This window comes from Diospyros lotus, chromosome 14, assembly GCF_014633365.1.
Source record: "Diospyros lotus cultivar Yz01 chromosome 14, ASM1463336v1, whole genome shotgun sequence".
NCBI classification, from domain to species: Eukaryota; Viridiplantae; Streptophyta; class Magnoliopsida; order Ericales; family Ebenaceae; genus Diospyros; species Diospyros lotus.
Window position 1 is genome coordinate 36,141,240 of NC_068351.1, and position 72,089 is coordinate 36,213,328.

Genomic DNA, 72,089 nt, shown 5'->3' on the forward strand with positions numbered 1-72,089 from the left:
GAAGGTTTTCTTTTGAATAGTTATCCAACTTCTACTTTTTCAAATACCCCATTTCTTTTCTTCGCATCAAATTTTCTCTAGCATCTGTTTCTCCCACTTCCTTCCCTGAGAAGACAACCAATACCTATTAGTTTTATAAGGTTGTCTAGCAACAATGAGTAATCAGCATGCATTAGACAAGAATGTAGAAACATAATATGAACAAAAAACACACACTAGGCATAAGTCTTAACTACTTCCAATGGTGATAGTGTACTACCAATCTGGTGATACAATTTGCAGAGTCCAAAAAAAGACTTGCCTTCATTGTACAAGTGAGATGACATTTGACTTGATGGTCTTGGAGCAATTTTATCCCGCTGCCACTGCCCATCAGCTTTTGAGTGAAAACTTTTTTGTTCTCTCTCAGTAACGAAATGGTCTGACCTTCCTGGAAAATTACTCATTAAGGCATTTTGTTGCATTCTATTCAGGGTATTCCGAATTTGGGTGGGAGCATACGGATTGTTGTTCTGATAAGCATAAGGTAGCTGCCTTTCCATCTTCTCTGTATATTTTAGTCAAATGTTTAACAAACCCAACAGTCACAAAGTAAGACAATAAATTAAAATTTTTGGATTATGAGAATGGAACATTATCTAGTTGGAATTAGGATTTGTCAAGGGACAAATTTTTGGATTATGAGAATGGAACATTATCTAGTTGGAATTAGGATTTGTCAAGGGACGGGAGAATAATGCAAGATGAAACTATTAATTTGTGTGTACCTTTTAAGGATAGTAAAGAAAAAAAATTATCCTTTCAACAAATAAATAGCTTTTCCCATTTTCTAAGCCACAAAAAGTTTAGCAAAAAAAGGAAAGTGAAAAAGAAAGGGAGTATCTTGAAACCCTTCCATCTTCTCCCATCTTTCCCCTTTTGTTTTCTTATCTCTTCACAAATGATAGTTCCAAACACATAAATAAAGAGCTTATTCCTCATCTTATCAATGAATAACCTATATACAGTATCATCCTCCTGCTCCTAAGATCCCACTTGCTAGGGTTGGCTACATGAATTCTAGTTCTCCAATTATTTTATCAATGGAAATATAAATCTATATAAAGTTCTTAATGCAAGAAACATCATGGGAGGTCAAGGACGCATTCCTATAAACAGTGTTACGGCAGTACAACATAATTAGGGAAAAATTAGGGAAAAATTAGAGAACATTACACAACACTACAGACATAGAAACTAAAAATAACCTAAAATGAACCAGAAAAAAAAAAGAAAAAAAAGACTATTAAGAGTAAGAAATTAAGTCCATAAACCAAACAATGGTCTTCTCATTATGAACACTTTAAACACACAAAGTTTCAGTGCCTAGATAATCTTCTAATAAAATTTACCCACAGAGGATGGCAAAAAATAATAATCAAAGAGAAGAAGAAATAAATATTCACATTCTGAACGCATCTTTCTGTATAAAACCTCCAGATTAATTTTGCTGGCACTTCAATTGTAAACTAAATAATTAATTGGTCACAAAATTTTAGCGTAATCAACAGCACACAGAGATACACAACAATATCCACAAAAATATTGTTGTTGCACCTTTTATATATATTAGTTTTGATGATGAAAAATATATATTAAGCTTAATTCTTAAGTCATGAGTCAAGATTGTGGTTTTCAATATATATCAATTTTAATATCAAGTATTATTTTGTTTAAATGAAAACCAAGTTAAGTTCATTTTTATACAGATGGAGATTTGTAAAGGCAAGTATTATGATTTAAAAAAATTTCCTAAAGTGTTTTTCAAAATTAGTCTTGAAATCGTTGATCAAAATAATTCTAAGGCAAAAGACCAACTACAATATGTTTTTGAAAATGTGTTCATTTTGAAAAATTATCTCCCGATATTTTAATAGCTAACTTTCATTAGTGCTAAAACAATTTTTAATGAATTTTTTATTAAATAGAAAGTATATATTTTGGAGATGGTAAAATCTCAAAATCCTAAGTTTGTATTAAAACACAAATTCTACTAGTTATGGATTTTGATTTTCTATATATTTTTATTGAATCCAAATAGAGGGTACTTTGTTATTTACATTTATGTATTAAAGTAAATAGAATGTAAAATATAAATAAAAAAAATGTGGACATTTACTTAAACTAAATAAATGTAAATATGTTGTGATGTATACATGTTATGGATTGTGTTTTCATGCAAATCCTTTTGAAACTCTGTCATGTTTCTGTGCATGTTTCGAAACCCTTTTCATGTTTTCTAAAGTGTGTATGCTATTTCGAAACATCTATATATTTGCATTTGTTTCAGGTTTTGAACTATGTTTCGAAACTTATATGTCATGTTTCGAAATCTTATTTCCAGAAAAGTATGTTTCAAAACATATATATATCATCTTTCGAAACCTCTGACATTCTGTCAGTAGATTATTTAAAAACCAAGATGCATTTGTTTTGCAATTTTGTTTTTATCAAAATCATTAAATTAATGCATTCTTATGCTATGAGATTCAAATTCAAATTTGAATGCGAGTGCTTTGAATTAATCATAGTGGGCATAAGACTTTGTCTCCCACTCAATGTTGTCTCTAAGTGCAAGTACAACTGAAAAAGCTTTATGTTTTGAAACATGGGGAGTATGTTTTGAAACATATTATGTATGATTCGAAATCTACTTTTATGTCTTGTCTCTAACGACTATAAACAATTATATTTCTATCTCTTGGTATAAATTAGGGGTGTTTGCGGTGTGGTTTGGCCAGTCTGAACCATTTTCAGCAAGCCAAATCGCTAGTACAGTTTTCTGATAAAACCAGACCGCGGTTTGGTTTGGGTGCGGCCAAACCGCACCAAACCATACCGCATTTGTGGTATGGTTTGGTGCGATTTACCGCGGTTTGAAAATAACTATTGATAATATATAATATATTATAAAAATATTAAAAAGAATAATTATATATTATTATAAACTATTATAATTTGTTGACAATTATAATAATTATATATTATTATAAACTTGCTATATATTATTATAAAAATATAAGGTGATTTTTATAATAATAAGGGTTATAAGGGCTGTTAGGATGATTTTTATAATAATATATTTTTTTTATATTTTCTTGGGCGGTTTGGTTTTAAACCAAACCGCAAACCATACAAATCGCAAACTGTGCGGTTTGTACAACCACCAAACCGTTTTGGACGGCAAAAAAAAAAATCGACCGATTCGGTTTGGTTTGGTTTGGTCGGTTTTCGCGGTGCACCGATATTTTTGAACACCCCTAATATAAATAACAGGTATTTGAAGACAAGAAAAGATTGATTGAGAGACAACAAGAAATAACAAGAGAACACATGTAAAACCCTGTTTCGGCGTAAGGTCGCCACGTCATTTAAGTAAGGTTTGAATACCGAAAAATAGGCTTGATAGCAAAATAAATCACTGAATCGACTGGAGGGAATGCTCTAAAGTGTAATTGGCTATGGAAAATGATATAATCTCGATGAGCGTTCCGAGATAGGATTTATGAAAGTAAAAGAAATTGGAATTGAGACGATTTTCAGTACAGCTAAAATATAACTATGATTAGGGCTAAAATTCTAAATTGTCATAGGGGTATCCGGGAAGTCAACGGAACCCTAGGGAGGCTTCGGTTTTGCGTGACGATCAACCCTTTAGTGGTTGCGGGATGAATTAAGGGCCCAGTGAGGACCTGATGGCTAAATCGTCTGTATCGATTAATTATCGAAGTTATTAATTTTGAATTTAAGCATAGTTATTCGAATTAATTTGAGCAAAGGGAGGCATTGCAATTTAAGGATTCCCAAATGTAATAAAGAATAAATATGAGGATTGAATATGTATTTTTTCTATAGATATATTAGTGTAAAATATATATAATATAAATATATACGTACTATATAAGTATATGCGCGTGAGAAGCAGGGGGAAGCACCAGGTGGTTGTCTTCGCGCATGGAGGAGGCAGAATCGCAGCATGTTGGAGCTTTGGGTTAAGAGATTTGGAGAAGAGTGGCGCCCAAGCTTGTTCGGATATATATATATATATATATGTATAGAGAGATAGAGCGCGGGGGAGAGCCATGGCCGAGAGAGAGAAGCCGAGAGAGATGGAGAGAAGCCAAGAGAGATCGAGACCGAAAGAGAGAGCTTGCTCGAGTGAGAGAGAGGCCGAGAGTGCGAGTCCGGAAGAGGGATAGGAGGCAGCAAGCTTGCGGCAACCATGGCCGCATGCTCCAGCAAGCTCGGCCATGGCAGCCGAGCAAGCCAGCATGGCAGCTCGGGCCTGAGAACGAGCCGGAGCAGCAGCGTGCGCCGGCGGCTCGTAGTGGCGCGGTGCGTGCGATGGCGGCTGTTGGTGCTGGCCGTGGTGATGGCTAGTGGCGACGGGAGGCGGCTGTGCAAGGCCGTGCGCGCATGGCTGGGTGCGTAGGAGGTGCATGCGCAGGTTGCAGAGAAGAAGAAGAAGAAGAAGAAGAAGAAGAAGAAGAAGAAGAAGAAAGAAGAAAAAAAAAGGAAAAGAAAGAAAGAAGAAAAGAATGAAGGAGTTGAAGGGGAGGCGCGGGAGTTGCTGGAAGAAGATGAACAGTAGAAGAGAAAAGAAAAAAAAAGGGGAAAGAAAAGAAAATAAAGGAAAAAGGAGAAAAAGAAAAGAAAATTGGGAAAAATGCCAAAAAATATCAGAAAAATCCCAAAAAATAGGAAATGGAGTTGTATTAATATTTCGGAGATTTTGGTAAGAAAAATAGTTTGGGCATGCGTTTTGAGACGACGCACGAAAATTGAGGCAATGGCACAAAAATCGAGATATCGCACGAAAATTGATGTGGTGTGCAAATAGCGAAATAGGGTGTGAGAATCAAGTTCGAGCGTGAGAATCGAGGCAAGACTTGGGGATCAAGATTGTGCACAAAAATCGAAGTGGTGTGCAAAAATCAAGATGTCGCACAAAAATTGAGGTAATGCGTAGGAAGTGAGGTAGTGCATGGAAATTGAGGCAGTGTGCAAGAATCGAGGATTTGTGAGTAAATCGAGGTCAGGACGCTCATACCGAGGAATCCTAAGAGGCTAAGTTAAGGTAAGTAAAAATATCCTAGAAAAGTCTAGTAAATTAAGAATATTATGTTATGAATCGTGATTGAGAATATTCGAGGAAATAATTGAGTAATGCTTAGTTTGAATTATTATTTAGAAATTATTTAGTGAGGAAATGTTTAAGGAATTATTGAGGAAAGTAGGAAGAAATAAATGAAAGTCATGAGGAAATTATGAGGAAGGGAATATTAATGTTATTAAATGAATATGTTGGCCAAGGTATGTTGAAGATTCGAATTGATTACGTTAGAAGTCTGGCACGAGAATCAAAGATGTTATGAGATGCGTACGAGGTAAGTAGTACTTACCAAAATGAATTTAGTTTTATGAAAATGCTTGGTATGAAAGGGGTTCAACTGAAAACCTAATTTTATGTGAATGATTTCATCATGTTGTTATGTCTTGATGTGATTATGTCATGTAGATTGCATTTACATGTGTTGATATTGAAATGTGCATATATTCACGATGATATTATTGATCATGCATTGCATAAAGGGCTTGGGATTATGAATTAGCGCCGCTGCTCTATCAAGTGTGCACCCATACACATAAGCCCAGGAAAGGGGCTGTAAAAATGGGGAGCAACAGTTGGATGCGGTTGACTCAAGTCAAAAACGATGATAACATTTTGCATTTTACATTCATGCACGAAAATGATTTTTGTACGCTTAGTTAGATGGTTCATCATCTAATTGGGATTTTCCCCTGAAATATTCAAACATTCCAGATGGAGATTGTAGCAGGTACGAGGATGAATGAGGCATGAAATGACACTTAGCTAAGTGCACGATAAATGAACGATGAGATGAATGTATGTGATGTAGCCCATGTGTCTAAGTCCTGTTATTTTGAAATCTGAACGATTTGGAAGTCCATGATGTAAGATATAAGTATGATTGATGTTTGATGATCGATGATGTATAACCTTATGGTTAATGATGATGTATAATCCCATTTAGGGTTCATGTTAGTAAGAACGTATGTTATGTGTTGATGTTAGTTGAGACTTATGTGATGTTTTAAGTTATTGATGAATAAGCCTTGTATTGGGATTAAGTTCGAGAAATGGTAATGTGAAGAATTGATTTATGAGTTATGTTAAAGTAAGATGTCAGATTCGATTCTAACTTCCGCATTTGAGGTATGTATATGATATCTCTCTTTAGAGATAAAATAAATGTATGAAAATTCTGGGATGATGCGATTTGGTATGAGTTCGAAAGGAAAAATTTTATCATCCTAGGATTGTCCAAAGAATTAAGGGGCCCGAAAAAACGGGGCATTACAACACACAGTAGAGACACACACACACAAGCACAAGTGATCAAAATCATTCTTGACAAAGCTTTCAAAGAAGATCCATTCGTCCATTCCTAAATATGCATTGTGGTGTAAAAAGGAAAAGCAAGTTGAAATTCAAAGTATCATCTTTCAAGCTCTCATCTCTCTAACTAAGAGGTTTGTACAGCCATTTGGTAAGGCATTCTATTGCTATACATTCTATTAGGTAGTAAGATAAGTTTCATTTATCTTATTAATATTGTAAGGTTTGAATTTAGCCTAAAACTCATTGTGGTGTAAAGATTTGAGTTAAGCCTAAAACTTATTGTGTCAAAGGTTTGAGTTTAGCCTTAAAACTCATTTGGTGTAAGGTTTGAGTTAAGCCCGTAAAAACTCACTTGGTGCTAGGTTTGAGTTGAGCCCGTAAAAACTCACTTTATAAGGTTTTAGGGTGAACTATGGTAAAACCCTTGTTATGGTTAATCACTAAGTAAAAGTGATTGGGATTGAAAAATCCTTCAACTGGGTAAGCTTGAAGGTAGTAGACTAGGCGGGGTGTCGAACCACTATATATCTTGTGTGCAAGTGTTCTTTAGCTTTTGCTTATCATTATTGTCTATTGCACATGCTTTCATAAGTTTTGTTATCAAAGTCTAAAACAAAGTTTTTCTTGAGCTTAATTGTATACATACATACAAACATATATTTGATATACAAACACCTTTGGTATACTCTTAATTATATAAATCATCTTTTTCAAAGATCGTTATTTTGAAATATAAGGTAAAAGATTTCGAATCATGCAAATCAGTAAAGTAGATTTCGAAACATACATTTTATATTTCAAAACTTACAAAATAGAAAAGGTTTATTTCGAAACATATAGAGTAGGTTTCGAAACCTACTAGGATAGAAAATCTTATTTCGAAACATAACCCTTATATTTTGAAACCTAGTTTTCTGCCATCAATCAAAATTTTAAATTATCGAAAATCTATACAAATCTCAATTCACCCCCCTCTTGGGATATATTTACCATCATTAGGAACCAACAAATATATGAAACCGAGTTGTTTTAATACCTAAAACCCTAGACATGTGAAATGTTTCAAGTAAAGAACAATATGGAAGGCATAGATTCGTGAAACAAAACCTAATAGCATTTGGTACTGAAAAAACATCGTGAAAGTGAGTAGTGACTAAATTGTGACCTACCAAACCTCCTAGGCTCCTCCTGCTCCTTGGTTGTCCCAATGATGATTAGGGAGAATCATGGTCATTTATTTCAAGGAATCAATTCTTGGCAATCCCTGATGCCCAGGTTCTTCCCACCATTGCTAATCTTAATAGCTTTGAAAGTGTTTATTACCTGTGAAGGAATGAGCTTTTTCCAATTTGTAACGGAAGAGTGCTTGACTGACGCCCTTTTTGGGCATGCCCGACAATGGGTAGACGTGGCCCATGTAGGCAGTTTTGTAGATTGGAATTTAATTTTTGGGTCAAATTTATATTTTTTATGTAATTATTTAATTTTTTTTATTTTAATTACATTATTTAATTATGCATTTTTGAGTCAATTGCACACTTCACCATAATTGAGTTAAAGCATACAACATATGTGTGTTGAAATACCCAAATTACCATCCTTGTTGACTATTATCTATGCCACAATTTATTCTTTCAATGACCGGCCGACAATTGAAATGCAGAGGAAGAAGAAGAAAATAGGTTAGAATGAATGGGATTTGTAAGGGGTGAGAGATTAGTGGAAATGGTGGCTGGCAATGAGGCTGGGTAGGCGACATGGCAAGATAAGAAGCAATTGGCGATAAGGTAGAAAAGGTGGCCGATGACAAGTATAGATAATGGAGGAGAAGGTGTGGCAGAGATGGTGGTTGTCAAATTACATCTCTAGGGAAAAAAGAAATTAAGAAAAAATTTCTTTTTTAATTCTGTATCTAAACAAAAATGATGTCTCTAAACAAAAATGAAAAAAATTTCGCCTCTAAATAGAGATAAAAATTTCCACCTAGTTTATTTCCGTTTGTTTATCAAATGTTTCTAAATGTTTGGAGTGTTAGTGCGTTATTTCTGCAACGGATTATAGGATGCTAATTCAAGTTGTGTCCTAGTTGTTCTTTCTTGCTCTCCATTAGTGCCTCAAGTTCCATGCGTGGTCTAGGTATGGTTGGTATTTTTCCTTCCCCCCCTCTCTCTTTTCCCTTCCATTTCCCTAGTTTTTCTTGGCTCTTCTAGCTGCTTCTGGCTGACTAGTTTCCCTTTCTCTACTGAGTCTCTCTGCTGAGTCATTCTACTTTGTACCTTGAAGTTGACAAAGCCCCTGCTTCAACTTTCAAATGGAATGATGGTTGTCTTATGTGACGAAAGGTTTTATAAATTAACAATTCTCTTGGTATGTTGGTTCTCTACTTCGTTGATTCAAGTTACCTAATGGCTTGGATTATGAGTTTGGCTTGCACCCATTGTTGTTGATTGGGGAGTAGGCGGGGATGACAATCTGCTCCTGCTTCATTTCCTCATGTTAATGTACCAATCAAATGCTTAGGGTAGTTTTGGCATTCCATGGCTTTCTTTGCTTCTTGGTCCATCTCCTTGTTGGGGTGCATGTTGTAGCTATCCTTTAATAGTTACCCTAGGAAAGCAAGGCAAGAAACTTGGAGGGAGTGGCCAGGTATGGAAGTGGGAATGGCCTATAATGCAAGAGAATGAGAAGACATGGTTAGTACCAAGAACCATGCTCAATAATGGAGGATACACCACTACTTCTGCCTATTTATTCCTTTCGATTCCTCGAGATTAGCGCAAGGAAAGAAAAAGGAAGCAAGAGGTTTAGTAGGGTCATTTTGTCTTCTAGGGTTTGTCTCCCATTTGTACATGTTATTCATTCTCATTTTTGGTTTCATAGGCTGCCTTCTAATTTTGTATGTAATCTTTGGACAAGTTTTGTTAAGAAACCAGTAAGTGTATAGTGAGGATTATTACTTGTACAATGAAAGTGTAATCCATTTTTCGACTAGTGTAGTGAACTCTTTTCGTTGGAGCTCAACGTGGATGTAAACTTAATTTAAAGGGTGAACCATGGTAAATCTTATTGTGCTCGTTTTCTTTCATTTCCGCTACTGCTTTATGTTTATTTTTATCTGTGCTTCCTTTTTTGAATAGTCATTTCATATTCTAGTTCTGGTTGTAAGTGTTAGAGGTGGTTGAGCCTTTACTCACCCCAAGAAATATATATTCCATAAAAGAATGTAAACGCCATCACTATGTGGTTCTAGTTTAATTACCTTTTTTCCAGCCATTTCAACCAAGTCTAAGAGGCTGTTTGGCTTAGCGGTTTGACCGCGTATAAGTTCTTTTACAGCGTATAAGCTATATAGCTTTTGAAGATTAAGTGTTTGGCAAAAATTTTAAGAGTAAAAGCTATCCCGCGTAAAAGTTGGTACCCCCAAGCTTTGCCCAAAAATGCTACTAGGTTGATCAAGTAAAATACCAAAATGCCCTCATCTTTTCCCAACTCTCTTTTTTCCATCATCTTCTCCCAAGCTCTGCTCTACCATAACTGCCATCGCCCTTCCTCCATACCGCCGTCGACATAGTCGTAGTCCAACTAGGCTCGTGCCATCGCTATATAACCAGGTCGCGCCATCGCTGCAACCATGTTCCAGATTTGCCGCAGCCGTCGTCGAGCACCATCAACCCTTCTCCATTATCGCCGTCACCATCAGGTGCTGCCTCCAGCCTCGATCGCGGCCTCCTCCTCCATCGTCGATGGCATCCCCGACCTGTAGTAGAGTATATACAATATATATATATATATATTACACCTGCAAATGTATATATTATATATATTAATAGTAATATTTTAAAAAAATAAAATAAAAGATATATATTATATATTAATATATTTTTTAGTAAGTATGTATAATTTATCTAATATTTAGAAATTAATTTATAATTATTTTTATAAAAAATAGTATTTTTATAAATTTTATTTAAATTATTTAACATCATGTCTATTTTAGCCTTTTTGTTAATTTTGACAACTTATCAGTTTTTACAAACCAAACACATAATTATCAATTGACAGTTTAAAAGCACATTTATTCAAACATATTATCAATTTAAACAGTACATAACTTTTATACTAACCGCTAATTAACTTAAAAGTTACAATTAAAAAGGATAAGCCAAACAGCCTCTAAATCCCCACTGACCAAACAGGCACTGAGTAACGATCTCCAAATGACAGCATCTGGATTGACGGGCATCTGTTCAATAAAATCTTTAGCTTTCTCCAAAAGTCCTGCTTGGCCAAGAAGATCCACCATGCATCCATAATGCTCAATTTTGGGTTACAAACCAAAAAAGTCAACCATTCCATTGAACAATCGCTAACCCTCAACAAGCATCCCTGCATGGCTACAAGCTGATAGAACTAAGACAAAGGTGACCTCACTAGGGGCGATTCCTGTATCCAACATGTCATAGAAAACTTCCAATGCATTGTTTCCTCTACCATGAAATGCATAACCTGATATCAAAGTAGTCAAACAGAAGGCATCCCATAAAATATCTTCAAGGCCATATCAAGACATCCACTTTTCAAATACATATCCATCAAAGCATTGTTCATAGTACCATCCATGCTGAACTTGCATTTGTTAACATAACCATGCAGGCACCGACCAAGATCAAGCGCCCCAATATCAGCACAACCTGAGAGCACACCCACGATGGTCACCACCTTCCTCCCTTCCGTTTTCATCCTCCAAAACATTTCCAAACCCCGAACCGGATTCTTCCCTCTGACATACCCGGTTATCATCGCAGTCCAAGCTATCGAATTCCTCTCAGGCATTTCATCGAACACACGACGGGCCGATTCCACTGCACATTATATATCCATATATTTAGCAAACTAGTCCACGAAGAGATATCTCTATTTTGCATCTGCTCGAAAATCATTTGAGCAACCTCAATACATCCATTTCTATAATACATATCAACCAGAGAATTACCCAGAATCGTGTCTGAATCCAACAATCCAGACGTCAACATCATTCCATGAACATTAATCCGACCACCCATTAAATCTTTTTTATGTCCACAAGCAGACAACGCACAAACAATAGAATAACTATCAGGTCATAAATCGCTATGAATCATCAGCAAGAACACCCAGAAAGCTTTGCTGGGGTTTTGAGCTTGTAATTAAGTGGAGGTTGACGAGGCACGTCCATGAAACTATATCTGGGTTTTGAATATGGTCGAAGAGGTTGGTGGATTGATGTGGGGTGCCTAGCTAGCTAGTTTGGTGTAACAAAAGAGTGTTTTGGAGGCAACATCTTGGTGAGTTTGAATGAGTAGTCCTAGAGTTATTGATTTTGCATGAAGTTGTCTTAGTAGTTGTTCAATGGTTTTGCATTTTCCAAGTAGATCAATTAGCAGGTTTTTCTTGTTCATATGACGTCGTCTTCTCATGCTGCCAATATTAGCGCGCGGTTTCCTTATCGTGTTTTTAAAAATGTTTTTTTTTTTCTTTTTTTCCGACCAAGTCAATTTTTTAAAGAAATCTCAAGGGCCCATGTTATTTTCACCCCACCACCAACTTTATCTCTACACCTTTTTCAGAATTTTACCCAGTATTAATTAATATAATTAAATTCATATTTAAAAAATGACAAAAATTATCCATCTACAATTTTTGTTTTTTCAAATTAATAAAAACCTTCCAATGATGAGCAAGGGCATCATTTAATTTGTGATAAAAATTGGTATAATTACATAGTTAATTTATCATAAAACTATATATTTTTAATTAATAAATAATAAAATTTAAATGCAAATTAAAATTTTAAATGAAAAATGAAAAAATTATAAAAATTATATTTTGTTGGGATTTTCAGCTAAAAATCCAAATTAGTCTCGAAGATTATTTCTTATTTTTAATATTGGTTTAGTTTGTAATCCTAATTCATAGTCAGTTGTTAATTGTTGCTAGGTAAGGAAATTTTAGCCTTGACGAACAAGGAATTTAGTCTATAAATAGGATGTTTGGTTTGTTATTCAAGGTGTGCAAATCACTTGTGAGAGACAAGTGAGAGGTAGGAATTGAGTGTAATTGGAATTTGGATTTAGAAAGAGAATATTAGACTTTATAGTTGTAAACTTTACTATATAATGATATATTTTTTTTTTTTGTCGTTATGATGATCATGGTTTTTTCCTTTTAGGATTTTTCACGTAAAAATCTCTTGTGTTTGAGCGTTATTGGATCATCTTGTATTTTTTCTCATCTTGTTTTTTCCTTTAACAAGTGGTATCAAAGATTTGGTTATCGGTCGTCTAGTATGCAAAGGATATGCCAAGCACGATGAAGTTTGATTTTGAAAAGTTCGATGGGAAGATCAATTTTGTCTTGTGGCAAATATGAGTCAAGGATATCTTGATCCAATGCAGGTTATACAAGATGTTGAAAGGAAAATCAACTCCTGAAACCTCTAAAATATCTAGTAGAGCAAGTCTGGCAAATGGCTCTAAAAATTGTGACGCGGGAAGTTCGTCTCTCAATTTTATGGGAGATGAAAATGTTCTCTAAAGAGATGGATACATTCTCATGGCATGTTGCTAAACCACCAAAATTGTTATGAAAGAAGATGTGATACTTCTAGCGGGTCCACAAAGTTTGTACACGGGCATTGACTTGACGGTGATGCAATGTGTGTGGTGGAAAGAATGTTAATGGCTGAAGAGCTCCCATGGAAGTCAAGTATGGGGGTTGCATGCACTAGGGGTGTGCACAGTGCGGTTTGGCCGGTCTGAATCATTTTCAGCACATCAAACTGCTGGTGCAGTTTTTCGACCAAACTAGACCGGTCTGGTCTGGGTGGGCCAAACCGCACCGCATTTGCGGTCTGATTTGGTGTGATTTACCACGGTTTGAAAATAACTTGTTAAAATTTATAACCTATTATAAAAATATTAGATATAATAGTTATATATTATTATAAATCTGTTATATATTATTATAAAAATATAGGGTGATTTTTATAATAATAAGGGTTTCTAGGGCTATTGAGGTGATTTTTATAAAAATATATTTTTATATTTTCTTATGCGGTTCAGTTTAAAATTGAACCTCCAATTGTACAAACCACAAACTGCGCGGTTTGTACAATCTCCAAACCGTTTTGAACCACACAAAAAAAAGAAAAAAAACCAACTGGTTTGGTCTGGTCTGGTTGATTTGGTTTGGCTGATTTCTACGGTGCACCGATTTTTTTGAACACCCTTAGCATGCACCATAGTTTTTCAATAAGGTATTTTTCAAAATTGTGCCTTGAAAATCTTAGGCAGTATATGCTTAAGTGATTGTACTATTTATGGTGGAAGCATGCTGATCTTGGTGATAGAGATCATGGCGATTATTGGTAATAAATAGTCATGGTTGTTATCGGAGAATGGTCTCATATTTTTAGGAATTCTCGCTGAGGTGGTGGCTTGTTAGGATTTTCAACGATAAATCTTAATTAATCTTGAAGATTTTTTTTTTATTCCTCATATTTTTCTTCTTTCAATAAGTGATATCAGAACTCATTTTTTCATAAATTAATATATTTGCCACCTCCTCAAACCTTATGTGGGACACTAGCGGGAACTGAGTGCAATTTTGTTCATCCCCTACAACGGGGTGAACTTAAACCCCAAGTATTTTGGGGGTTATGTCTAACAGAGGAAGCAACCCCCTCTCTTACTTGTTGCCCTCCTCTGTTAGACATAACCCTCAAAATACATGGGGGTTATGTTCACTCCCATTAAAGGGGGTGAACAAAATCGCACTCGCGGGAACCCATCACATGTTACTACTTATCGTTATCCATCCTATCAGATTAAAACCCATAACCTATATTATAGATTATTTTTGCTGTCTCTCTTAAAATTTCTCATTTTCTTTAATACAAAAAGTCCCTTGTTACACATTAGAGACAGTCTTTGTGTGGTGTCTTGATATCGCGTCTCTAACATCAAGACACGCCATCGAGACCTGCCGAAAAAAAAAAAAAAAAAAGACAAACATGGAAATATTTTAAAATGAATTGATTGGCCTAAATTAAGAAAAAGAAAACGGGCTTTAGTCTGTTGATTTTGGCCCAATGTAACAAAAATCCTACTCTTCCACGGTTCCACCATGTCAATAAAATTCTATTATCTATTTTATCTTTTGGTACATCTCTGTTGTATATCCATGTCATGTGTATTAGATGATAGTAAAACAACATTTTAACAAATTAATTAATATACAAATGTTCTATGAGAAATTTTCTCCTTGAATCACCATCTAATTTTCTTGCCATTTTCAGATAAGATCTAGTTCCCATGGTCCGTCCATACAAGCACTCAAAATACGAGAGTACATTCAATTTCATTAATTATGCAGAAATAAATTTTGTATTCAATTTCTCATCTGCACATAAATGCACAATTTGGTATTCATATGGGTTAATGGTCATAATAACATCATGAAATGAATTTTGCATGATGGGCTCATGATGAGCCCACTCCAACGAGTAGATCTCTTTTGTAGGTTAGACATATCTTCCACATATATTTATGTAATATAATATCACCATTTGTAGGTGTTTTGACGATTTGATTGGTCGAATTTATAGGGCTTTAAGATGAGGTTCCCTCTGCTATAATTACATTTCATGTTTAATTCCTTTGGGAGGTCAATAAGTTTTCAAGGTTTTAAATTTGTCGGTGGTTCAATAAGAAAAGATGTACTTGTCTCTAATCATTAATGTCCTGATATTCATATTTAAATTCATGTATGTCAGCAGCTATGTATTAAATTTTGAACATATTAATTTTTTATTTATGAACCATAAAAATGTATCATATGTGATGCATACATGTTAGGACCTAATATATCATTAAGATATAGTTGTCTCAAATCATTACAAAGATCTTATTATAAAGTAAAAGAAGTTCATCAACTTTCCAATGTAATTAAGAGTATATGATTTATGGATTATTAGTATGGTTAATGCTTAATGCTAAATATTCTTGAGATGTCCTTCCTTGCGAGGGGTCTCATTGCTCGATCCCACAATTTTCTACGAAAGAGATAAATTTGAGTCTTAATGCTAAATATTCTAACTTATGAAATATTTGTTTAAATCAATTCATATGCAACAAGTATTACATGCTTAACCACATTTTATTACTATAATTCTATTAATATCCTCATGGTTATATAATATGAGGGGCTCAAAGTCTTCGATTTGATGAGACCACAGGAGCCCACAAATTAATATTGACCTTTTGATATTGTGCCACTATTTAAGTTATACATGAGTTACCAATTAATTTAATATACACTTTGAAGTTGGGCTTTATTAATTGGAGAAAATTATTTTAAGTGTGTTTGGGAATAATTAATCACAATATTTATATGTATCCATCTTCATTCTTCTCGTGAAGATGGATACATTATAGTTTATTTTATCGTATATATCTTATTGTACTTTTAATTGGACCACATATATTATCATTTGATTATTTTGTCGTATATATATTATTGTACTTTTAATTGGACCACTCAATAACTATTTTTCTTATAAATTTATATATATATAGAGAACTATCATACACGTTTTACTCATTGATGGATATATTATTTATGAAGAATTTAGATTGAATTTAGTAACACACCTTTTTGACATTGATGTCCTATTATTTTTTTTCTTCCCTCATAAATTGAAAAAGTGAGCAATGTTTTGATAGAGTATTCCAAATGCAATATTGGAATATTCATTTCATGAACAGCCAGAGAAAGAAAAATAAATAAATTACAATATAACATATGAATCCATAAATCACGTGAAAGTTGATGTATCCTGTATTATTATTTTGTCTTTATATGCATAATGACGAAAGAAATTATATCATATCAATAAAGAAAGTCTTCAAAATTAAACCATATGGTTTTGTCATTTCATGTTCTAAGCTCTACTAAATTTTTGATGCAGCTAAAAAGAATATTAGCTTAAAATGCGTTTGTAATAGAATAATGGATTGGGTACTTAAAATTATCTGAATAAAAATATGCTTTCAATTTGAATTATTATTATTATTATTATTATTATTATTATTATTATTATTATTATTATTAATGAATTATTACAAATTTAGTGTTGAGGAAGGAGGACATTACTTGTGGAGATCAATTTTATATATATACATATTTATATAAAAATTATTATTATTATTATTATACACTTAGAAAAATTATTAAAAGATAGAATAAATTATTATTATTAATATACACTTAGAAAAATTATATATATATATTAAATAAAATTAATATTTTATTCTATCTTTAGTTAGATAAATAAAAATAAATAATACATATTTCTCTTTATAAAAACTATTTATTTTAATAGTAAGATCAATTTTTTAATCTCATCTTCAAACAATTTAGAACAACAAATACACCTAAAAATTTGTTTGCACTCATGATAAAGACCCCTACATCTCTTTGTACTAACAAATAAACAATTAAATTAATCAAATCTCCTTAACTTAATTTTTTAGCACTTTTAAGGTCATTATTCCTCTCATTTTGTTTCAATTTATTAGTCTTTTTTATTTTAATTTATTTTTACATTTATCTTTTCTGGTTGTTGATTTTTTATGGATGATTTATATATATTGAATTTTTAAATGAAAAAATTAAATTTATTTGGATCACAAAAACATGAAAAAACTAAATTTCTATTTGGTATATTTTTATTTTATATTATTTACCTTACATAAATAAAATATCAATTATGTGTTAATTAGAGTTTCCTCTTTTAATCAAAATCAAATATATTTGTATACGATTTCTTATACATGCCTTGGCCCCCCCAACTTTAACTCTCTTCTTGTTCCGCTCCTGTACATATACATATGAATATATGCATATTCTCTGATGTATGTTTATTAAAGCATGAACATACGGAATTTCTAGCGAGCAAGTATGAAGCATGATGACCAGAAATATAGAAATTTTAGGGCCTGTTTGATTGTACTTATTTTTCATTAAAAGTGACTATTTTTTACCTAAATTTTAACTTTTGTAGTGTTTGATTGCACTTCTTTTCTAGAGAAATTAAGTTCTTATTTTTGGTCACGTGAGGCTTTTTTCTCGCTTTTGCTAGAAATGGTTTTCTTAGGGGGGGTTGTTTTACATTTCCAGGGGATTCTCACCGCTCGCACAACACATTCGCTTTTGTCCATCTCGATTTCTCTAGGGTTTCCTCTCCCATTCGAGCCGGCTTCGTCTTCTTCCTCTTCGTTGCCATCCACCGCCGAAGTTGAGCCCTACTTGGGTTTTGTCACCATCTCCGACTTCTTGTGAGTCGCCATCCACCGCTGAAGAGAAGACCATCTCCGACTTCCTGTGACTCACCATCCACTGCCATCCATCTTCGACTTGGGCTTCGTCGCCATCTTCACAAAAGACCAGCTCTGCCTTCATTTTCGTCTCCATCTCCACAGAAGACCATATTCGATTTCGAGTTTCACACCATCGGCGCATCTTCATCTTCTTCCACTAAGCCACAAACAACGAATAATCTCACAATAATTTATCACACTATGATAATTACAGCAATTAAACACATATAGTGCTCAATAACGCTAACATTCAATCACATAAATACATGAATGAAAATACAGGAGAGTACACATCCACACATCTTGGGCAATGAGGCTAGTCGCCACAACAGTCTTCCAACACCATTCATCCTTGCATTCAGACTTGCAACATCTACACATGAGATAAAACCTCATGAGTCATAAAGACTCAGTAAGGGTGCAATGCATGTAAATATGAATATAATCATGTTTATGTATGCCAAATGCATGCAAATGAGGCTAGATCCACTCATCCTCACAACCCACTAAGGTTTGAGGCATCAACCTATCAGCCCCCACCACACTAGTCCTCCATATGGCCATTGGTCCACTAGATCTTGCATCACACAAGATATAACCACTACACGCCCATGCAACATAAAAATATTATCAAACATATTTACCAACTTGCAAGGCCGCCTCCACATAGGGCCATCTCTTACCTGACTCGAAGCCTCATCTCTGCCTCAGCACGAATTTCAACCTGAATCTACAGTTCCTCTAGGACCACGACCTTCCCGGTTGAGCTTAGAGGCAAGCACACAAAACCCCATCTCAATTAACATCCGGCATTCAACCAATACCCTCAACTATACTGCACATCGCCAAAATCATTCAACAACAAAATTTCAAATAACCCCAACACAGGGTTTAAGTCAACGAATAATTATTAACTCCCTGAATAAATTAATTCAAAGAAAATAACTCAATTACCTCAAACCATCTGGAGAAAAAAATCGGACAACCGCACACCTTGGCCATGCCTTCTTGACTGCCATCTTACCCCAAAATCTCCATTTTCGAGCTTTCGACACGCTCCTCGGGCTCCAAAATAATTTCCAGACTTTTCCCCCATTTTTCTGGAATTTTTCGAGATTTTCTCCTATTTTCCAAAATTTTCCATATTTCTTTTTTTTTCTTTTCTATTTTTCTTTTATTTATTTTTTTCTTTATTCTTCTCCTTCACTTCTCCATTCTCCCGCGCCTTCTTCTTCTTTTTTGCGAACCTTATGCGCGTGCAGCGCCTGTGCGCGCACAGCAACCGGCTACTGGACGGCCACCGCTGCAGCTCGCTTCCGGCCACTGGTCGGCCGCTTCTCATTGTTGCGCGACCGCCGGCCACCGACGCTTCAAGCGAGAGCCATCTCGGCCTCCCCTGTGCAACGCTGCCGCTTCACTGCCGCTGCCCTCGCGTCCGCCATGGCCGGCCACCAAGCTTCTTGTTGCGGCCGCCTTCCTTCACCATTTCGCTGCCATTGGTTCCTCCTTCCATGGCCGCAGCAACCAGCCAGCGACGACCTGCCATCGGCCGCTGCAACAGCAGCGTGAAGCTGCTACTGCCATGGCTGAGTTCGGCCACCAAGCTCTCTCAGTCTCTCCTCACTCTCTCGTGAGCTCTCTCTCTCAATCTCATCTCTCTCTCTCTCTCTCTGTTCTCGGGGCCATTTCAAAATGGCAGAGGCACGAAGCTTCAAGGAAGCTTCCTCACGCCTATGTATATATATATATAAGCTAATTACATATTTAACCCACTAATATTTTCATAATTTCACTTAAGGAATATAATAATTACACTTAAGAATTTTCTATAATTGCTCTTGGACCCTCCCAAGACTTTAAATTATACCACCAAGTTACACCAAATCTCAATTTATCAAAATTAATAACCGACAGCTACTCGGGAATACCGACGTCGTCCCTGCACCTGCACAGGACCTTTATTTGACCCGAAAACACTTAAGGGTTGCTTTACTCAGAAAATCGAACCACCCCTAGGGTCCCCTCAGCTTCTAGGAGGTCACCTCTGACTATTCGGTATTGGCACCCACTCGGACTTACACAACATTTGTTCCAAAAATTATTTCCAGTCGGACCGCTTCCAGCGTCACTATCCTCATCTCAAGACTCTCATCAATCTCTTGCCCTCTGCCCTGGACATCCAAGTCCCGAGGCACTCTCTGCCATCAATTCGGCAATTGTATTAATTAATTTATCAAGATTGACCCTTGGGCTTCCCGGACCATCCGAGGTCCTTTCAAAATAATCAAAAATTTATTTATTTTCAATACCATGTAATACCGGGTATTACATTCCACCCCCCTTAAAGAATTTCGCCCTCGAAATTCACTTTATCATATTCTTCTACCCAAGAAAATCACATTCTCAGGCTACTCTCCGAATCCCCCGCTTGAGAATCTCGTAGCCGAACCATTTTTCAGCTTTTACCTCGAGTTATTCCCACTTTAAGGCTTTACTTAGGCATATGGTCCTCCGCCTCTCGAGGACATTCACCAACCGAATACTGCCTTGGCCTCCAGCCAAATCGCACCACTACTCACTGCAACAATATCCATCATCGGACGAATTTTCTCGGCCTCGAAGCATCGCTTTGCAGTCCACTTCCCATTTCCCCATCAATAGAAACTAACTCTCGCTAACATTGCATCACTGATCAGTCTACCACGATTTTACGTCGATCACACACGGCAACGTTTCCCACTGCCAATCACACATGGCTACGATTTTACGCTGGTCCAACCAGCAACGTCTTAGCACTGATCATCAGCCGCAATGTCTTTTCTAGTGCCCACAAGACACTCGGACACCCATTCCACTATGGCATACCGCCATTTATTGTAAGCATGCATAGCTTGAGTCGATCCTCATGGCAACCTCTCATTACCGATCAACTAACCATGCTAACACAACATGTGAAGCAATCATTTGGCCCACCCGGCCAACTTCGACCATTTCATACATGGTCTACTACCTTGACCAGCCGACCCTCATTTGTCAATACGATTATGCATAATCGACATACCCAACACCTTGCCAGGTAATTACACATTTCAACCTTACGTGCATTACTCGAGTCCACCTCGAGCTTGGCGATGCATGCACCATTACAATCTCACCTCGAGCTTAACCATGCTCGGCCACAACTTTCTCCGATCCAGGAGCTCTTCGCACAAGCACACAGAAACACTTAGGCCTTTCTTACTAGCCGATATCATATGCTAGTAGGGGTCTCATATCCATACTAGGGAACTCTTCACTGAGTAACCCCTCTTAAATTCTTCACCCAATTCAGCTTTCACAATCATGCCCCATGCTAGGCCTTACCTTAGCTATTAAACCCTATCGCGAGTCAAGGATCCTACCATTACACTTAAGGTCGCAGAACCATTAATCGGCCCTCGTCATCACCCACGGTGCGTGGCATAAGTGATTGGCTTATTACCATCTGCACAATCACTTATTGCATCGCACCTGTAGGATGACTCGTGTCTTTGGTCCGCACCACAACAAGCCAACATAGTTACACCCTTACTCTCGTAGCGATCTTCTAGCCAAATTTACTCGCCCAGCTTTAATTTCATTGGGACCTCTCAAATCCCACCATTTCTCGACAGAGACTTATATTCTAAAGGCACAAAACTTTCAGCCATCCTAACTCAGGTTCATTTTAACTCCGCAATAGACACCTGATTTAAACCATACATAATGGTTACCTTTGTCCTCATCGGCAAGGACAACACCATGACTGCAACGAATTTCCTTCCAAGGTCGTTGCATCTCACTATTACAGGTCAACTTGACCTATACAACCCTAACCTTGGTTTAGCATTTCTCTACCCTCTTGCCATTTCTCGGATGGCTTACTAATCCCTTGAAAACTCTGGCTTCTCCCGGACTCTCCTTATACCATTTGCTTCAGTCAGCTCACACCTCTCAACGAGCGACCACATTGGCTCTAATGCCATCATCATCAGCTAAGACGACCTCTTGCTATCGCTTGGTACCACATCCAAACGCAACCTCGACTCTAGATCCACCAATGCCACCGACCAACTACTCTCACGACGCAGCACGACCATGACCAGCCACCGCTCATCGCTGCTGCTATCACCAATTGGCGCCTTTGGTCGCCATCGACCACCCCTAGCCGATCACCAATCGACTCCACTAACTGCTTTCTTTCACACCCACGAGGTTAAATCTCATCAATTACCCACACTCCAAGGCATCCCTCTAGCTGTATTACTCACAGCTTTCGGGTGATTTCATCACCTAAACACGATTCCTGGGAACCAATCTCGTCCCCTAAGCTCTTCCTTCGTGCTCTCGTCACCTATTAGCGACATCTTAAATTTGCCCTCCTCTTCCATCTAACCAACTCGATTAACTCTAGCCGGATCGCCAGGCTCACAACCAACACAACCTTCCTCCTGGCATTACACTTGCAATCATCGACTATTGCCTCGATTTAAGCTCCACTCCATGGAAATCACCCATGCTAATCTCGTGGAACCCACACTTCCACTCAATGCCGTAAGACTCATCCTCCTACTCAGGCACTTGCCATCACGCAGGCTTTCCCCGCCTGATCTATCCTGATAGAGTTGTAGTGCCTTAGGAAGTTTATCCCATGTTGTTGTCCCCTACTCAAGTTCTACCCAAGCCATTTTTCAACACTACTATCTATAACTCCCGCTACGGAGTAGCACTTCTTTCAAGCGACACAACTTTGCCTTTACCAACCATCTTTTATCCCCTTGGATTTCTTTCTCAACATCCGCCTGGTCTAACCACTAAGACCCGCTGAACCTTTATGTACATGGTCAATCAACAAGGCTTTACGTCACAGTCCTTGAGCCTCACGCTCCCACCATTGCCATCAGCTGCTATCACCTGACAACTGATCCTGTGTCATCAACCGAAAATCCATCCAGAGCTTCATGAGGATACTTCCTCATTTTCGCATTGACACATCAGGACTAACACTAGACTGTGCGATTGCGAACCTTCATGGATTTCGAACCGTGCCTTATCCACTTGTTCAGCCTACCACAACTCGCATCACATGATTAGAGATCCTCATACTTGAAACTTTTACACGCTTCAACATTCACATCTCATGGTTGGCTTCTAACTCGTAAGTCTCGCCCTCCACGGCACTTACGTAACATCCTGGAGTCATTTACCAACTCTACCAATCGACCCATCTTCTTGCATCACCGCAAGGTCACATGGGTCTCTCATCTCAATTTACCTAATCAACTTCGATCAAATTAACCACAATTGCGTTAGCATCCTTTAGTAAGGAGCATCGCCACACATCTTGTTTTCACACCACAAGATATCATCCAATCGATTCACAACCCTTCTAACTGCCATGCCAACTAAAGGCACTACCATGATTCTTCAACTCTCACGGAAATTTAGGTCTAGCTCAAGCATAACATACAGCATACCCCAGGTCTTCGGCGTCTAATCGTCTCCACCGTAGTCAAGTTACTCCACATAGAGGGCTGCAGTCCCTCCCGTGAACTAACCGTCTATATCCTGTGGTCTTTAGCATTAGACCCGTTAACGATAGGCATCAACCGTAGCGTTATTCCTACGCTAGACCCGTTTCTTTTTCCTCGGGTTTCTTTTTCGAACATCTCAAGACACTATAACACCTTAACATTTGCTAAACCGCCTCAACACCACTCATTACTCGCGGTTGAGTTGTGGAACTGATCATAGCTTTCGCCACCCCTATCGTGCATCTCACAAATCTTTAGCCCTTGACCACCTGCATAATCACTGAGTTGCCCTGTGCTTTAGGCGAGCCAACACCTGGTCATCATTACCGTGTCACTCCCATACACTGGCCCAACACTGGTTTGCCCATCGTGTTGCCTTGTGCTTCGGAGAGCCAACACTTAATAATCAATATCGTGTTGCTCCCTTACACTAGCCCAACAACAGTTCCCACAGCATGGCTCAAGTCCAACACTGATTTGCTTCGTACTCGTAGGGTGACTCCAAGGCTTCCGATCCAACCTCTGATATCGAACCCGACGTGGCTACCCCGCCACGCTCGCAACCATTATGCTCACCAAGCTCCCTACTCGGCCACTAATCTATCGGATCACTACTGCGTTTCACAATTTCTCCTTAGGACTACTCTAGATGTCCTATTCCTTACAGGAGATTATCGGTCTCATCTAACCAAATCTCTTAAGGTGCTGCTCCAGATTTTCGACATCTGATCATCATCTGCAGTTCACTAATTTACTCAGGCCCATGAGCCACTTGCCCTCAACGCGAGCCAACTTATTAGTCCTCTGCCACACGGTCCATAGCATCAGGTCCGTCGCATCAAGCCTTGCACCATAGCATCAAAGCTACTTAAAGCCTCCCCGAGCTACGATGGTTCCACCACCATCTTACCAAAGCCATCTTACTTAGTTATCCTTGCTTTGATAACCTCAAGCTCATACCATGAGCCTCGCTTCTCCAGACTCTGCATCTCTTACCGCTTAAGAGACTCTCAAACCACTTCACATCTTGAGGCCTCATGATCTTACCCCACAAAATCATATCTCACGGCTCTCAATCAACATTTGAAAGTCCCAACTTTCCATAACGATAGATCCAAGTCCATCATGATTCACTTTACCACCTAGCTCATCTTACAACTTGATTATCAACGATCTCTCAATCCACACCCGACAAGCTGAGCCTACCTCAAGCTCCGGCACTCATAACCATAGGGCACCTACCATTACCCTCCAGGTAAATTGAGACCTCTTGTCTTTCCTTGCACACCTACAGTGCATTTAGTCATGATGCCCAGCCTGGCCTTCCCGCACGCCTCGCATGGGCTTCCATAACTTGGAGTTTAAAATTCAGGACCTCCACATTACTCACCATGCCCTTGCCCACTTGGCATCCAGAGTTGGCATTTCTTGTGCGCGCATAGCCCATGGATGTCTTGTTGCCACAAACTCATCACCCTCGGACCACACCGCTCATACCCTTCATTGGGTGACCTCCGCGTCTCCCATCAAGGGTCTCGTGACCTTAGGCGTCATCTCGACTCCAGGCATCACAATGAGGGTCTATTCACCTCTCGTCTCGTGACCTTAGGCATCCCACCAGACCCCAAGCGTCATAAAGAGAGTTTTGATCGACCCCTCATCCATCAATCACATGAACGGTCCTTTGGCCCTTCACAACTAGGATTTCTAACCCAATGGCTCTCACTCGCATATCAACGCATGCCCAACTCCTTAATCCCAAATTTGGATTCCCCTAGATTCCAGTTCGACCTACTTGGGATTTCTATCTCTTACAAACACCCGCTATGGTCCACTTGCCACACACCTATCATTCCCAAGGATAGACCTCGTCTCATCACGAAACCAAATAGGGTCCACTCATACCCTAGTCAGGTCCCCTCCAGGATCATCATAACCATACGATCACATCGCATAACATACATCTAGCATCCTGACTCCCCTCAGAGTCTCACTGCAATTAACCTTACCCCCTCCCCGGGGCTTACCACATAGCCCGCTGACGACTCATTTCCTTGAGTCTCAAGCTAACTCCCACTATAGCTCACTCTACCGCAAGCGCACAAGACTTACTGCACCACTTCCAAGGGACAACTCTATTCCCTCGAACAAGCTCGGCGAATCCCTGACATAGGGACGCTCCACTAATCCCCTCTCAAACTAGTTAGGCCTCGGCTTCGTGTCCCCACACGAGCCTCAACACTTCAATCTCAAGGAGTTCCCATTCTTAAAACACTTCATATCCCCGAATGCCACATTCGAGTTTTCTTGACACCAACACCCACACCCGGGTTTTCGGTTCCTCATTGCTCAACCTGTATACCTCTCACAGGTATATCATCTCAATCCAGGGTATTTTCTCATCCCTAGAACAGGAATATCCCAACATACCATTGCAGGCTTCAATGACTTGACACAATCCCTTAGGGTCCTCAGACCACATGTCCAACTTTTGAGATCACAATTAACTGTTCTCGACCCCAACTCAGCAGTTAGGACATTTCAACTTATATCCGAATTCATACCAGACATCATCGACTCACTTAATCGACCATACTTAGCATTCCAACACGCTAGTTATCCCCACTCATATAGCTAGCCATGCTCTGATACCAACTGTAACGACCCGCTCCCACTTACGGGTGCCACCAGTAAATAATCGACCGGATTACTCACCCGACGAACCACAACTGAAGGGTTAGACTATGTTCAACAGGAAACACCCTAGGTGGGAACTAGGCTTCATCCTTCCCTTCGCTCCACTCAGAAATCGGTCTCAACTCAAACAAGAAAAACTCAGCGGACCGAGACCCGAAACCCGAGTGAGCTTCACCTCTCTTCAGCTCACCCCATAGCAAGCCAGAGGTGACCCAGGCACAAAGCTAGCATAACAACACATCGCTGAGTATTGGGAATTTATGAGAACATACATTGCTTATCTTTACTCAGTCCGAAACTCGGCTTCTCCAATTAAGCCATAAACAACGAATAATCTCACAATAATTTATCACACTATGATAATTACAACAATTAAACACATCTAGTGCTCAATAACGCTTACATTCAATCACATAAATACATGAATGAAAATACAGGAGAGTACACATCCACACATCTTGGGCAATGATGCTAGTTGCCACAACAGTCTTCCAACACCATCCATCCTTGCATTCAGACTTGCAACATCTACACATGAGGTAAAACCTCATGAGTCATAAAGACTCAGTAAAGGTGCAATGCATATAAATATGAATATAATCATGTTTATGTATGCCAAATGCATGCAAATGAGGCTAGGTCCACTCATCCTCACAACCCACTAAGGTTTGAGGCATCAACCTATCAGCCCCCACCACACTAGTCCCCCATATGGCCATTGGTCCACTAGATCTTGCATCACACAAGATATAACCACTACACGCCCATGCAACATAAAAATATTATCAAACATATTTACCAACTTGCAAGGCCGCCTCCACATGGGGTCATCCCTTACCTGGCTCGAAGCCTCATCTCTGCCTCGGCACGAATTCCAACCTGAATCTACAGTTCCTCTAAGACTACGGCCTTCCCGGTCGAACCTAGAGGCAAACACACAAAACCCCATCTCAATTAACATCCAGCATTCAACCAATGCCCTCAATTATACCGCACATCGCCAAAATCATCCAACAACAAAATTTCAAATAACTCCAACACAGGGTTTAATTCAACGAATAATTATTAACTCCCTGAATAAATTAATTCAAAGAAAATAACTCAATTACCTCAAACCATCTGGAGAAGAAAATCGGGCAACCGCACACCTCGGCCATGCCTTCTTGACTGCCATCTTGCCCCAAAATCTCCATTTTCGAGCTTTCGACACGCTCCTCGGGCTCCAAAATAATTTCCATACTTTTCCCCCATTTTTCTGGAATTTTTCGAGATTTTCTCCTATTTTTCAGAATTTTTCATATTTCTTTTTTTTTTCTTTTCTATTTTTCTTTTATTTATTTTTTTCTTTATTCTTCTCCTTCACTTCTCCATTCTCCCGCGCCTTCTTCTTCTTCTTCGCGAACCCCATGCGCGCGCAGCGCCTGTGCGGGCACAACAACCAGCCACTGGACGACCATCGTTGCAGCTCGCTTCCGGCCACTAGTCGGCCGCTTCTCATCGTTGCGCGACCGCCGGCCACCGACGCTTCAAGCGAGAGCCATCGCGGCCTCCCTTGCGCAACGCTGCTGCTTCACTGCCGCTGCCCTCGCGTCCGCCATGGCCGGCCACCAAGCTTCTTGTCGCAGCCGCCTTCCTTCACCATTTCGCTGCCATTGGTTCCTCCTTCCATGGCCACAGCAACCGACCAGCGATGACCTGCCATCGGCCGCTGCAACAGCAGCGTGAAGCTGCTATCGCCATGGCTGAGTTCGGCCATCAAGCTCTCTCGGTCTCTCCTCACTCTCTCGTGAGCTCTCACTCTCTCCGAGCTCTCTCTCTCAATCTCATCTCTCTCTCTCTCTCTGTTCTTGTGGCCATTTCAAAATGGCAGAGGCACGAAGCTTCAAGGAAGCTTCCTCACGCCTATGTATATATATATAAGCTAATTACATATTTAACCCGCTAATATTTCCATAATTTCACTTAAGGAATATAATAATTACACTTAAGATTTTTCTATAATTGCTTTTGGACCATCCCAAGACTTTAAATTATACCACCAAGTTACACCAAATCTCAATTTATCAAAATTAATAACCGACAGCTACTCGGGAATACCGACCTCGTCCCTGCGCCTGTACAGGACCTTTATTCGACCCGAAAACACTTAAGGGTTGCCTTACTCAGAAAACCGAACCACCCCTAAGGTCCCCTCAGCTTCCAGGAGGTCACCTCTGACTATTCGGTATTGACACCCACTCGGACTTATACAACATTTATTCCAAAATTATTCCCGGTTAGACCGCTTCTAGTGTTACTATCCTCATCTCGAGACTCTCATCAATCTCTTGCCCTCTGCCCTGGACATCCAAGTCCCGAGGCACTCCCTGCCATCAATTCGGCAATTGTATTAATTAATTTATCGAGATTGACCCTTGGGCTTCCCGAACCATCCGAGGTCCTTTCAAAATAATAAAAAATTTATTTATTTTCAATACCATGTAATACCAGGTATTACACCAGTTGCTAGCGGGCTGCATCCCAGCATGCGGACTGCATGCTGTGGCAGATGCAGCCCGCCAGTAGCTGGCAGACTGCATCTTAGATGCAGTAGCTGCATCCCAACGAACTGCATCTAAGATGCAGTCCGCCAACAACACTGTATCTGGTGGACTGCATCTTAAATGCAGTATGCAGTCCGTCAGATAGTGAACTGCATCATCTGGGGGACTGTATCTAGATGCAGTCCGCCTAGTGTGGGCGGACTTCAACACATATGAAGTCTGTCAATTCAATTCGAGACAAGGCGACAATTTCAAGATGATAATATTTTTATCCTTTGATGTCTTTAATTATCCCGTGCATCAATTAATTCGGACAAATAAAATAATCCATGAATGAAATAAAATAAAAGAAGAATGCAAAGAGAATACATTGATTATAGCCAATGGTGTGCTGCTACCTAGGTGTTATGATTGTCATTATTCATTTTTATAATTAATTTTTTTTACTTTGAAATATGTAGCTTTAATGTGTTGGGCAATAGTTTTAGGCGAAAATTTTAAGAAGGGAAACATATGAGTGAAGAGTTAGAATTTTTATAAGGTTAAAATTATTTTTCTGTTTTGTTTAATATAATTAAAATATTATAAAAAAATATAAAACAAGTATTAAATGTCTTTCTATCCGGATAGATTCTATCCAAATAGATTTATAGTTCTTTAAATTGTATCTTAAAATTATATTTTATAGGAAATTTATCTATTAGAATTTTTTTGAAGGTTAGTATTTTTGTAAGAGAGCTATTTGTCGGGGCCAATTGAAAGCAGCATTTATTTCCTGTCATCAATTTTCACGTGACTTAGGTTCACGATGTATATGCACTGTTTATGCATTCTGCTTTTTTGTTTTTTTCCCTTGTCTTACTGGCCACGAAATGGATTAGTAATTAGTCTTCCAATGTTGCCTATGATTATCCTACCGATATACTGTTCAAAATTTGAATTTATTACATTAATGTGTACAACGTGTACTGGTAAATTGTATGTAAAATAGTTAAATAGTATATTAATGTGTAAAATTGGTATGGTAGTTCCGTATATATAAAATAAATACAAAATAATTATAGGGTGGTCCAACGTACATTAATTTATATAGGACAAAATAATCAAATGGCTAGAGTTTCTTGAGTTGCAAAATAAATTTATGAGGTTTAGTTTGAGCTAGACTGAGCTTGAGATGGTTTAACACCTATTAACAATTTAAAGTGCACTTTATTGACATTCAATTATTTGTGTAACATCCCGTATTGAGTGATATAAAAAATTGAATTAACTTACCATAATAGGCCTATGTGAACTTTTCATGGGTCACTTATCCTTAATCATCCTCAGTTCAAGCACACTTAATTTGGAAGTTTTTTATCTACATTCAGCTCAAAAGGTATCCAGCTGGTGCTGTTTCTTTTCCTTACTATCCTCGATATATATACTAGCTTATCTAGACTCTTGGGGTATTACATTATCCCCCTTTGAAAGTTGTCATCTTAGAAATCTGTCAGGAGCCGCTCCTTGTTCAGTCATTCGCACCTCAACGCCACTCCCTGCCTTCATCGAACCGCCTTCATCAAGGGTCGGCTCTGATACCACTTGTAACATTTCGCATCGAGCGATAGAAATGATCGGATCAACTTAATAGGCCTACGCGAACTTTTCACAATTCTCGAATTTATTATAATAAAAGTAATCAATTTCTTTAGCAAAATAAAATAATAATTCAATTTGACCAAATTGGAAGCAAACATACCAAGTCCATTTATTGAGCACGATATTAAATTTATACATTACAAGGATCTCAAACTAGTATCCTTATAATTTATTTCCAACAACAACAAGAAGACTCGGATAAACATTGTAAGATTAACTATGGGCATTAAATCACACTGGCAATCCTTGCCTCCTTGAGTACACTTTCAGCCTTAATAATAACAAAGATGAATGGAGTCTCACTCAGAGCAAGACGGCGGGCCCCTTCTGTGTGATAAATCCCAACATCCTTGCACAATCCCACGGATAAAGGACAGTAGTTGATCTTGTATACACCGTCAAAGACTGATAATTTCTCAACCTTGAACCAGTTGAGCGCTGTTAGAGGTCCAGGCTTTCGTATGTCGCCGGTAGTTGTTATGAACCACTGTCCTGTTGATGGATCGAAAGCATCAACCTTCCACGCTCTTGGTGCAGTACAGAGTTTGATTTCTGGGAAGGTGGTGAATACGATGTTGAGAACAGTGGATTCGTAGATATAATCTGTGGTGGTACCGTTAAGCGGTTGAAAGTATAACGAGAGACCCCTTTGCAAGTCTGAACGCAACTGGACGACATCGCGAAGACATTTTTCATTTTTACCGGGAATTAGAGAAAGGCCGCCGCCACCAGCACCCCGAATCGCAGAAACAATGAAATAGTTCTTACCCGGTAGAACCTTATCGCCGGAGGAGTCGTACAAGGGCTCAGGATTATCAGCCATTAGAAGGTTTGGGAGGGAGGAAAGGAGAAGGAAGGAGAGTAGCAGCAGCAGTGAGCTCTTCATTTTGTTGATGTTTTTCAAGACTTTCTTTGTTTTTTGTGGGCAGAAAAGCAAAGCTCAGTAGCTTGAATTTATAGAGAGGGAAGACGAGAAAAAGTTAAATTATGATCAGATCAATTTATTGTGGAGGAGACTATATTTGAGGAGATGTGGGGGACCAACTGAAAACAGCATTTATTTCACGTGACTTAGTTCATGATGTATTTGTACTCTTTATGTATTATGCTTGTTTTTTTTTTTTTTTTTCTTGTCTGACTGTCCGTGAAATGGATTATTAATTATCCTTCCAACATTGCCTTTGGTAAATTGTATGTAAAACAGTTAAATAAAAAATCAATGTGTAAAACATGTATAATACGTAGTTCTATGTATACATATATCAACTAAATACAAAATAATTATAAAGTGATCCAACGTACATTAATTTATGTAGGACAAAATAATCAAATGATTATAGTTTCTTGAGCTGCAGTTCTGAATTTACGAGGTTTGGCTTGAATTTGACTGAGGTTGAGATGGTTTAACACTCGTCAACAATTAATAGTTCACTTTAGTAAAATTCAATTATTTATTCTCATATTTTACTCTGTTTTCTTTTTTTCTCTTTTTTTAATAAGGTTCAATTTCGATCTAGTGATCAAGAAAATGGGCCCAACAAACAAAAGGAATGAATAAAGTTGATCAACAATTTAATAAATGTTTAGTTAGATTTTTTTAATTGGACCACATATATCATCATTTAATTATTTTGTCGTATATATATTATTGTACTTTTAATTGGACCATTCAATAACTATTTTTCTTGTAAATTTATATATAAAGAACTACCATACACATTTTACACATTGATCGATACATTATTTATGAATAATTTAGATTGAATTTAGTAACACACTTTTTTGACATTGATGTCCTATTATTTTTTTTCTTCCTTCATAAATTGAAAAAGTGAGCAATGTTTTGATAGAGTAGTCCAAATGCAATATTGGAATATCCATTTCATGAACAGTAAGAGAAAGAAAAAAAATAAATTACAATATAGCATATGAATCCATAAATCACGTGAAAGTTGATGTATCCCGTATCATTATTTTGTCTTTATATGTATAATGACAAAAGAAATTATATCATATCAATAAAGAAAGTCTTCAAAATTAAACCATATGGTTTTGTCATTTCATGCTCTAAGCTCCACTAAATTCTTGATGCAGCTAAAAAGGATATTCGCTTAAAATGCTTACAGTGTGCATAAGGTTTGTAATAGAATAATGGATTGGGTACTTAAAATTATTGAATAAAAATATGCTTTCAATTTGAATTATTATTATTATTATTATTATTATTATTATTAATGAATTATTACAAATTTAGTGTTGAGGAAAGAGGACATGACTACTAGTGGACAAGGGCGGGCGGGGGGACCCTGCCCCCTAGAAATTTTGGAAAAATTATATATATATATATTAAATAAAATTAATATTTTATTCTATGTTTAGTTAGATAAATAAAAATAAATAATACATATTTGTCTTTATAAAACTATTTATTTTAATAGTAAGATCAATTTTTTAATCTCATCTTCAAACAATTTAGAACAACAAATACACCTAAAAATTTGTTTGCACTCATGATAAAGACCCCTACATCTCTTTGTACTAACAAATAAACAATTAAATTAATCAAATCTCCTTAACTTAATTTTAAGGTCATTTTTCCTCTCATTTTGTTTCAATTTATTAGTCTTTTTTATTTTAATTTATTTTTACATTTCTCTTTTCTGGTTGTTGATTTTTTATGGATGATTTATATATATATTGAATTTTTAAATGAAAAAATTAAATTTATTTGGATCACAAAAACATGAAAAACTAAATTTCTATTTGGTATATTTTTATTTTATATTATTTACCTTACATAAATAAAATATCAATTATGTGTTAATTAGAGTTTCCTCTTTTAATCAAAATCAAATGTATTTGTATACGATTTCTTATACATGCCCCCCCCCCCAACTTTAACCCTTTTCTTGTTCCGCCCCTGTACATATACATATGAATATATGCATATTCTCTTATGTATGTTTATTAAAGCATAAACATACGGAATTTTTAGCGAGCAAGTATGAAGCATGATGACCAGAAATATAGAAATTTTAGGACCTGTTTGATTGTACTTATTTTTTATGAAAAATGATTATTTTTCACCTAAATTTTAATTTTTGTAGTGTTTGATTGCACTTCTTTTCTAGAGAAATTAAGTTCTTATTTTCGGTCACGTGAGGCTCTTTTCTCGCTTTTGCTAGAAATGGTTTTCCTAAGGAGGGTTGTTTTACATTTTCAGGGAATTCTCACCGCTCGCACAACACATTCGCTTTTGTCCATCTCGATTTCTCTAGGGTTTCCTCTCCTATTCGAGCCAGCTTCGTCTTCTTCCTCTTCGTTGCCATCCACCACCGAAGTTGAGCCCTACTTGGGTTTTGTCACCATCTCCGACTTCTTGTGAGTCGCCATCCACCGCCGAAGAGAAGACCATCTCCGACTTCCTGTGACTCACCATCCACTACCATCCATCTTCAACTTGGGCTTCATCGCCATCTTCGCAAAAGACCAGCTCTGCCTTCATTTTCGTCTCCATCTCCACAGAAGACCATATTCGATTTCGAGTTTCACACCATCGGCGCATCTTCATCTTCTTCCACGGTAAGGTTTCTGTCCTCGTTATGTTCTTATTTCTGTAGATCCGACGAGCGATCTTGGTATTCGTCTACTGATCTTGATTTTTCTCTCTATTTCAGGGAGCGATCTTGGTCTTTGACCATCGATCTGGAGTCTTCGTCCACCGGAAGCGATCTTGTTCTCTGTTTCATCGAGTGATCTTGGTCTCTATTTCAGCGAGCGATCTTCGTGTTTGCCATTCTCCGCCGAAGAATACTGAAATATTTTTCTTTCCATGGATGTATGTGATAAAAGAATATGTAGTTTATACTTTTGCGCCTCACCGCACTACCTGTTATCTTGGCTTTTTGCATGCCTAATTTGATGGTCTAGTGGAGATTCAAATATTTACATATGGTAATTTGATGTTTTTGTGGGCTATATAAAATAAATTTGCAAAGGATTAAGGGAATATGAGCTTGCAGGATAATTCTGTAGATGTGTTCAAATTTTTTTCCCAAATCTGAGTTGTCGGATTATAATTTTTGGTGCCAAAGTGACAGCAAGAGAAAATGAAAATACAGGTACTGAAGACATTTTTTTTTTCGTGTCTTGACTGTGTACTGGTTTGAATGGGATTATAATTCTGTAGATGTGGGGTAAATCATACTAAAGGTCACCAAACTTTGGTGTCTTTTGCAAGATGATCACTAAACTTCAATTCCTTGCAAAGTAATCATAAAAGTTTAAAATGTTTTACAATTTGATCATATTTAAAATTTTTCAGCATACACTTATTAGAGCTTCGGCCGTGGCGATGACATGGTGCTGAAGTGTCAATGACATGATAAACAGTTAACTGAGTGTATAAAAACTGCGAATAAAAATATTACAGGTGGCACCCCCCCCCCCCAAAAAAAAAAAAAAACAAATCCATTTTCCTTTCCCTCCCCATCTTTTTCTTCTTCCCTGTGTCTGCAACCCTCCATTTTTAGTCACCGATCACCGTCACTGCCTCAATCACCATTCGTCGTCGCCTTCATCACCATTCTTCGCCGCCGCCATCAACGCTTCTACTTCACCGTCGCTGCTTCACCCGCCGGTCACTGCTGCTTCGCTATCGCTGCAGCCTCCAACTGCTTCGGTCAGGCATGGAGAAGAAAGAGAAAGGGGGTCGTCGTCATTTGTCACGTCCTCCATCCCCGCTCGCCGTCACTGCCATCAACACTTCTATTTCACCCGCCAGTCACTGCTGCTTCGCTGCCGCCTCCGGTCACCCGATGCTTCGTCATCACCTATAACTGCTTCAGACACACATGGAAAAGAAAGAGAGGGTTACAAATGCAGGCAAGAAGAGGGAGAGAATGAGGAAAGGAAAATGAGTTTGTTTTTTTGTTTTAGGGGGGGTTGTGCCACGTGTCACATTTTTATTGGCAGTTTTTATACACTCAGTTGAATGTTTACCATGTCATTGACACTTCAGCACCATGTCATGGCCACGGCAGAAGCTCTGGCGAGTGTATGCTAAAAAATTTTAAATGTGATCAAATTGTAAAATATTTTAAACTTTTATAATTATTTTACAAGAAATTGAAGTTTAGTGATCACATTACAAAAGACACCAAAGTTTGGTGACCTTTAATGTGATTTACCCATAGATGTGTTTGCATTGATGTATGAAAAGAATAAGAAGATAGGCTTATTGCTTTCTTTTTTAAAAGAATGAGAAAGTGTTTGCATTGATGTAACTAATATTTTTTAAAATATATTTATAAGTAAACATTGTTTACTTATAATTTTTATGTTTGTAAAATTATGTTTACAATAAACTTACAATAAACATTATGTTTACAAACATTACAGTAAAATTATGTTTACAAACATAATTATGTTTACAAACATTACAATAAAATTATGTTTACAGTAACATAATTTTTAATTATTATGTTTAAAATATGTTTATAATTACTAATTACAAACATAATTTTTTAAATATTTTTTTTTATTTTTTGGTGGGCTGGGCCAGTCCCGATTGCGAGCCACATATCGCTGGCCTAGCACGGCCCTCATTTTGATGGGTCGACCCATGGGCCACTCAGCCCATTTCCCATCTCTAAGATCGAATGAATTGTATGGAAGCCAGTCTCACCCAAATCGCCTGCTAAATCTAGTATGCGAGATGAGTCAGAGGTCGCTCACTGTCTCAGAAGCAACGGTGATTACGTTCTCGCCAAATAAAATACACTACAGCCTGAAGAGTAAGCCGGTGAGCCACCACCCACGGGGATCTACCACGTCACCGATGAATGGCCCATGTAACACCATGCTCCCAAATTTTGAAATTTAGAATAATTAATTAATAAAATGTTGAAATTTAGAATAATTAATTAATAAAATTAATCAGTTCATTAAAAAATAAAATAATAATGAGTTCAATTTTTTTTTTTGGATAAAGGTTGTCAGTTAAATTTTTAATAACGGAGAAAGTTCAAGAATATATAAAGTTGATGTACTAGTCAACAACATAATTAATAATTGCTTTTATATGGATGGATTCTTTAATTATTATTTATTGTGGAACATGTACGGTTTATGTTTTAAAATTTTAAAGTTTACATCAGGACCGAGTTAGATTTCTCTTCGACTCTGCCAAAAGACCCAATACTACGTACTCGCATGTTATGCAAAAAGTAAGATGTAGAATCATTAGATCGACCAAATATTGATGCACTAGACATATATTTATATTCTCATAATAAATTATAAATAATTTTCTTAACTGTAAAAATAACGTCAATATATATTTGATGCGGCTAGGTTGGAGTTTAATTTTCATCACGCACAGTCATCTATTCTCTATCACTGTAAATATAGAAATACCGAGAGTGACACTAATTAAACGATATTCTTCTACTACGTACATTATATGATTTTCTAATTGAGCCATTTTTATAGTGCTTGAATTAGGTAAAATTAAATATGAAAAAAATACAAAATAAATGGTAAGCACTTGTTAACAATGTTAGTAATGGAAAGCAAATATAATATATATATATATATATATATGGATAAAGAGATAAGGTTCTTCAATCAATCTAATGAATTATGAACCATATATCCCCCAAAAGGTGACATATAATTGTACCTCACCAATGTTAAAACGTGAACCATATATATATACATATATATAATACAAAGGACAGCCATTTTTCTTTTTTGAGTTGCAACTTGCAATTGCAAGGATAACCATTCAAAAGCTAATGTGGTGCACCAAAGTTGACACCATTTTGGTGTAAATGAAAAAACATCTACACTAAATTTTTTATTAATTTTTTTTTTTTTACATTTCAACTTATTCAACACCAAATTGCTGTAAAAAACATCTTTAAAGAATATTTTATAAAGAACTCTTTAAAAAATATTAATTTATTTATTTGATATAAAATATTATTTGCATATAATTACTCAAAATATATTTAATATTATACTCATTTTAAAGATGTCAATGAAATACTTTTAATAATATATTTTTTATTAATTAAATTGTATAGATGTATTAAATTGTTTAAAGAGCAGAAGGGGAAAAAAATATTATAGTTAAATGTAGAGAGTTAAAAATGAAAATTTGAAAAATCTGTGTAATTTAGTGTTAGCTACAGTGCATAGAACACCAAATGAAAAATTTGTGATTGTCAACAGATAGTCTTGAGATTATCGTTTTGGTGTGACCTTTTGTATTCGTGTCTGTCGATTTTCAGAATTAGTCGATCGTGATTCGTAGGCCGTAATGAGGAAATAAGTCAAAACGCAAATAAGAGAAACAAAATAGAACGTACATGAGATGTTTTTATGTAATTCAGTTAGAATGATGCCTACTCCATAACTATTCTCTAGATATTCTGATAGAGTAACAGTATATCATTCTTGTTGTTATTTTTTATACAATGGTTTTTGACCCCTATTTATAGTGAAAGGTGTTTACAATTACGTAAAATCTAAAAGTGAAAAGATGACATCATGGAGACAAGATGTCCTTATCAATTCCATAAAATTGGGAGTTAATTCCGCATTACCAGGAATCTAGTTTGCCTTAGATAAAGTAGATGGGTCACTTCTTCAGATTGTTTCACGATTTTGTTGTTATGTGAGTTGAAGGATTAGGCCAGCGAGCTGGAAGTATTGCTGAGAGCTCGCTCGATTAGACCAGCGAGCTAGGAGCATTGCTGGGAGCTTGGTTGGTTCCACAGTCTAAGCTCAGGTCTCAATAATATGCGACCTTACTCTGAGGAACTCGACCTTAGGCCTATTGGGCTTCAGGTGATTGGACCGACCTACTAAATCAAGTTCAACTCATAAAAAGTAATATAAAAAATATCAATAAAAATACTATAAATTATATTAAAAAAGATAAATCATAAATTGTGGCTTTAACTCAGCTTAAAACGAGAATCTAACTTGCTATCAGAGTGAATAGGGATAATCTTACAAACAGTGGACGTGTGGGAAAGATTAGGTGGCTCAACAATAATGGATAAAGCTATTTATACAGAAGGGGGTGTTCAGATAGCTTTACAGAATTATTAAATGACCAAATTACCCCTGAGTTCAACCCAACACACATTCTCTCTCTCTCGCCTCGCTTCGCCTCGCCTCGCCTCTGCTCTGCTCCCATCTGTCTCTTTCTCGCCCTCGTTTCTGCGCCTCGCCATCACCCTTGCCGCTGCTCTCTCTCTCCTTTGTCTCTCTCGTGCTCTTGCCATTGCTCTCTCTCTCCTCTGTTTCTCTCACCTTGCCTTGCCTCGCCTCGCCTCTGTTTCTGTCTCTCTCTCTCTCTCTCTCGCGCTCGCCTCTGCGCCTCGCCATCGCCCTTGCTGCTTGTCGATCGCCGCCGCCCGCTGTACCTTGGTTGGTTTGGGTGGTCGCCGATTGCTAGAGGTTGCAGCGGTGAGGAGGCGAGGCGGCAAGGCGCAGAGACGAGGAGGTTGCAGGCGAGGGCGAGGCGGGCGGTGAGAGAAGAGAGAGAAAAAAAGAAGGGGGTGAATAAATCGTGATATATCACAATTTATTGCATCTATGAAGAGATTCTGTGAACCTCTTAGAGATGGTACATGAATGATTAAACATAATTGACATAGACGTCAACAATATAATGGATGATAATGACATGTCACGTTGGGACAGGCATAATAATTAATTAATTAGTCTTCCTGAAAAAGACTGGAACATGGACACGCATGCCTCTGTAGTCTACGTTCTCCGCATATCCTTGTGATGTGATTTTCACATGACACCCCAACTTTTGATATAATATTTCACAGCTATAGACCTATATACCCTTTCCCATCAATTATTAAACAAAATATTTTCATACAAGTCTTCGTTACAATACAATAAATTTTAAGTTAAGAGATATTTAAAAATATTTTAATAAATAATTTATTAAAATATTTTAATTATTAGAGCACTAATAATAATATCACATGTAATTATACTCCAAAAACGTATGGAGACATTTACAAATATCTTAAAAATAATTATAAATTTAAATTTTTTACAATACTTAAAAATATCTCAAAAATTAGTATAAATTTATTTTTCACATCTCTCACAATGTCTTCTCTTAAGTCCAACTTATCTCCCCTCTCAACTCAAGCCTGAACCTTTCATTTTTCTTGCACATATATAACCACTTAATCTACATATCATCATATTAATTAATATTGGTGCTTATATTAATTTTATAATATATTTAAGTTTCATTAAAATTATTCTATTATGGCACTTAAGATTTGTCTATTAGGCACTTCATCAAAAGTGTCTTTTTAGAATTATTTTAATGGGACATTTAAAAAAATTTGCCTTATTAGATTTATCTATTAAGATACTTTATCGTCGTGTCTTATTTGAATTATTTTATTGGGGTACTTCTTTAAATTATGCCTTAAAATAATATTTTATAGGACACTTAGATTTGTCTATTATGATACTTAATTGTTATGCCTTATTAGAGTTATTATATTGGAATACTTTTTTAAATTATGTCTTAAAATAATATTTTAAAGGATATTTTTTAACAAATACTCTAAAAAAGATGCCTCAACAAAATAATTACAAACATGTAATGGTAAATTGAATTTATCCTTCTAATATATTAATATTATAAACATGTATTGGTAAATTGTATGTAAAATAGTTAAATAAAAAATGTAAAATAATTATAGAGTAGTCCTAATAAAATTAATATTAAATAATTTCTAGGGACCCGGCCCCTAGAAATTTTGGAAAAATTATATATATATATATTAAATAAAATTAATATTTTATTCTATCTTTAGTTAGATAAATAAAAATAAATAATACATATTTCTCTTTATAAAAACTATTTATTTTAATAGTAAGAGCAATTTTTTAATCTCATCTTCAAACAATTTAGAACAACAAATACACCTAAAAATTTGTTTGCACTCATGATAAAGACCCCTACATCTCTTTGTACTAACAAATAAACAATTAAATTAATCAAATCTCCTTAACTTAATTTTAAGGTCATTATTCCTCTCATTTTGTTTCAATTTATTAGTCTTTTTTATTTTAATTTATTTTTACATTTCTCTTTTCTGGTTGTTGATTTTTTATGGATGATTTATATATATTGAATTTTTAAATGAAAAAATTAAATTTATTTGGCTCATAAAAGCATGAAAAAATTAAATTTCTATTTGGTATACTTTTATTTTATATTATTTACCTTACATAAATGAAATATCAATTATGTGTTAATTAGAGTTTCCCCTTTTAATCAAAATCAAATATATTTGTATACGATTTCTTATACATGCCTTGGCCGCCACAACTTTAACCCTCTTCTTGTTCCGCCCCTGTACATATACATATGTATATATGCATATTCTCTAATGTTTGTTTATTAAAGCATAAACATACGGAATTTCTAGCGAGGAAGTATGAAGCATGATGACTAGAAATATAAAAATTTTAATTAGAATAAAAACAAATACCAAATGATGATGAGCAGACAAAAGTCACTCTTATCATTTTAAATGCATTTTGATATTTGAAACTGATTTCTTTCAATCTAGAATTCTGGAATTAATATCTTGTTTCAGATTCAATTACAAAAGATAAAACACAGGAAATATTAAAACCCAACTAATCATTTATTAAATGTTGATGAACTTTCTTGATTCGTTCCTCCGAACAAAAGAAAAAAAAAGAAAGGGTTTTTCTTCATTTCTTAGAACTATTTTCTTCATTATTAGAGGTTGAAACTGATTAGAAGAAGAAAATAAAATATAGGAACAAATAATTAAACCTCAATAAAGTGATGAACTATAAATTGTTGACAGGTATTAAACCATCTCAAGTTCAAAGAAGCTCCTAAATTCAATATGCGTCTCAAGGAACTGGAACGCATAGCCTGTAACCATTTATATGCCATATATGTATGTATGCACCAATAGAGATACAGTATTTGTAATTCTTTTAGAGGAGCAATATTGCTTCTAATTTCTCTGTTTTCTGGTTTCATCTTCAATCTTATTCAAGCTTTCAATAGGCAGGCTGGCACTACGTGATTGGTATAAAATATAGGTATAAGTTAACGGTGCTGTACTTGAGATTTTGGGGCCTTAAAAATGGGCCCTTGAATTGTAGTGTACATTTAAATTTTATTCTTTTATAATAAAATATTAAAAAAATAAATAAATATTCATACCATATCAAAGAATAAAATATAATTTTTCAAAATGATCAATTAAAAACTACTCTTTTTACAATTTTGAAGTTAAAAATATTAATCAAATTAATATAATCAAATTGTTCGAGCATTTTTTTTAATAGACAACACAATCTATCCATTCAATCTATCACATAGTATATCCCAAAAGGTTAGCTATTGTGCACGTGTTTTAGTCCATTGTCTGATCAACTAATACAATATTTTAATCTATTTATGTATTGTAATTAATCCTAACTTTTATACAACACTAAATCAACAACATCAACAAATATATATATATATATGTATAACGAGTTTAGGGTTGAACAGGAACCAAACCCAATTGGTTGTGGTATTATAAAAGTGTTAAAATAAAAAATAATTATTGAATCTCAACTATAATAAGGAAAAGTATTGATTTATATAGGTATTTTTGAGAGAGAAAAAGAGAGAGTGCAAGAGAGAGAAATGTTAGGTATTCTGTAAATTTTGGAGAATGAGAGACTTTATACAGGCGCAAAATTATCATTTTAAAATAGGAGTAAAATGGTCAATTTATTCCCAAATTTATGGACCTCTAAATTGACAAAATTTTTGGGCCCTGAGACAACAACAGTCTCTTGGGCCACACTATAGGTCCGGGCTGTAAGTTAATCTCTAACAAAAGCTTATATTTTCTCTCTTAGTCACGTCATTATCATAGTTTAGGTGATTGGAGGACTTATATTCTAGGTATATGCTGGGACCAGTGAATGTAGCAATTGTTCCCCCCCGGGCTCTCCATGAAATGGATGAATGTGTAAATCGTGGATGGTTGTCCTATATATATAAATTAGATAAAAAATAATTATAGGTTGGTCCAAAGTACGTTAATTAATATATGACAATAATCAAATGGTCACGTGGTCCAATATGCAATCGTTTCGAATATTTTTGTACAAATTTAAACGCAGGTGGTCCAATGAATATAAGGATGCCAACTAATTTTTGACAATTTTAATTGAAAACCTGAATATTTTTTTATGAGTGGGCATATCCTGAAACTTTAACAATTATTGAGTAGAGTACCAAGAGTTGTTTGACAATTTTATCCTTTTTCTGGAGAAGAAGTTTAATTATGGTAATTATACATCAATGTGTATTACCGAAAGTATAATTATAATGAGGTGACTAAAGACGTAGCTAGTCTTTAATTAATCAGAATTACAAATATTGTATTCTTATTGCTGCTTCAATGCCATATAACATGGTTACGTACACTGATGCATTTCCAGTTCCAACTTATATGCACATAAATTTAAGCCATATAGATCACGTATAAACTCATATTAATTAGAAAGTCTTCCACAATATTGTATATGTTGGACCACGCATTCCATGTAAGTATCTTCTCTTATATACAAAATGACTGAGGAAACTAAATTATATATGTAAAGAAAATCTTCACGTGCATAAACATGAAAAATGATAATCTTGAAATAATCCCAACTTTCATAGGTCCAGATGTATGTATATTGATGGATAAACATACAAAATTTCTAACAAGCAAGTATTAAGCATGATATATGTATATTTAGATTGATGCCTCAAACTTGAACCAATTTTGTAGAGTTTGAGGTCCTAAATTTTTTATGCTAGCTATATGTCGGAGGCCAGTGGATGTTAGGATTTATTTTAAAATTATCAATATTGGTTACATTTGTGGACTTGGAAGCATATCCTTTCTTATGTTTTTTTGTTTCCCTTTGATTTTCTTCTCTGTGTATCTAGATCCTGTTTCTTATTATTAATCTGTCCACATGATCAGCTTTTGATTTTTCAACACGGATATATTGCTCATAACTTGATAACATAGGATGTTAAAATAACACGTGCATGGCATACTATGAGCGAGAGGGTGAATTCAATCATCAAATTGCTGGAGTAGATTTCTTGTTTTCTTAAAGTCTTTTTAACACATATTGGGTGGTCCAAACTCCAAACTGGCAAATTCAAACCATCCATGGAAAATTAATGTTCTTGATAAATCATATTTTGTTTTTGTTGAAAATTTGGCTAGCAAAGAGAACCAAAGTGAAACCCATGTGAATAAAGTGTCCTTAGAAGCTAGCCTGCGAATGTGGTGTGTGGAGAACCTTTATGGAGTGCATTAGATAAACCATTAGTCAATATGTTATTATCTATATATCTGTATGCATTTGTAACAATAATTTGATTGAAATTGGAAAAATAGATAGCAAGTCCATTATTTTATAATTACGAGCTTTATTTATGCTCTATAAGGATCTCAAACTGTTATCCTTATAATTTATTTCTAACAACAAGTACTCAAATAAACTATCTAGATAAATAGTTGGCACTAAACCACACTAACAATCCTTGCCTTCTTGAGTCTTGCTTCTTTAACTTGGTGTGAATATGAAGCTTTGACAATCTTCAACTTCAAGAGTGGGACATTAATTAGAGCCGTACACCTCTCGAAGCTAGAAGTGATATTGATATGTACAAAAAAATAAAATAAAAAAAGTTAGCATAGGAAATGGAGATGTCAATATAGATTTGGTCATTTTATTTGATTTAAGTTTATTTATTCTCTTTAGATAATATTAGTGGATATTAGTGGGTTAGTTTGTTGTTAGTGCTTTTTTATTTTTTAGCTTAGTGGATTTGTTGAAGTCTATTTAATAGGCGCTTGAATTGTATTAGTTATTATGAAAAATGAAAAAAATTATCTCTCTCTCTCTTGAATCTTTCTCCTACGACTTCTCTGCTCTTCTTTTCACTGTAATTTGCAGCAGGTTTCCTTCTCCCTAAATTCTGTCCCTATCAGATACCAACATAGCTTTTAGGTAATCCCTATACAGCCAGAGGATCAAAAAGAATCACGTATACATTGTCGTTGCAAACTTTCTCAAATTTGAACAAACTTGTTGGTGCGTTTCCTGCAGACCCATATGCTGCGATGATCCATGATTCAACTGTGTTATCATAGTGACTAATAGTCCAAGCATTTGAGGATTTTCTACAACGTTGACCACCGAAATGGATGTTCAAATTAGTGGACTCGTAGACACCAGTGCCTACTTCATAGTTGTAATTGGCGTGATAGAATAGCATTTGCTGACCTAGTGATGAATCTGTTCGGCATATAGACCACCACCGTGTCCAGTGAAGTCTAGTACGAGGTAGTATTCGGTGCTGGTGACGACCTTGTTGCGAGAGGAGTCATACAAGGGCTCAGGATAATCGGCCATCAAAGGGTTTGCGAGGAAGGAAAAGGAGAAGGAAAGAGAATACAAGTACTAGTGAGCTTTTCATTTTGTTGATGTTTTTCATTGTTTTTTTTTTTTTTTGGATTGGTAGAAAATTAACCCCGAGTGGCTTGAATTTATACAGATGGAAGATGAGTTGAAATCTAATTATTATCAGATCAATTTATTATCCGAGGTACGGCGAAAGTAGCATCTATTATGTTTTTATTTTTATTTTTTTTCACTTGTCTGGCTGCCCATGAGATGGATCAATGGATAAAATGTGTATGGCAGTTCTATATAATATAAATTAAATAAAAAAAGAAATAAGGTGGTCCAAAGTACATTAATTTATATACGACAAAATGATCAAATAGGATAGGAAGATGCCACTTTCTATTGAAGTTTAATTGTTCAGGTAGACATTAAAGCTGAGTTGAATTTATAGAGCTTGAAGAAGTGTCAAGGTATGTATATTAATGTATGCATGCAAAATATATATACATTGTTAGGATTTATGACTCAAAATGTATTGGATCAAATAATTTGGGTTTGGGCCGCGGGTTCATGCAGCCCAATAAGCCCAGCTCTTGCCTTGTTCTCTTCTTGGTTAATTCTAAGTGTGTCATTTGCCCTAAGTATATAAGCTCTCTTTGGGCAATAGAACCGTCACTTCTTGCAAACCCATTTTGTTCACATTGTTACGCAAAAACAAATCTAAGAATCGAGAAAGAACAGATCTAATAAGCAATATCGGAAGAAGAACTTGAAGATCACACAGGTAGGAAACACAAGGTAAAATCCATTATTATTCCCTATGTGTGTATCACATGTTTACTGATTTACTTGGGAGAGAGAATTGTGAGTTTATGAGTGCTGGGATTGCTTGGGTTTTATGGAGCAATGTATTATGATTTTTGCATTTGTAGAGTTTATGCTTTTTGATCTTGATGTATTGTTCTAGTTTTTCCATAGGAGCTTAAGAGAGGTTTTTGTGTCTCTTGGAGTAATCGATTCTGTAAATCTCTTGTATATATATTTCTAGTGGATTGACTAGAGGCAGAGCCTCTGCCGTGAGTAGGATCTTTTGATCCGAACATGTATATGCTGCGTTCTTTATTTTCTGTTGTGTGCATGGTGTAGTGGTGTTGCATTCATTTTCGATTTTGTTTGGTTATTCATTTTGGATATTGGTACTGCCAAATCTGGTTGTATGTTTAGTTCACAGATTTCTCAATAAGTGGTATCAGAGCCACTCGAGGGCGAACCAGATCCATCAGCGATCTGATCCGAGAACTTGATCTTGAAGGCGATCGGTAAGATCTGAAAGGTCGCGTAGTTTAAGGAAGATCAGAGGTTGTAATCGGCCTCTGATTCTGTAAGTATTTGGTATCCTTTGATTTCTTTGTTCGATAAGATATCTTGGATTGATTTTTTATGATATCCTTTTTTTCTTGCTGTTCTTGTTGATTTTGTTTATGAGATTTGTTCATTGCTATTGATTTCTTGCTATTCTTGAACATAGTTAGGATTGTAGCGAGCAGGTTTATTTTGTCGTAATCTTTATTGTGTTCTTGAATTTTTTTTAAAATCAAGATAGGATTTGGAGAGACAGTTCTGTAGTTTCTAGACTGGGTTATTTCTTTCAATCATTTACTGTTGCTACTGTTTTCTGTTTACTGTCGTTTCTGTTTACTTCCTGTTGCAAGTGTATATCACTTGATTGTTTCTAAGAAATTAGTTAGGTTGATTGTATTGCTTAGTGTTCTTTGAAGCGTTGCAATCTGATCCCTATACTGTTCTTGTGGTTGTGATTTTTTCCTTGTTGTCTGTGTTCTATGTACACTGTTCATCCTGTGTTATTCTTGTTCCATTTTGTGTTGTTGTTGGTCTTTTGTTTTCTTTGCAAGAACATAACCAAAGATGGCACCTATGAAGATGGAACTTGAAAAGTTCGATGGTCACAGTGACTTTGGGCTGTGGTAACAGAAAATGAAGGCCATTTTGGTCCAAAATCGATGCTTAAAGGCACTGGTTGTGCCAAAGGATGGAAAGGATAAGGAGGTTACACAACCCTCCATGGAAAGCCGGGAAATGGATAAATTGGCTTATAGCCTTATCATCCTAAACCTAGCTAACAAGGTATTATGACAGGTAAATGGTATGAACATTACTGCAAAGGTATGGTCAAAACTTGAGTCCTTTTACATGGTAAAATCTTTGACTAACAAAATTCATTTGAAAAGAAGATTGTTTGGTTTTAAAATGGACTCCTCAAAGTCTTTAGAAGAAAATTTATATGACTTTAATGTAATTACCATAGGTCTGGCTAACATAGATGAGGTAATATCAGATGAAAATCAAGCAATTATTCTGTTGAATTTTAGAGATTTAAGAACTACAATAGAATATGGTAGAACTTCTTTAACTCTAGAAGATGTCTTATCAGCCCTAAGATCAAGAGACCTTGAAACTAAGAGTGAACAAAAATCTAGTTTTGTTGAAGGTCTATATGTCAAGGATAAGTCAAATAAGAAATCTTATTCTAGAGGTAAGGGTGAGTCTAAGTCTAAGGGTAAAGAGAATTCAAAACTGGTGACCTGTTGGTTTTGTAAGAAAGAAGGTCATCTTAGGAGAAACTATCCTTCAAGGCAGAAAGAGTGTAAAGAAGAAATAGCAAATCTTTCAAAGGGATGTGAGAGTCGGGACGGGCAGTTTATCTTTGGACTCTAGGCATGAAAAGGCTAGGGCACATTGGTCATAAGAGGACAGTTAGAGTAAAGCATGTTAGGTAAGATTGGATTCGATTAGGTTAGTAACCTAGAGAGTTTTATGAATCCTGTGCTATGGGTTGTAGGTTCCCATAGATGCCTACGTTATGAGTGATTTCCATGGGTTATAGGTTGTTTTCTCTGTCTTTTGGGGTTTGTTCCCATGTCCCTATTTTCTGTCTAGGGCCTAATAATTTTCTTTCCTTTGTTGATAAATATACTGTAAAGATTTTGGGAATTCTTTCTTAGGTGTAAAAGTGAATCTTTTGAGAAGTTTGAGTGGAAAATCTTTGAATATTGAACAAGAAGAAAATTAAGTTTAAAGATCTGATATAGGTCTAGATGTTGGTGTGCCTAGTCTTGTAGAATTAGATGAACCTGAACAAATTGATAATGTAGAGTTTGAGGTGAAAATTTGTCAATCTTAAGGAGAAATCTTAGGAAATTTTCGAGTCTAATGCAAGTCCTAGTGTTAGTCCTGATGCTTTGTTCATAGAAATCTTAATAGAGGTTTTTGTTGTCCATGGTGAGACATGTATCAGTCGAGTCTGTCTCGAGTCAAAAGTTTGAGCAAGCGTTGTCGTTGCTCAATATGCTCACGTTGTAGTTGGGAGAGCTGCAAGGGTCTCTGGTCAAGTCCACTATTTAATTCATTATTGAGTTAAGGTGAAATTTGTGACTCAAAATGTATTGGGTCAAATAATTTGGGTTTGGGCCGCGGGTTTATGCAGCCCAATAAGCTCAGCTCTTGCCTTGTTCTCTTCTTGGTTAATTCCAGCCGTGTCCTTTGCCCTAAGTATATAAGCTCTCTTTGGGCAATAGAACCATCACTTCTTACAAACCCATTTTGTTCACACTGTTACACACAAACATATTTGAGAAACGAGATAGAACAGATCCAAGAAGCAATATCGGAAGAAAAACTTGAAGATCGCAAAGGTAGGAAACGCAAGGTAAAATCCATTCTTATTCCCTGTGTGTGTATCTCATGTTTACTGATTTGCTTGGGAAAGAGAATGGTGAGTTTATGAGTGTTGGGATTGCTCGAATTTTATGGAACAATGTATTTTGATTTTTGCGTTTGTAGAGTTTACGCATTTTGATCTTGATGTATTGTTCTAGTTTTCCCATAGGAGCTTGAGAGAGGTTTTTGTGTTTCTCGGAGTAATCAATTCTTTAAATCTCTTATATATATATTTCTAGTGGATTGAATAGAGGCAGAGTCTCTGTCGTGAATAGGATCTTTTGATCTGAATACATTTATGCTGCGTTCTTTATTTTTTGTTGTGTGCGTGGTGTAGTGGTGTTGCATTTATTTTCAATTTTGTCAGCTATTCGTTTTGAATCTTGATATTGTCGAATCTGATTGTGTGTTTAGTTCACAGATTTCTCAACATATATATATATATATATAATTTTGCTTTGTTTTCTTGGAGGCCATTATTTTTGTCAGCTATATGTTGGGGACCGGTAGAAGTTGAATTGATTTTATGGTTATCAATATTGTTGTCTTGTTGATATTTGTGGACTTGAAATTATATGCTTTCTTATGATTTTTGTTTTCCGTTTTATTTCTTGTCTACCTATCCAGGTCCTATTTCTTGGATTAAAAATCAGTCTGTCCACATCAGGACTACATGCATGATCAGCTTTTGATTTTTCTGTACGGATATATTGCTCATAACTATGTTCTAAATGAATATTATTCATATTTTGATAAGATGTTACCATAAAATAATATGTGACATACCGTGAGTTAAAAAAAAAAAAAAAAACTTCAATCATCTATTTATTATGGAGGAGACTATTTTTGAGGAGATGTCGGGGATCAAGTGAAAGCAACATTTATTTCTTTATCATCAATTTTCACGTGACTTAGGTTCATGATGTATATGTACTATTTATGCATTATGCTTGTTTGTTTTTTTTTCCTTGTCTGACTGTCCATGAAATGGATTATTAATTATTCTTCTTCTAATATTGCCTTTGATTATCCTTCTGATCTATTGCTTAAAATTTGAATTTATTATATTAATATTATAAACATGTATTGGTAAATTGTATGCAAAATAGTTAAATAAAAAATCAATGTGTAAAACGTGTATGGTAGTTCTGTATATATATATATATATATCAACTAAATACAAAATAATTATAAAATGGTCCAACGTATATTATTTTATGTAGGACAAAACAATCAAATGGTTCCAGTTTCTTGAGCTGTGTATTGAATTTACAAGGTTTGGTTTGAGTTTGACTGAGTTTGAATTACATGTCAACAATTAATAGTTCATTTTAGTGAGGTTCAATTATTTGTCCTCATATTTTTTTCTTTTTTTTTCTTTTTTCTAGTGAGTTTCAATTTTAATCTGGTGATGAAGAAAATGGGTCCAACAAACGAAAAGAAGAAATTTTCAAGGAATAAATTTTCATAGAAATTGTCAGAATTTGTTTGCATATAATTCAGTTGATCTAAGAGAGTGGTTGTAGTTAACCTCCTTTTTCTTTTTCTTTCAAAGAAGACATTGTAAATTTATATATCGTTGCTTATAAAGTGTGCAATGTATGATTTGATTAAATAAAAATTTGATTACAAAGACAAGTAGAGACACAAAGAACAATAGAGTAATGTCATGAATACTAATGTTGATGAGGTCATTATAAAGTTTGAGAATTATTTGCTCGTCTTACAATTCTCGGATTTGTAATAATTAAATAATAACAACAACAACAACAACATAACCAGCCTTTATTCCACTATTGATCACGATTTTAAATTTATACAATACAAAGATCTCAAACTGGTATCCTTATAATTTATTTTCAATAACAATAATTGCTTAGTTTAGATAATTTATTTTCAAACTGGTATACTTATAATTTAGATAATTTTCTTTTGATTTTAAAGAACTTTTAATTTTTTTTCCTGAATTCATATTAATTAGTTTCAATTTATCAGGGGCATTCAATTGGGTGCCAATAGACAATAATATAGCAAATTTTATATTTAATTTTTGTTTTATAATAAAATAAATTAAATATAAAACAAAAATTATTTTTACAGCTAAGATGTAGAATCATTAGATCGACCAAATATTGATGCACTAGACACATATTTATATTCTCATAATAAATTATAAATAATTTTCTTAACTGTAAAAATAACGTCAATATATATTTGATGCGGCTAGGTTGGAGTTTAATTTTCATTACGCACAGTCATCTATTCTCCATCACTGTAAATATAGAAATACCGAGAGTGACACTAATTAAATGATATTATTCTACTACGTACATTATATGATTTTCTAATTGAGCCACCTTTATAGTGCTTGAATTAAGTAAAATTAAATATGAAAAAAATACAAAATAAATGGTAAGCACTTGTTAACAATGTTAGTAATGGAAAGCAAATATATAATATATATATATATGGATAAAGAGATAAGGTTCTTCAATCAATCTAATGAATTATGAACCATATATCCCCCAAAAGGTGACATATAATTGTACCTCACCAATGTTAAAACGTGAACCATATATATATACATATATATAATACAAAGGACAGCCATTTTTCTTTTTTGAGTTGCAACTTGCAATTGCAAGGATAACCATTCAAAAGCTAATGTGGTGCACCAAAGTTGACACCATTTTGGTGTAAATGAAAAAACATCTACACTAAATTTTTTTATTATTATTTTTTTTTTTTACATTTCAACTTATTCAACACCAAATTTCTGTAAAAATATTAATTAATTTATTTGATATAAAATATTATTTGCATATAATTACTCAAAATATATTTAATATTATACTCATTTTAAAGATGTCAATGAAATACTTTTAATAATATATTTTTTATTAATTAAATTGTATAGATGTATTAAATTGTTTAAAGAGCAGAAGGGGAAAAAATTATTATAGTTAAATGTAGAGAGTTAAAAATGAAAATTTGAAAAATTTGTGTAATTTAGTGTTAGCTACAGTACTACATAGAACACCAAATGAAAAATCTGTGATTTGTCAACAGATAATCTTGATCGTTTTAGTATTCGTGTTTGTCGACATTCAGAATTAGTTGACCGTGATTCGTAGACCCGCAATAACGAAATAAGTCAAAACGCAAAGAAGGGAAACAAAATAAAACGTACACGGGAAATTTTTATATGATTCAGTCAGAATAATGCCTACTCTACAACTATTCTCTAAATATTCCGATAGAGTAACAATATATCATTTTTGTTGTTATTTTTTATACAAAGGTTTTCGACCTCTATTTATAGTGAGAGGTGTTTACAATTGCGTAAAATCTAAAAATAGAAAGATGACATCATGGAGATAAGATGTTCTTATCAATTTCATAAAATTAAAAGTGAATTCTATATTATCATGAATCTAGTTTCCCTCAGATAAAATAGATGAGTCACTTTCTTATATTATTTCGCGATTTTGTTGTCATACAAGTTGAAGGATTAAGTCAACAAACTGAAAATATTGCTGAGAGCTCGTCGATTAAGGTAGTAAACTAAGAGTATTGTTAGAATCTCGTTTCATTGAAGCAAACAGTAGACGTGTGGGAAAGATAAAAGATAAATCATAAATTGTGGCTTTTAACTCAGCTTAAAACTAGAATCTAACTCGCTATTAGATTGAATATGGATAATCTTACAAACAGTGGACGTGTGGGAAAGATTAGGTGGCTCAACAATAATAGAGATGGTACAAGATGATTAAACATGATTGACATAGAGGTCAACAATCTAATGGATTATAATGACATGTCACGTTGGGACAGGCATAATAATTAATTAATTAATCTTCCTGAAAAAGACTGGAACATGGACACGCATGCCTCTGTAGTCTGTACGTTCTCTGCATATCCTCGTGATGTGATTTTCACATTACACCCAACTTTTGATATAATATTTCACAGCTATAGAAGTTTTGTCTATATTTACATAAATTACTTTCAATTTTTATAATTTTAACACCTATATACCCTTTTCCATCAATTATTAAACAAAATATTTTCATACAAGTCTTCATTACACTACAATAAATTTTATATTAAAAGATATTTAAAAATATTTTAATAAATAATTTATTAAGACATTTTAACTATTAAAGTACTAATAATAATATCGTGTGTAATTATACTCCAAAAATGTATTAAGACATTTATAAATATCTTAAAAATAATTATAAATTTAAATTTTTTGCAATCCTTAAAAATATCTCAAAAATTAGTATAAATTTATTTTTCATATCCTTCACAATGCATTCTCTTAAGTCCAGTTTATCTCAAGCCCGAACCTTTCATTCTTCTTGCACATATGTAACCACTTAATCTATATATCATCTTATTAATTAATATATGTGTCTATATTAATTTTATAATACATTTAAGTTTCATTAAAATTATTTTATTAGGGCACTTAAGATTTGTCTATTAGGCACTTCATAAAAAATGTCTCATTAGAATTATTTTAATGGGGCACTTCAAAAATTTTGTCCTATTAGATTTGTCTATTAAAACACTTTATCGTCGTGTCTCATTAAAATTATTTTATTGGGGTATTTCTTTAAATTATGCCTTAAAATAATATTTTATAAGACACTTAGATTTGTCTATTATGGTACTTAATTGTTGTGCTTTATTAGAGTTATTGTATTGGAATATTTTTTTAAATTGTGCCTTAAAATAATATTTTAAAATATATTTTTTAACAAGTACTCCAAAAAAGTGCCTCAACAAAATAATTACAAACATGTATTGGTAAATTGAATTTATCCTTCTAATATATTGCTTAAAATTTGAATTTATTATATTAATATCATAAACATGTATTGGTAAATTGTATGTAAAATAGTTAAATAAAAAATGTAAAATAATTATAGAGTAGTCCAACGTACATTAATTTATGTAGAGCAAAACAATCAAATGATTATAATTTTTTGAGCTACAGATTGAATTTACGGGGTTTAGAGGGTTTGGGATCAAGGAAATTAAGGAGAAGGCAACAGAGTACCAGTTCTAGTGAGCTCTCCATTTTGTTGATATTTTTCAAGGTTTTTTTTTTTTTGATGGATAGAGAGAATCAAAATTGAGTGGCTTGAAAGAGATGGAAGTCCAAGATGAGTGGAAATGAAATTATGAGCAGATCAATTTGTTGTGGAGGACACTGTGTTTTTAAAGAAAATCTTTAATATTTTATATTGTATACAACTTAACCGTTCAAATTATGACATATATCATAAATTTTTATTTTTTATTAAATAAAAGTAACCTTTATTTCTCAATCTTCAATTTTCACTTCACTTGGATTCAAAAATCATATATGTACGTTCTTCCTACGCATTATTATAGTTTTTTTTTTTTACCCTTGTCCGGCAGCCCATAAAGTGGATCAATGTTTAAAACGTGTATGACAGTTCAATATAATATACTGTGTAAAATGTTTAATGGTGGTCCCAATTAGTACAATAATTTATATACGACAAAAAATGATCAAATAGGGTAGATATATGGTACAATAATTTTGAAGTCGTTTGTCCATATTTACACGCAGGTGGATGCGAATTTCCATTGAAGTTTAATTGGATAGGTAGAAATCAATGCTGGGTGGATTGAATTTATAGAGTTTGAAGAAGTGTCACGGTATGCATGCAGAAGAAAATTATTATAAAATCAATTTTTCTTTTTTTTTTTTTTGTTTTGTTTTGTTTTGGAGGTTAGTATTTTTGTAAGAGAGCTATATGGGGGCGACCAATTGAAAGCAGCATTTATTTCCCTGTCACCAATTTTCACGTGACTTAGTTACAGAACTACCGTACACATTTTACACATTGATGTACTATTTAACTATTTTACATACAATTTACCAATACATGTTTTACACATTAATGTAATAAATTCAAATTTTGAACAGTATGTCGGTAGGATAATCATAGGCAACATTAAATATGAAAAAAATACAAAATAAATATGAAAAAAATATTTAATCAGTGGTTGAATTAAGTAAAGTTAAATATGAAAAAAATACAAAATAAATGGTAAGCACTTGCTAACAATGTTAGTAATGAAAAGCAAATATATAATATATATGGATAGAGAGATAAGGTCCTTCAATCAATCTAATGAATTAAGTAAAATTAAATATGAAGAAAATACAAAATAAATGGTAAGCACTTGTTAACTAGACCATCTGGGCCCAACCTGGGCCCTCTCTCTCGGCCCATCCCTCGGTCTAATATGGCCCCTCCCTCTCGACCCAACACCATCAAGCCACCCGTACCCTTATTCCCTCGCCTTTCGCTTCCTTGTACTCCCACAATCACCTTTTCTCATAATTCATCATGGTCGTCCCTCTACCTGACGGCTTTCGCCTTCCCAACACTTTGGAGCCTTATGATAATACCATCGACCCTCAGGACCATCTCACCATATTTAGTGCCGCCATGTTGCTAAGCGGAAGCTCGAACCCGATCATGTGCAGATCCTTTCCTAGCACCTTGAGGAAGTCAACCATGTTGTGGTTCTCATCCCTAAAGCCGAACTCCATCCACGACTTCCCCGAGCTAGCCACTCACTTCCTCACTCATTTTTCTACTAGCCAAGCTCATCATAAGACATCAGCCAGTCTTATCAACTTGAAGCGAGGCGAACACAAGCCACTACGTGCATCCATGAACAGGTTCTTTCAAGAGGCCTTTCAGATCAAGGATCTCAATCCATCGATCTCCTTACATGCCATCATGGCCAGATTGAGAGTAGGCCCCTTCGTCGACTCACTAGCCCGAAAGCCTCCTGCCGTCCTAGATGATTTCAGGACACGTGCAGCATGATACATTAACATGGAGGAAGCCTCAACTGCCCGATGCAACGAAGCTAAGCTACAAGCACGACCGCAACTGGTTCCTTAGTCGGGACCTCCCACTAGGCATCAACACAACCCTGGGAGGGACTCTTACCGAAAATAAGAAAACTGAGATCACAACAAAGGGCGGAGAGAACCACCCCGGGCCCCCGAACCACCTCGGCTATACTACAATGCATATACCCCCTCACAACCAGGCAAGATCAGATTTTTCAGGAGGTCTACAACGCCAGGGTCATCCCTTTCCCTGATATCAGCGAGCAACGACCCTCTCGTGGCAATACCGACACCAACAAGCGGTGTGATTACCACCGTATGTTTGGGCATACGACCAAAGAATATGTTTCCCTAAAGGACCAAATAGAACCCCTGGTCAGGGAAGGTTACCTATGCCACTATATTTATAGACCGAACCGAAGGAGCCGCAACCCTCAAAGACGGCCCCAAGCAAGCAACAGGCAAAACTCCTAGCTACTCCCTGGGAATCCAGTAGCCGAGGTCATCGACACCATCTCTGGAGGTTTCGTAGGCCAGGGAGAATTGAGCTTAATAAGGAAACAACACCTCTGGGCAGTAATGTCAATAGATAGCACCTAGAGGAAGTCGAAGAAGATGGCCTGACACCCCACAATATCCTTCACTGATAAGGACTTTGAAGGTATTGATAAAAATCTCGATGATCCCATGGTATTCTCGGTTGTTGCTGCGAACTTCTTTGTAAAGAAAATCCTTGTGGATCAGGGCGGCTCGACTAACCCGTTATACCTGTCGACCCTAAAGAAAATGGGTATCCCTAAAAAGGAGCTAAGACCATTCCACGGGAATTTGATTGGTTTTTTTGGAGAACAGGTAAGCGTCAGGGGTTACGTTGACTTATTAACTTCATTCGGGACAGCTCCCCTCGTCAAAACAATCCGCATCTAGTATCTAGTCATTGACTGCCAGACATCGTACAACACACTTCTTGGCTGCACCTCTCTCAACAACTTGGGCGCAATAGTATCCACTCCCTATCTGGCTATGAAATTCCCAGTGTTAGATACCAATGTCGGAGTTGTTCACGCCAACCAGAAAGAGGCTCGACAATGCTACCATGATAGCCTTAGGGTTCGGGGCCCCGAGCTCAGCAAGGACGATAAAGGAAACAGAACCCCCGGAAGCAGTAGTCAAACAGTAGGAACAAATAGCCAAGCCCCACACCCTAGCATGCGTCTGACGACGCTAGATTAGCAAAGCCATCCATTAGATAGCCGTTGCTAACCCGTAAAAGAACTCCACCCCAAAGTCCCAGGCCCCCACTCATAGTAGATCGCGCATGACAAACCTACCTCACCAGATCACTAACAACATCGATAGCGGAGTTTGCCACCTGGCTGAACCCACGAGGAAACCTCTGCCCATACCATAAAACGCGATCGATGCGTAGACATACCATAGCTAAGCAACCATCTTTTTAGGGACTCACTGTTATAATACACTTCACTAAATCAAAGACAGTTGCTTCCACTTAATACTTATTATGTCTTCACACAGGCACAACAAACCTTGGATCACCCCAGCCCCACTTGACCCACTCAACGCAAGACAGAGTCATTTGCAATCTAGGCCCACCTAGTACTCACATCAACAAAGATAGACATTCAAACAAACCACTGGACAAATTGATAGAGTAACGGGGTATTCCAAGGCACGCCGGATTTCGAAGTAGACCTCAAGCCCAACCCCATCATTGCTCTAGGCGCCTTGAGTCTGTCTTAGCTTTATCGAGCCATACCTTGTATCAGACAGACGCACAAGACCTCGAGTCTACCTTGATTCGATCCTTAATATCGTGCCTTGTAGAAAATAGGCACATAGAACCTTGAGTCCACCTCGGTTCGATTCCTAAAGTCATGCCTTGTAGCAAATAGGTGCACAGGACCTCGAGTCTACCTTGGTCCGATCCCTAAAGTAGTGCCTTGTAGCAAACAGGCACGTCAGACCTCGAGTCCACCTCGGTTCGATCCCTAAAATTGTGCCTTGTAGCAAATAGGCACGTCGGACCTCAAGTCTACCTCGGTCTTGTCCCTAAAGTAACATGCAAGACACAAACAAGAAAATAAGGGACCCATAAGACACATACATTTCATTATGAAATTTACACATGATTACAAGCTTCATATCTGTAGTAATTTTATGTTACACTCGTCTATCACATTACAACCACTACAAGGCACAAACGCCTAAAAACACACCCAAAGTAAAAGCATGGCCAAGCAGCAGCCGTTGTAGGACACATTCCCTTTATAATCATCCGTAACAACTTTTCCCAAAGGCCGCTTGGCAAAGGCTAAAATGTTTTTGTACCGCTTGACATCCTACCCCCAAAGGGGTTGGATTCCGCTAGCCCAGCAGTCGCTCTTGGAAAAAGTCTGAGGAGACCCAACATCCATGCGATGTCGAGATCTCCCACTTTCAATCTTGAAGCTGTCAAATGGCCCCTCGCGTCTGATGTCAAGATCTCATACTTTCAACCTTGGAGCTGTAAAATGGCACCTTGCGTCCAGCCTAGTGATGTTAGCATCAAAGATCAAGGTACTCAGACGCCGGAGCACAGTCCTTACGCTGGAGACAAGCTCCAAGGAAACCACATCACCCATTCTAGGCACGACATGTCTCACCCATCCTAATACTGCTCTTCTAATACCCTGTATTTTATATCAAAGATATTTTAAAAGTTATGGGGTTGAAATAGAATTTAACATAGTTTCGGGCCAAGGTGTAATATCAAAAAATATGAACAAAAAGGCAAGTGTCCATGTGAAAGCAAGTCAAGGGAATCAAAGTTGCCCAAATAAGAAGGATTTGACAAAACCAAGAGATTCACGAAGGTTTGGGGTTAAAAATATGCGATTAGGGGCATCCGGGCCAAAGTGTAGAATATGTAACCTGCCCGAGGAATGTCGAAACGATGAATTTTTTAGAAAATGAATAGTTTGGAAATTATAGGCCTTAGTGGAATTGTTAGAAAATCTAGGGGTATCAAGGTCAGGGGCAAACTGAGGTTCAAAATTATTTGGGGCAATAGTGCAAAAATCAAAACTTCTAGGTGGGAAACCGACCAGTCGCATGTGGCCGCCATCCATCCACCTCTGGCCATTGGGAAGGTCGCCTGGAGGCTCGGGGATAGCCTCCAGGTCATGATTAAGCAATGCACGGTGGCCATTAGCCGGAAAAAGCGACGATGTGATTGGATTTAATAGTGGATGTGATCGAAAATCTGGCTGAGATTTTTAAAGGCTTTTTCTCATGATTTAAGGCTAGTTGAATCATTTGGAGGCTAGATTTGGTGCTCAAGGGATAAGAATGGACAAGATTTGGTGGATTTTGGGGTAAAAAATAGGTATAAATAGGGGTTGAAGGCCGAGGGTTTCAAAAGCAAATCGATGGAAATTGCTCTCGTTTTATCTTGAATCGAGCCTCAAGGATAAGGGGTTTTGTTCCTTGGGTTCTAGGAAGGATTTTTGGAGAATTTGGAGGCGTTTAGTGTAGGTTTCATGGGGTTTTAAGAAGTTGGTTGAAAAATCGGGGCTGCCAGAACAGCGACCTGCAATTGAGCTTTTGGGGGCTTGTCGGCGAGTGTTTCGGCCACCTAGGGGTATCTTTGGATTCGCCTCAAGAAGAGCTTTAAGGCCGTATAGCTTGTTTGACCATTGGAAGCTGTTGTAGTTTGCCGGAGTCAGAGAAGACTAGTTGCATGATGAGCACGCGTGGACACCACCCTCATCCACGCGCTTGGTGTATGAGGTACGGGAAAGTTTTGAAATTAATTTTATTATTTTTGGGAAAATATTTTAGGAATATTTGTGCAAAAATATTTTGAGAAATTATGTGTTAGGTATTTTGAGAAATCTCCGCTAACGGCTACGAGAAATATGCCAAGGAGATTTCTCAAGTTAGACGTGTTGCGTGTTGTCGTTATCTGTATATGCCATGCTCATTATCATTCATGCATTCGATAAACTGTGTTATGTCATCACTTAGAGGTTTTATCATCTAATCTAGGTTATGCCCCTGAAACATTCAATGTTTCAGCCAGGGACTGCTGCGGGTGCGAGGATGTGGTTAGCTGAAGGTTATCAGCATTTAACACGATAGTTGTTGTTATCATTTCAAGTTATAATACTTATTTTGATATATGTATGAACGATCCTGGTAGTTCATGGTATTGTTATGTTATTATTTTCCGCTGCGTAATATTCTGACTCGTTTAGTTTAAGATTATTGATCTTGTTAGTTAAACGGGCAAGATTGGGGTTCTCGGGATCTTGTGTGTATATGAAGATTGTTCGTGGAATCACCGCCGGTGCCGGCCTGTGTAAGCATGTGACGATTGTTCTTGGAAACATCGTATATGTCGGGCATGTTAAAACATGTGAAGATTGTTTTTGATGTACTGCGCGTGATGAGCTTGGAAAAAAAAAAGATTCCCTAGAATTCCCTTATAGTGACGTGCCCGTGTAAGGTAGGGTGCTACAGCTCTCACCCAAGCACGCTTAATCTCAGACCTCTCGGCCCTTGCTGCATCGATCTCAGCCCCATCCGCAATGTAACTAATAGAAACGCTCATCTCAGATAAAAACCCCCCACAACAAGCCATCGACCCTACTTCCCTAGTCCCCTAGAACCAGGGCACAAACAAATGATTGACAACATGGAAAGGAACCAAGGACTTTCCTTCCCTTTTTATAGATGCAATTGTCCAAAGGTCAGAAGTTCCTCACCATCCCTTAGAAATTAAATACGGTCAGGCTCCAAAAAATTGTTCCATTAATACGATTATACCCCGCCTTGAAAATCGAAAGGCCACTCCCACCATAACCAATCAACTCATTCCACGTGCTAAATAGAACAACCAAATGATGAAATATTTTGAAAAATTAGCACGCCTAGCGCAACTAAATTTATAACCTCAAATCTCGTGCCACACGTGCCATTTTCCCGAACCTCTGCAAAACTCCAGAGTCTACACTCCAAAACACTTTCCCCCAAATTGTGACGCCTCGTTCCCACTTATGGGTGCACTCATGAACAATTATCCAAATTGTCCACCTGCTCGGCCTTTAGTGAAGGGCGGACCATGTTTCAAGACAAAACGCCCTAGGTGGGAACTAGGCTCGTCCTTCCCTTCCCTCAACCCCAGGATTCACTAGCAGAATTGGGTTTAACCACACCGCACTTGGTTGAAAAGAAATCTCATTATGATGCCTAATCGCTATTCTCATATTTATATTTAATTCTTCCTTTTTCAAGAATTCCACCGGGCTTAAAAAAAAATCACCATTTCAATCAATCCATTGATTTTACCAATTTTGGAGGAAAAACTCATAATTTTTAATTTTTCAAAATTTTGGCATTATTCTCCAAAATGCTTGAAAAATCCCTTTACTTTGAAAATTCCTCCGGGGCCCAAAATCAATTAAGAATTGCCCCAAAATTTCCAAATTTTTAAAATTTTTAAAAAAATTCGGCCGGCAAGGCCTGCGGCGGGCCTTGGGGCCCTCGTGGGGCCCAACTGCGCGCTGGCAGCACGCATTGTCGTGGGCCACGCGCGCGGCCCTACTTGCACAGCTGCTTGCCTGTTGCCACATTTTTTTTCTGTTTTTTTCTTCTTCTTTTTTTCATTTGGGCTTTTAAACCCATATTTTTCAAAAATTACACCCCTAATAAATGCATTTAAAATATCTACTTTTCACATCCCAAAGCCTCTTTTCACAAACAAAAATCATTTCTCCAACCTCATGATTTATTCCAAATAAATTACATCCATGATTCTAGGCCTTCACAAGCCATTGCCAACCATTAAATTACATCACATGAAGCACATACAATACATAGGCTTCCCTAAGCCATAAAGCCACAAATTAAATAACCACATGCTTAGGCTTCTTTAAGCCATAAATTTATAACAAAAACAAAAAGAATAATTACATCATGAGCTTCCAACCACAAGCTTGCAACTTTTCCTTTTCTCTTTTGACATAAGAACAACCTACAAGGGGAGGATAATACCTCATGAGCCACAAAGCTCAATAAGGGTGCAATGAACATAAGTATGAACAAAAACATAATATGTGATGCCAAATGCATGAATGCAACATGGTTAGAGCTTCCCCATCCTCACAACCACCTTGGTTTGAGGCTTTAAACTACCCTACCCCACACAACCTCATGGTCATAAGTTCTTGAACGTAAACAACATGCCAATGCACACATTCAAAGTTTAAATACATACTTACAACTTGCAAAGCCACCATCCCATGGGGCTATCCCTTACCTCATTCTTTTCTTTGAAGCTTCAAGAATCTCCTCACTTCATTTCCCACTCTTCTCCTTTAGAGCTCCTTAAAACAAAATTTTAAAGAGACTAAGCTACCATTCAAGAGAAATAAAAAGATTACTAAACTAAGGAAGAACCTTTACCTTCATTTTCTTCCTTTTCTTTTCTTCTCTTTTCTTCCATTCCTTCATTTCTTCCTCTAAGCATTTGGCCAAAAAGCTTAGCCTTCTTCTCTACCTTCCTTTATATAGCCAAAATTCCCCTTTAATTCACTTATTTTATTTACATGGCAAGAATAAATCCTAGCCCTAGGATTTTACTTAGGTTGGAAGAATGCATCCTAGCCTTCTATAACAAGCAAAATCCATGTGCTTTAGAGGTTTTTAATTTCATCCATTAGATTTTTACTTACCTTTCAAGAGAAGATCTCACCCTTGGAACAAGCACAATCCAAGTGCTTTGCTAGGATTTAATCATAGCCTTTGATTTCCTTAAACCAAACAATCTCTACCATTCATTCATTTTCCTTTGGATTCTTGAATCCCATTTGGCAATCCTTGCCCACTTCGAAGATTCATTATTAGCCATTGGATCCCTTTCCAATTTCAAAGCCAAATATCCACCCTTGGATCAACTCTTGGAATTTCCCAAAATTAGCCATTTTTCTCATGTACTTAAATGAGACTATTTTCATATTCATCACATTTGAGAGACATAAATACTTTCTTATGCATTTAAATAAATCCCATATTTTGCAAAGTATTAATGCACGACTAATTTAATTTCTTTTTAGATTTTCTTCTAATCCAAACCATCATGCCTCTCCTTTAATGCTTGAAAGACTAATTTCAAATCTTTTGCATTTAATTAAATCTCTCCATTTAACTTGGATCACAAAATGCCATGTGTCACTACAAGACACCAACCTTGGCTCCTAAGTTCTAATCTCATCCCTCCATGTGGTATTACCACATTTATTCACCAATTTAGGGAAAAATAATTATTTTCACAAATAATTGAATATCCACCATTTTCCCAATCTTCCATAATTTAATTCCTTTATGAAATTAATTCCAAAATACCCTTTGTGAATTATTAATCCTATATATCTCCACATAAATACAAAATGGGAAATTAATTCACTTCCTTGCTTAATTCCACCTAGGAATCATTTTCAATTTACCAAAATACCCTTTATTGGACTTCATTTATCCAAATTACCAAAATACCCCTCTCATAGGACACCCTTATTCTCAAGGATCCATCACCTTCTTAAGGGTATTTTTGAAAGTTTCGCACTTCCTTGCTTATTCTCTTAACACCGGTAACACCGGGTGTTACACAAACCCTAAGATCGGACACCAACCCTAGCACTTAACTCAGGAACCACTGTGTAACATTCAAGGGCCTCGGACAATCTAGGAAAAAGCGTGATACGCCAAAATTATAACAAAGGAGAGGTCTTGCGAAGAAGAAAAATAATTGAACCTTTCCTTACGAGTAGCAAGTTAAAAGGTAGCAAAAATAGTGGGCCGAAATATCACAAGCCCTGATAAAACTAGGCTGCCAAGGAAACACTAAGAAACCTACGCTACTACAAAAGAAGAAAGCAATAAATTAGCCCAACTTGGCCCGGGCCTCTGTATCGTTGGTAACACCTTTCTTAGCTCGATTCACCCTGACTCCGGGAGTTCCCTTGGAAGTCTCGGCACGCGTCTTTTTGGTCGGATCAACAAGTTGGCCACCTTTGACCCTCATATAGGGCTTGTAGGGTTACAGGTCTAGGCTTGGGAACAAAATCCGAACGTGGAGTAAGGCTTCCTCGTAGCCCTTCAAATAATCCTCCACGGCCTCCCACATCTGAGCCCTATCAACCTTCGCATTCGATCGAATGGCCTAGAGCGCCGCTTTCAGACGGGAAATCTCCGCCCTCGAATCTTGATGCTTTGCCCTGGCGTCCCAGTGTTGGCGGCCGAGTCGACTTATGACCTCATGATAGCGAGCCAGCGACACCTCCACCCCCTCCAACCTCTGACTCAAGCTAGTCATCGCCCTGGCTACTTCATCCCCCACCTTGCTTTCCGCTGCCTCTTGGACGCCTCTTATCTCCTCTCAATGTGATTGCTTGAGAGCAACCATCTCCGATCGGAATTCGAACTACAATGCATTACATTCGGCCAAAACCCCCAGAACTGGATCCTCCACCTGACTGTACGTCGCCCATCGGTCCCCTTAAGTAGAAAGATCAGGTACGGCCACGGAAAGCACGCCAACAGATGACTCAACCTTTTTGGCATCTCTAAGGGCGTTTCCCAATAGACTGCGGCCCCCCATAGATAGCGAGTCCCTCAAAAGGAAGCTCTGAAATGGCTAGAAGAGTATTCAAATCCTTAGCAAAGATAGCATGATCTCTTCCTCTGAATTTTGAGTTTGGATAGCAAAGCTGAGCGCGAGCTCGCCCATGCCCCGGGCGCCACCCAACAACAACGTAAGACTCCGCCAGTGCATGTCTAAGATAAGCCAGCAAGTCATCCACCACACCCAGATATTATCTCGGCCCCTCTCGGGCATAAACGCCTCGAATCCTGAAATCACGCGTATTACAGATCAACACACGAAGAAAATTACTTTACCATAGAGGTTAGGCTGACTTCAGATGCCTTTAGAGCCAACATCTGTTCAAACAAAACCAAAGTTAGCTTGACCATCCACCTCAACCAGATTTTAATGACAATCCAACTCCCCAAAACTAGGGTATGCAGAAAAATACCCAGGCTTCCCTTCTCTAGCTCAAATGCTCGCTTCTCGAGCATCAGACCTGGGGGGCTGTGGACCGTCCGGGCCCAATTTGGTCATCTCTCTTGGCCCATCACTTAGCCTAATCTCGGCCTATTTCCTGGCCCAATCTCGACTCATCTCTTAGCCTAATCTCTGCCAATCCCTCGACCCATCTCTTGGCCCCATTCTGGTTATGCGCTAGCCTGTTGCAACATCATTGCAGCATTTACTGGGTATCCGTGCGCCCGCCTCAGATTCCATCCTCATTAATGGTGGATCCCATCCATATTAATGAGAATCTCGTCGCCACCTGGGAACCTTCACCGGTGCCAGATACTTAGTCCCATCATCTACAAACTCATGATGCATGCATGCAAGAGGACGTCTCATCTTCCTATATTAGCTAGTTCTTTTTAGAGCCAATGTATGTTCTGCCCTTTAACCTATTGATACATTGCGTTTTCCTTACTCCCTTAATCACTCGGGCGTCAGAGTGCTTGCAAGTGCTAGCTACCCCGAGACGGACCTGTTGTCGGAGGCCACGCCCTGCCGTTGCGATCCCATTTTCGATCGCTCCCTTTGATCAGGAAGGAACAAATATTATACTCATTTTAAAAATGTCAATGAAATACTTTTATTAATATATTTTTTATTAATTAAATTGTTTAGATGTATTAAATTGTTTAAAGAACACAAGGGAAAAAAATATTATAGTTAAATGTAGAGAGTTAAAAATGAAAATTTGAAAAATCTTTCTAATTTAGTTTTAGCTACAGTAAAACACCAAATGAAAAACACACTTGTCAAGAGATAATCTTGAGATGATCGTTTTTATTTGATTTCTAGTGTTCGTACTATCAATTATGTTAAGGAAGATAAATCACAAATTCTCTAATCTTTGTGTAGAATAAAAATTAAATTTGTAACTTACCAAATTGAATTGAGACAATGTTACTTGGTCGTGTGGCAAAGATTAGTGGCTCAATAATAATGGAGATGGTAAAGACATAATTAAACATGATTGACATAGGCGTCAACAATCTAATGGATGATAATGATTGTCACGTTAGGTCAGGAATAATAATTAATTAATTAGTCTTCCTGAAAAAGATTGGAACATGGACATGCATGCCTCTAACTCTGCCTGGGGATGTTATCCACTGCCGGTCCCAAGCCCGGATAAAGGAGGAGGGTTGTGTTAGGTAGTCGACAGCCAACGTAAAACTTAGTCAGATCCAAAACATGAACTCTAGACAAAATATGAAAAATCGTTTGGGCGTGGGCGTAACCCTTCATAGTAACGCGCTACACTGCCCCCGTGTAGTGACAAGTGAGCTAGGATCGCTGCATCGGCGCCCGGATGTAGTGATAAATGAGCAAGGGTTCCCGCATTTGCTTGGACGGATGTGGGTAAAGGAGCTAGTCCAAAATCAAAATCAAAATCAAAACCTAAATCAAAATCAAAACCAAAATCAAAATAAAAAACAAAATCAAATTCAAAGTCAAGGCCAAAAACAGAATCAAATCCAAAGTCAAGGCCAAAAACAAAATCATAGATTAAGGATTGGGTCATGGAACATAGGAACATTAACAGGCAAAGCTATGGAAGTGGTGGATGTGATGATTAGGAGAAAAATTAATATTATGTGCTTTCAAGAGACGAGATGGGTAGGGAAAAAAGCAAAAACTTTATCAGAAGCTGGATATAAAATATGGTACACAGGAACTGATCGAGCGAAAAATGGAGTGGGGATTATTATGGATAAAAGCTTAATAGATGAGGTAGTGGATGTAAAGAGAATAGGGGATAGGATTATTATGGTGAAGATTAGTCTAGGAAGAATGACTATGAATATCTTTAGTACATATGCACCACAAGCGGGGTTATGTGATGAGATAAAAGCAAAATTTTGGGAGGACCTAGAGGGACTCATACAAATGATACCAAGAGGAGAGAAAGTGATTATAGGAGGTGACTTAAATGGGCACGTGGATAGAGACAGAAACGGATATAGAGAGGTACACGGAGGGTATGGATTCAGGGAAATTAATAATGAGGGTAAATCTATCCTAGATTTTGCTATGGCATATGGGCTCATTATAACCAATACTAGATTAAAAAAACGGGACGAACACTTAATCACATATAAAAATATCACCTCAAGCACCCAAATAGATTATTTCCTCATGAGACAAGAGGATCGGTTATGTTGTAGGAATTGTAAGGTGATACCGGGAGAGAGTTTGACTACTCAACATAGACTTCTAGTACTTGACGTCCAAGTAAGAAATTGGAAGAGAAAAAATCACATAAAACAAAATCCAAGAATCAGGTGTGGAATTTAAAAGGGGAGAAACAACTAATCTTCAAAGAAAAATTAAGGGGTAGAAGGGAATGGAATGGAGAAAGACAGACAAACCAATTGTGGAAAGAAATGGCTAATGCTCTGAGAAGCACGACAAAGGTAGTCCTTGGAGAGACAAATGGTAGAGCCCCTAACCTTAAGGAGTCTTGGTGGTGGAATGAAGAGGTACAATTGAAAATTAAAAATAAGAAAACTTGCTATAAGGCGGTATATCAATGCAACAATGAAGAAAATTAAAAAAATTATAAAGAAGCAAAAAAGGCAGCAAAAAGAGCTGTTAGTGAAGCAAGGTCAAAAGCATATGAGAATCTATATAAACGACTTGATACAAAAGATGGAGAAAAGAATATATATAAATTAGATAAAACAAGAGAAAGAAAAACACGGGATTTAAATCAAGTGAAATGCATAAAAGATGACAATCAAAATGTTTTAGTAAATGAGGGAGCGATTAAGGAGAGATGGAATAAGTATTTCACAAAATTATTCAATGATGGTGGTAACACAAGAGTTAGGTTGGGACATCTTAGTAACTCCAGAGGGAATGTGAGTTACACATTCTATCGACGCATAAGTTCAAATGAAATAAGGCAAGCATTAAAAAAGATGAAAAATCATAAGGCAGTGGGACCAGATAATATACCAATAGAAGCATGGAAATGCATGGGAGAAGAGGGCATCTCCTGGATAACGCAATTATTTAACGCCATCCTTAAATCAAAAATGATGCCAGATGAGTGGAGGAAGAGTACTTTGGTTCCTATATACAAGAACAAATGAGATGTTCAAAACTGTGAAAATTATAGAGGAATTAAGTTAATGAGTCATACCATGAAACTCTGAGAGAGAGTAATAGAGCAGAGGCTCAAAAAGGAAACAAAGGTGTCAGAAAATCAGTTTGGTTTCATACCTGGTAGGTCAACAATGGAAGCTATATATTTACTGAGGCGTCTAATGGAAAGGTATCGAGATCATCAGAAGGACCTACATATGGTGTTTATAGATCTAGAAAAGGTCTATGATAGGGTCCCTGGAGAAGTATTATGGAGGGTTTTAGAGAAGAAATGAGTCAAAATAGCCTATATACAAGCCCTTAAGGACATGTATCATGGTGTAGAGACAAGGGTCAGAACATGCGGAGGGGATACTGAACCATTTACAACTACAATAGGACTGCATCAAGGTTCTGCACTAAGTCCATACTTATTTGCCCTAGTAATGGATGAACTCACTAAAGATATTCAGACAGATGTGCCATGGTGTATGCTATTTGCAGACGACATAGTGTTGGTGGATGAAACAAAAGAATGAGTGAACACTAAGCTTGAGTTGTGGAGAAACAATTTAGAATCTAAGGGATTTAAATTAAGTAGAAAGAAAATAGAATATATGGAATGCAAATTTAGTAAAAATGCAAGAGTGGATGATGTTATAATAAAATTAGAAGACCAAATCTTACAAAGAAAAGACCATTTTCCATATTTGGGATCAGTGATTCAAAAAGATGGAGAAATCCACGAGGATGTCGCACATAGAATTAAGGCAGGTTGGCTAAAATGGAGAAATGCATCGGGGGTGTTATGTGATGGTAAAATCCCATTAAAATTGAAAGAAAAATTTTATAGGACAGCTATAAGACCAGTCTTGCTGTATGGCTCAGAATGTTGGGCAGTCAAATACCAGCATGAGCAAAAGACGAGTGTAGCGGAGATGAGGATGTTAAGATGGATGTGCGGACATACAAGAAATGATAAAATTAGAAATGAAGTTATTCGTAATAAGGTAGGAGTAGTGCCAATCGAGGAGAAGATGAGAGAGACTAGACTAAGATGGTTTGGTCATGTGAGAAGGAGACTAAGAGACGCTCATGTGAGGAGAGTTGATGAAATGGAACAATTAGTCACAAAAAGAGGTAGAGGTAGACCCAAGAAGACTTTGGGAGAGACATTAAAATTTGATATGAAATATATGGATCTAAATGAGGATATGACAAAAGATAAAAATACATGAAAGTCTAGAATTCATGTAGCCGACCCCACATAGTGAGATAAAGGCTGGATATGTTATTGTTGTTGTTGTATGGACATGCATGCCTCTGTATGTATGTTCTTCACATATCCTTGTGATGTGATTTTCACATAACCCCCAACTTTTGATATAATATTTCACAGCTATAGAAGTTTTGTCTATATTTACATAAATTACTTCCAATTTTCATAATTTTAACGCCTATATACCCTTTACCAACAATTATTAACTAGAAAATTTTCATACAAGTCTCCATTAGAGTACAAGAAATTTTAAATTAAAAGGTATTTAAAAATACCTTAATAGATAGTTTATTAAGATATTTTAATTATTAGGACACTAATAATCATATTACGTGTAATTATGTCCCAAAAATGTATTGAGACACTTACAAATACTTCAAAAATAATTATAAATTTAAATTTGTTGTGACACTTAAAAATACCTCAAAAATTAGTATAAATTTATTCTCCACATCCCTCACAATGCCTTCTCTTAATTCCAACTTATCCCTCATCTCAGCTCGAACACTGAACATTTCCTTCTTCTTGCACACACGTAACTACCTAATCTACACATCATCTTATTCATATTTATGTCTATATTAATTTTATAGTATATATAAGTTTCATTAGAATTATTCAATTGAGCCACTTAAGATTTGTTTGTTAGGCTACCTCATCAAAGTGTCTCATTAGAATTATTTTAATAGCGCATTTAAAAAATTCTGTCTTATTAGATTTGTCTATTAGTACCCTTGAAATTAAGTAGACTCGATTGAGATCAAGTCGACAAAATTTTTCCTGCCAAAATTGGCTCTCGGTCCAGTCGACTCGGGGAATTTTACCTCTCTGCCGAGTTGACTCAACCCTCCCACGAGTCGACTCAACCCTTCCTTAAGTTGACTCATTTGTCTAAAAAAAAAAACTCTAAAAATGAAATTTTAAATGCATTCAAAGGTTTGAAGATTTTTCACATCAAAAATTAAAGCCGTAAATTAACCATGATGTTTAGCTCATAAACTTAGTTGGTGAACATGGTGGTAATCATTGTATGACAAGTAAGAAAATAACATTTGAATCTACAAAGGGGAAAAACGGATCATGACATTACATCATGCATTATTATATACAAATGGAGAAAATTAACGCACGTACTATTTTGGACGCTAGAATAGGAATGTCCTGCGAGAGTATGTAACGGATATCAAAACCAATGTCAGGGGCGCTTGCCCAATGAGCAGAGCGTAGATTTTGAAATGTACGACTGGTGATAATCAGGGCGGAGGTGGACTTTGATCCACATAAAGGGGGAGGGGAAAAGGTATAGGTAAACACGAGCACGTGGTTATGCCGACTATATAAGAACGAGTATTTTATGTTCTATCCTTGCATTGAAAAAGGGATATCATATCATGACATAGCATAAAATGATGGGCATGTCAAGATATTATGAAAATGTTGAAGAAGTTGTTATGATACCCGGATTGGGCATGTAAGAATATTGTTAATATGTAAAATGAACCATCGCATATTGTTGCATAGTTGTTCATACCCATTTTATTTGGTTCTTTGTTGCCTGATATTCAATATTACTTGCGGGCCTTGTTGCAAGGAAAAGGAAAGCGGCGAGCCCAGCCGTGGTGATATCAAGGGTGTCTAGCGTATACAAAGCCATGCCAACCTATTGAGCCTGGGGGAGTATCAGTTTGGAGGATTGGTAGTTTTTAGAAATTGTATCAATGTTTTGTATTTTGGTTTTATTTTTGAGATGTATAGGGCAACGAAGCCCCAGAACCGATTGTATTCTGACTTGTATGCATAGTATTGCCCCAGTTGGGCTTTTGTTATCTTATGAGTAGTGATGTTAATATCCTGTTATCTTGTTTCTTGTACCATTCCAAGTGACCCTTTCACAGATCACCATGCTAGCTGGTTGCTTCGGGCTATGGGCCGTGACACATGTTATGGTATCGTAGTATGTTATTAAGTTATGAGCAATATTTGTTTAAAAAATAAAGTTACGAGCAATAAGTCAGTTAGAAAATTAAAAAACTGATCATGTAGATATATTAAATTAATATCCATTCTTGATTAAAGGAGAAACCTATTCCATATTTACTCAATTATCCTCACTAAATTTAAAAAAAAAGGGGTAACAATACATAACGCTACTCTATTGTTCTCTCTAGTTTTCTCTATAAATTTCTAACTCTACTTGTCTTTCTAATCAAATCTTTATTTATGTTTTTTTATTTAGTTAAATCATGTATTACTCCCCAATTGATGTACGTATAAATTTACAATATCTCATTATAGAGGAAAAGAAAAAGGATAATTAACTTTGTTGGAGCTATTAGTTAAATCATGTATTACACCCCAATTGATGTACGTAAATTCAGAACTGCAGCTCAAGAGACTGTAATCATTTGATTATCTTGTCTTACATAAATTAATGTATGTTGGATCACTTTATAAATATTTTGCATTTAGTTGATATATATATATAGAACCACGTACTGTACACGTTTTACACATTGATTTTTTATTTAACTGTTTTATATATAATTTACCAATATATGTTTATAATATTAATATAATAAATTCAAATTTTAAACAATATATCGGAAGGATAATCAAAGACAATAATATTGGAATAATAATTAATAATCCATTTCATGGACAATCAGACAAGAAAAAAAAAAAAAAAACAAGCATAATACATAAAGAGTACAAATACATCACGAACTAAGTCACGTTAAATAAATGATGTTTTCAGTTGGTCCCCCACATCTCCTCAAATATAGTCTCCTCCACAATAAATTGATCTGATCATAATTTAACTTTTTCTCGTCTTCCCTCTATAAATTCAAGCTACTGAGCTTTGCTTTTCTGCCCACAAAAAACATAGAAAGTCTTGAAAAACATCAGCAAAATGAAGAGCTCACAGCTGCTGCTACTCTCCTTCCTTCTCCTTTCCTCGCTCCCAAACCTTCTTATGGCTGATAATCCTGAGCCCTTGTACGACATCTCCGGCGATAAGGTTCTACCGGGTAAGAACTATTTCATTGTTTCTGCGATTTGGGGTGCTGGTGGCGGCGGCCTTTCTCTA

General features: G+C 36.4%; 3 protein-coding genes and 1 long non-coding RNA gene across 7 annotated transcripts in view; 2 read left to right on the forward strand and 2 right to left on the reverse strand.

Moving 5' to 3' along the window:
* Positions 1-16,982: 16,982 nt before the first annotated feature.
* Positions 16,983-27,995, reverse strand: LOC127791142 (uncharacterized). Of its 4 annotated transcripts, XM_052320939.1 has the most exons (4): positions 27,239-27,995; positions 26,968-27,052; positions 18,181-18,253; positions 16,983-18,037 (listed from the first exon to the last, which is right to left on the reverse strand). In XM_052320939.1, exons 2-4 carry the CDS (start codon positions 26,982-26,984, stop codon positions 17,732-17,734), a joined length of 396 nt encoding a protein of 131 aa, XP_052176899.1. In that variant the 5' UTR covers positions 26,985-27,052; positions 27,239-27,995; the 3' UTR covers positions 16,983-17,731. The 4 variants fall into 4 exon arrangements, 3 of the variants coding, with proteins under 3 accessions (XP_052176899.1, XP_052176897.1, XP_052176898.1); XM_052320937.1 differs by lacking the exon at positions 18,181-18,253; XR_008020875.1 differs by having other exon boundaries at positions 16,985-26,657.
* A 2,402-nt stretch (positions 27,996-30,397) lies between these two features.
* On the reverse strand, positions 30,398-31,260 carry LOC127789612 (21 kDa seed protein-like). Its single transcript, XM_052318549.1, has one exon. It carries the CDS (start codon positions 31,197-31,199, stop codon positions 30,540-30,542), a length of 660 nt encoding a protein of 219 aa, XP_052174509.1. The 5' UTR covers positions 31,200-31,260; the 3' UTR covers positions 30,398-30,539.
* A 14,103-nt stretch (positions 31,261-45,363) lies between these two features.
* On the forward strand, positions 45,364-49,422 carry LOC127790852 (uncharacterized). Its single transcript, XR_008020834.1, has 2 exons — positions 45,364-45,631; positions 46,058-49,422. It is a non-coding gene; the product is annotated as an uncharacterized LOC127790852 (long non-coding RNA).
* Positions 49,423-71,854: 22,432 nt separating this feature from the next.
* Positions 71,855-72,089, forward strand: part of LOC127789633 (kunitz trypsin inhibitor 5-like) — an 861-nt gene continuing 626 nt past the window's right edge. Inside the window, exon 1 of the mRNA XM_052318569.1 lies at positions 71,855-72,089. This exon is cut by the window's right edge and continues 626 nt beyond it. Within this exon, the coding sequence (XP_052174529.1) occupies positions 71,913-72,089 (177 nt within the window). The 5' untranslated portion in view covers positions 71,855-71,912.

What these genes read in the sequence shown, in the direction of transcription:
- LOC127791142 (XM_052320937.1), bottom strand. Translation starts at nt 27,303, where the DNA reads ATGGCAGTCAAGAAGGCATGGCCGAGGTGTGCGGTTGCCCGATTTTCT. An exon ending in TCTTCTCCAGATGGTTTGAG is followed by an intron (nt 27,053 to 27,238) that starts GTAATTGAGTTA and finishes GTTTGCCTCTAG; the next exon opens with GTTCGACCGGGAAGGCCGTA. An exon ending in GAGATGAGGCTTCGAGCCAG is followed by an intron (nt 18,038 to 26,967) that starts GTAAGGGATGAC and finishes TTTGTGGCTTAG; the next exon opens with TGGAAGAAGATGAAGATGCG.
- LOC127789612 (XM_052318549.1), bottom strand. Translation starts at nt 31,199, where the DNA reads ATGAAGAGCTCACTGCTGCTGCTACTCTCCTTCCTTCTCCTTTCCTCC.